Below are 72089 nucleotides of genomic sequence, written 5' to 3' on the forward strand. Positions count from 1 at the left end.
CAAAGAGACACCGAGAACGTGGCTGATTTCTCTGTTTGAAAACCCAAGCCTGTTGCGCCTATTGGAGAAGCAAAGGGCGCTCTTGAGGTGCAATGTTGTGCACCTTTCCATCCTAGCCTCAGGTTGTATATATGTGTAAATACACCATATATCAAAAAGACACCACAGACTCTGTTGTGCCTTGTTTTTCCAAAAGTGCAGACCCAGGTAAGCATGCCTGCAACTCGTAGATTCTCACACCGCTCAGAGATTGGGGTGGCATGTAACAGTGCTATAATACCATCTTAAGCAGTCATGATTCCAGCAAAGAATTCTGGGAGCTGCAGGGTGCTGATAGTTGTTAGGAGAACCCTATTCCCAGAGTGGTTTAACAGTCAATCCCTCTTTGCAGGGATCTCTGGAAATCGTAGCTCTGGGAGGGGAATAGGGGCCTCCTAACAACTTTCAACAACCCTTAACAAACTACAGCTCCCATTGTCCTGCAACCAGGAATGGCGCAGTGATGTGGGAGTCGGCTTTCTCAGCGGTGGTGCACTGAATGTGGTTCACACACCTGAGTTTTCATAACTTGATTACTCAGTTGATAACAGAAACACTCTGTTAACAAGGCTTCTATGTGACATGACATAGAAGTTCCAGCTGTGGTGTTTGACCCTGGGTGGCTTGTGGATCCATGTGGTAGTTGTATGTATGTATGTATGTATGTATGTATGTATGTATACCCTGCCCATCTGGCTGGGTTTCCCCAGCCACTTTGTGTGGCTCCCAACAGAATATTAAAAGCACGATAAAACATCAAGCATTAAAAACTTCCCGTAAACAAGTTCACCACTTGCTGCTGCAGTCTTCATGAGTGAGCTAACTGCAGCTGTAAATATATTCAGCAGCAGAAAAAGCCCATTACAAGGCTGGCTCTACCATTAGGTAGATGAGGGACCTGCCTAAGGCTTTGGGAACTATGGGTTGTATCCTACACTGCACAAGAGGAGCTCTACTCACACATTGGGACTTTCTTTTCCTCTTCTCTCCTCCAAAGGCCCCCAAATCTGCTCCACTGTGTCCCTCCGCTCTGTGGAGCCAATTTTGATGATGCAATTGGGCTGCAGGGAGAGGAGAGGAAGCCTGTTGTGTGAATGGATCAGCAGTGATGGATACAGACCTCTGTATATTGACATGCAGAGGGGCCATTTGTTCCTCAACCTCAGGCAGCAAAACCATAGGCCATGTCTGCCTTTGACGAGAAGTTCATCAGTCTGTTAATGAGCAAGCTGTGCTTCATTAAATCCAGCCTCTCACTGAGCAGTCACAAGTTTTCGTTATCCGCCCATACGTATGTCGTTGCACATATCCACACACACTTTGAGGGACCATACGTCCTCCTTTACAGAGGACAGTCCTCTATTTGATGACTGCATCTATCATGGATGCTTTAGCTGAGATTCCTACATTGCAGGGGGGTTGGACTAGATGACCATTGGGATCACTTCCAACTCTACAATTCTATGATTCTACTTAGTTCAAGTCCAGTTTAAAAGTAGAGAGCTATAGGAAGTGTGAGTCTCAGGGACCTTGAAATTGCCCATCACAAGTAGCTCAGTTGACTGAGCAGCTACAAAGACCAGCAGCCTTCCACAGTACAGTGAGAGGTATTGCATGATAGAAATAATGATAGCAATTATTTCTAAGTGTGCATTTTAGACATGGAAATTAGCACATGCAAATGTTATGCAAATCGGTATCACTTTTGGTCCTCTTTTTTTGGTGATGTGCTACTCATACATGTGTGAGAGAAAGGGTGTGTTTAAACAAATGCTAGTGCTGGAGCAGAACATTTCAGCCTCAACTATTTTGCTGTGTCTCATTACCCGTGTTTGGAAAAGGCTAAGACTTTGATGAACATCAGTGGTGTGTCTGAGGCGGGTGGGTTTGTGCCACTGCTCTCCGTTCATTGGTCCACTGCACACGAAAGCTTAATGATGACACAAATAGGAGGCACTGTCTCTCCCCTGTGCTGGCGAATGCGATCGACTATAGATCTTTTTCTCTCCTCTCTGCTACCGCCTTGGCCAGATTGCAGATTTCTCTATGTGATATATATATGGTTTTCTGCTTCTTTTAAACATCTCTTCCTAGCTGGGAAGGAAGTAACATGGCGTGGGCTTTGTGGCATTTCAGGGACAACATACCTTTTTTGCCTTTAGGATTTGTAAAGAAAACAGTGATAATGATTGAATATGAGTCAGTCTTCCCTTAGGACTCTCCTTGCTCTGATTCCATATGTGTATCAAAATAATAATAATAATAAAATTCCACTCTAATGTAATAGAAGGGAATTACCATTGGTATGGAGGAAAATCTTGTTTGTGCTCTTCATAAAAAGGTACCAAAACTTATTTACCGGTATTTATTCTATTTTTCATATTTGAAAAAGGCCACCAAATCGCATTATAAAGATCAACAACCAGACAGCCTCTTCCCTCACGAAAAGAAAATGATTGCACAGGAGGAGGGTGGGAAAGTCAACTCTTAGTTACGGTGACTTTGTACTTTTGATTTTTACTATCTGTAGTTCTAAGAGGCCTCCTTTATATTATCTCAGGTTTGTATCCAACTAAATCACACCCTGAGTAGGGTGCATTGAAATCAATAGGCATGGCCAACTTACTGGTAAGTCCACTGAAGGTTTGGAGAACTGTCCATGTTGTTTTTTTTTTTTAAAAAAAAGGAAAGGGCTTTTAATAGTGCTGTGCTGTTTTTACTATCTGTATTTTAATAGATTTGTTGTCATGTTGTTTTAATTCTATTATAGTTCAATTAACTTGAACTATAATCCTTTACATGTTAGATTTCTGTATTTCATCTGTGTTGTTTTAATTTGTGTAACTCACTTTGAGTGGGAAAAGGTGAGATTTAAAGAAGAAGAAGAAGAAGAAGAAGAAGAAGAAGAAGAAGAAGAAGAAGAAGAAGAAGAAGAAGAAGAAGAAGAGGGAGTGCAAGACGCAACCCTGTGCCAGTTTTGTGTAAGCTGCTTAGAGCTTTTTGCTGATTCCCAGTGACAGTCATGTGAGACCTTGACATCTTGGATGCTGATAACCTTAGAAGGAAAAACCATGCCATCAGCATAATGAGGTGTGAGTAGGAGGTGACATGGGGTTGTGTGTGTGTGTGTGTGGCGGTTTAAAACAAAGTTTCAGTACAGCAAGAAGGGAGCTTGGAAAATCCCTGCTGAGTTAGTTTCAAATGTTCCATATTACCTAAATCAATAGGGTAGAAAGGGATCAGAAGTCAAACCACTAGCCAAAGTATTTGACTTTCCTACAAAAGGAAAGTGCTGGTGTAACACTGGTGTGCTGTTGTTTTTAATGTTCAGAGGATTATGCATGCACCGTCTGTAGCAAATGAAAGGGAAGTGCTTATCTCTTTCCACAAAGTCACTTTCTAGCTGTTGCTGTGCCTTTGCAACAGATGGAAGAAGTATCTGATGGATGGGTATCTACAGACAGAGGGGAACAAAGTTTCTGTCAGACAGTTCAGCCAAGGTCAGCTGGGACTTACTAGGTGGGATTGCCATGGGCTGCTACATTAGCTGTGGAAAGGGGCTGCATACAGTGATCTTAACCTATTCAATCTCTGCGCCGCAGAGTCTACATAATACAGTGGACCAAAACCTAGCGATAACACAGAATGGGAAGCAGAGAGCAGTACAGCAAACTTTTATTACTTTCAGCTGATAGCTACTGCAAACTTGCAGAGCAGAAGAGAGAGATTTCAGAGATACAAATTCAATTCCAAAATAGGAGAAAACACTAAAAATTGAAACTTGGAAACAGTAAAAAGCATAGTTTCCAAATATAGGAATGGGTTTGTAAACATTTTATTTGTTCTTGGCAGCTGCGCTTAATTGGAATGATTCTTAATAATTTCCACCCAAGACTAGTGAGTTGTTGTGATCTTTTTTATGTTTTGCATGTGCTGTTATTGCTTTAAAACATTTTTCATGTTTCTAATGGGTGTTTAGCTTGTTAAAATAGACACAATGGTTTTAGTTGTTTTTATATATGTAGCTGTTTTATATATGCTGTGATATTGTAAATCACTTTGGGATGCCTCATGGGAAGTAATTACTAAATGAAATAAATAGTCATTATTATTACTATCATCTGGAAGATGAGAAGTCTATTGGTGGATCAGTTTAGTCCTTGTAGAGCTCTCTTGTTTGGGAGCTATTATGATGGTGCAAAGAATAAACTTTGGCCATAGATTCAAGGTTTTCAGTACTGCATGACAGTCTTTGATTTCTGCAGTAAGTATCAATGTACCATACTGGTTGTATCAGGTCCCTGATATATTAGGAAAATCAGAAACAGTGGAAGAAAACTTAAGAACAGAAATGGGAGAACAGCTAAGGAGCAAGTGGTCAATTGTTTAGGTATTTGTAAATGCCCACCCTGCTTTAAAAATAATAATATAGTTCCAGCAATATTTCCATCTGTCTGCTCTGACCTCAGGAGGAAGTACAGTCAACAGGAACTCAAATGGCCATTGTCCCCTTTGAATGACCTTTTAAAATGGCATCTCCATTCCCTGAAGGCTTGGCCAACTTGTGCAGCTCTGGTCGAGGAGTGGATGGGTAGCCAGGCATGAATAAGGCTTGCCAAACTGGTGAACTGTGTAAAAGCTTATGAGACATTTTGCCTCCTTCTTGACTGCACTGAGCTAGAGTACTCTTGTCTGACACGCTGCCTCGAGGATTGTTTGACACATGGGGAATGTATGTGTGGTGGCTCAGAGCCTTGGAAACAAGTTTGCTTTGGCTGTCCTGGGATGGCAGAGTGCAAAAAAAAAAATGATGGATGCCTCTCCCCTAGTCTATAAAAAAGAAACACCAGTTGCTTCCCTTATGCCAGCAATGGAACCTGACCAAAGGTCACAGAATTAGCAAAGGTATTAGGCAAAGGCAACAGATCTCTCATTGGAATTATCCACTTCTTTTGCACATTCACGCAGATGCAGCTACAGGGCCAAACCCAGGCTCCATCTGCACAATGCATTTAAAATGTTATCCTACTATAACAAAGAATCCTGGGAACTTTAGTTTGTTAAGGTGGTAGCTCATAATTGGTGCTGTGCTGCTCCAGCAGATGCTATTGATAGAGTAAGTTCTGAAAAATCTTCTATTGATATTTCCATTTTCTCTAAAGTACTTTGCCCTCCAAACATAATAGCAGAAGGCAAAGGCGACAAACAAGTTGATAATACAGTGGAACCTCGTGTTACATACCGGCCTCCTTGCGAATGCTGTGGGTTAAGAGCTCCACTAACCTGGAAGTAGATGCCCCTTGTTGCGAACTTTGCCCTGCGAGTGGAAGTCGCACGCCGGCAGCGTGGCAGCAGTGGGAAGTGCCATTAGCGAAAGCGCGCCTCATGTTACAAGCAGTTTTGGCTTAAGAACGGACCTCCGGAACGAATTAAGTTCGTAACCGGAGGTACCACTGTACATGCTAATGCTTGATGGTGTTGTGAAAACCTGGACATGCCCAGTTTAGAGTGTGGTGTTGACATGTGTACCTGTTTGCTGAACCAGATGCCCGTTCCCTAATAGTTCTTCCCTGGTACAGATTGTAATCTGAGCTGGAGAAGAATTCCTCCCTACAGTACACTTCTACTTACCTGCCTGCTGTTGCAGAGGGTGCCTCCTCATAGAGGCATAGCTGTCAACCTTTCCCTTTTTTAAAGGGAAATTCCCTTATTCCAAATAGGATTCCTCGCAAGAAAAGGGAAAAGTTGACAGCTATGCATAGAGGGAGGGACGTTCTCCTCCTCCTCCTCCTCCTCCTCCCTTCCCCTGGTATGGCAGTGTTTCAGGACCAGGAACTTTATTAACCAGGAAGTTAATAAACCACTATGCCATGCAATGTTCCATCTACAGCACAAGCCAATTTCCACCCTATGCATTTGTTTCAAAAATGCCTTCCAGTAACCCTATCAGCCACATCTGCCTGCTTTCCACGTTCCTTTATTAGTGAACTATATGTGCCTTGCAATAACGCAGTCCCCAAGCCGAGCATGGCAAGGCACCATATCTATTAGATTTCTTGTTCTTTTTCCATCCCTAAGGTGCGGAACCAAGTACCAATTTAGTCATCAAGCACTGAGTCATCTAGTAAATAATTCAACTCCCCATCTTCAGACACTGAAGTCAGTTGCCTAAACAAGCCAGTCTTTTTATGTCAAATGTGCAAACGTTGTCTAGGCAAGAGGGAGTGAGAGTACAAGGCGGCGGTAGGAGATAGAGTGGGAGAAGCAAGGTAGCCAGGAGAATACTAGGAAAAGGTCTCTCACATTTTAAAAAAAATGCGCCTTGGAATCTAGGGCGTTCTGAGAAGCTAAACAGTGATCATCAACTTGATTGGAGTAGGGAAATCAGAGAAGAACATCTGAAGTTGCTTTTCACCCCTCTTCTGTGAATGAAAAACTCCTGATTTCTGGACTTGTATGCCCAGTGGCATGCTACAGAATCTGAGTGGGATTTACAGGAATGATATTTTCCCCGAATGGAAGAAAGCTCAAGTAAGAATAATTGGGACAATAGGGAGTTATTAGCAACTATCCATGCATATTCTCCAATTGGTGTTTTAAGAACAATGAAGCAAGGTAAAATCTCCACTACCTCGCCTTGTATTATTTCGAGAACTGTATTGTTATTTACATAGTGGCCCTAGCCTATATTAATTTGGTGGCTTTGGCTCCGATTATGCATAGTTCACTGTATTCTTTGTAAGAAATTCTTTCCAGTAGCACCTTAGAGACCAACTGAGTTTGTTCTTGGTATGAGCTTTCGTGTGCATGCACACTTCTTCAGATACCTGCATCAGATACACGCATCTGAAGAAGTGTGCATGCACACGAAAGCTCATACCAAGAACAAACTCAGTTGGTCTCTAAGGTGCTACTGGAAAGAATTTCCTATTTTGTTTCGACTATGGCAGACCAACACGGCTGTTGTTGTTCAGTCGTTCAGTCGTGTCCGACTCTTCGTGACCCCATGGACCAGAGCACGCCAGGCACGCCTATCCTTCACTGCCTCTCGCAGTTTGGCCAAACTCATGTTAGTAGCTTCGAGAACACTGTCCAACCATCTCAACCTCTGTTGTCCCCTTCTCTTTGTGCCCTCCATCTTTCCCAACATCAGGGTCTTTTCCAGGGATTCTTCTCTTCTCATGAGGTGGCCAAAGTACTGGAGCATCAACTTCAGGATCTGTCCTTCTAGTGAGTACTCAGGGCTGAGTACTCACTGAATACAGTTACGGCTACCCACCTGTAACTGTATTCTTTGTAGTTAGTTGTATTCCCCTACTACTTCCCCCTTCTACGCTTGTTGGCCATTGCACACTCTTCCTCTGCCACCACCCACCACACCCACCTGTTGCTTGGTGCAGAGCAGGCGGCTATTAAGTAGTGGGTGGACATAGCAGACGACACAGAGATTTCTCCAAGCAGCTCTTTATTCTTAAGCTGGAACTGAACTGAACATAAACAGCTCAGCCGGCCTGCTTTTATAGGCAGCCGGCTGACAACCTTGTAACAACAACAGCCCAGGGTTTCCCGCCTAAATTAACTGACGTGGACCTGAGTGAAAACTATATACACAACACCCCTGGTGGCCCAGGGTGAGAACTTCAAGTCTGAGGAGGAGACTCCATGGCAAAGGGCACAGAGGAAGAGGCAGCGAGTGGCGGCAGAGGAGACAACTGAGGCAAAAGGCAAAAGAAGGCAGAGCTGCTGCCTCTCCCTTGTTCGCCTCCCGTGTGGCCCTTAAATCTGCTCTGGAGACTTGAAGGAATCTGTGGAGCAGATTTAGGGGGGAGGTGGGGAAGGGAGAGGGGGAGAGGTCAGGGAAGTTACATAGTGCAGATAAAAGATTATTTTTTTATTTTTTGCCAGCATAACTCTTTAGTTGAGAACTGTCCCCAGTGCCGGATTTATGCATAAGCTAAACAAGCTATAGCTTAGGGCCCCACTCTCTTGGGGCCCGCCAAAAAAATTAAAGGAGAAAATAACCTGGATGTACATTTCCAAAATATAAGATAAAAAACAAATAATATAAAACCTACACACAGCAACAGTGTTTTGTGTTGTGTAGGCTCCTATTTGTTATGTGCAAATGGCTTTAGATACCTATTAGGTCCGTAAATTACCTTATAGTGTATATTCAAGACAAAAAACAGTGACAATTTGTTGTTGACAAAGGACAGCTGGACGTATAAAGGGCCCCATTACCTTCTGTTATGTATTGGGTTTAACACGTTATGATTCTAACCAATCGCAGAGCGTAGGTGGATGAAAGTTCTAATGGCAAGCTCTGTCAACTGTCACCTGCCAACTGGCAGTTCTTGTTGTTGGGCTTTTCAGAGTGTGTTCTTGTTTTAATATGGGAGTGAGCTGTTGAATAAACGAAGTTATATTGGGCTTCTGACTGTTCCTGAATATTTAATACTGGCGACGAAGGTGGGATGCTGGCCCTCCCGGTTTTGAGGCCTGCCACTCACAGTGAGCTTGAGTTGGAGGCCTGGATTTGAGGCCTGAGTTGGCACTGCAGCACCGCCCTGCCACTCATAGTGAGTGCGACATCAAGTCACGCTGGACTCTACGGAGAACTCCGGTAGTGAGGAAGGGCCAGCAGCGCCTTTGCAATCAACCAGCACAACACAAGCGACAGCTCTAGGTACGAAAATGGCCGCTGGGCAGACTAGGCCACCACCAGACTTCGACTTGAGTCACCCCGAGCAATGGCCACAATGGCTCCGCCGAATAAAGAGCTATGTTCGGCTTCAAGGGTTTACTAGGGAAATTGATAAAGTAGATGTACTTCTCACTGTGCTGGGAAGTTCCGCCATCACTCTACTGGAAGGTCTGATGGCACCCAGGGACATAGAGGTCTGCACTTTCGATGAGCTGACACAGGCTATGACAAGACACCTCGCGCCTCAGCCAACTAAGAACCACTGCCGCTACGACTTGGCGCACAGAGTGCAACAAGCGCAAGAGTCAGCGAGTGAATACATCACCGCGCTCCGGGCAATTGCGATGTATTGCCAATTCACGGACATCGAGGAACGACTTCTCGAAAGATTCATCACTGGCGTGCGAGACAGCCGTCTCCGCCGCAAGCTGCTGGCAAAAGATGACATCACAATGATGGAAGCAATTAATATGGCCACAGCCTTTGAGAAGGATAACGCCCATGAGGCGGCCTACAGCCTACATGCCGAAGTGAGAACTCACCACATACAGCGAGACCGGTCACCTTCAGTAGATTCCCACAATGGGGATGTCCACCGAGCTTCGGACAGATCCGACCGACACCACAGCTCTCATGCTACGAGCACATTGTCGAACCAGCGATCATCTGACGCACCTCAAGGGACCTGCGCCAGCTGCGGAGAAAACCACGAGCGGCGGACATGCAGGTTTCGGAATGCCACATGTCGCCGCTGTGGGAAAACTGGGCACATTGGTCGAGTCTGCCGCTCCAAGACCTTTGGAGCACGACCCAAGCAACGTGTCCATGAGGCCTACATAGAGGAGGAGTTACAGTCCACCTCTTCAGCCAGGGTACTGCAACTTCCGTCCCCGGGGCCCAATAAGCTTAGGGTGCGACTCAAGATAGAGGGATCCCCGTGTACTATGGAGTTGGATACCGGCTCATCCTACTCCATAATATCTGCTAAGACTCTGAAAGAGCTTTGTCCTGACGGCGGTCCTCCTCTCCGCCCGGCCCCCATAGTTCTGCGGGACTTCCAGAGGAAAAGAATACAGCTAAAGGGTATGGGCACCTTCAAGGTCCAGTTTAAGAAGTACACCAAGAATTTGAACCTCATCATAACTAAAGGCCCATTCACTAGCCTTCTAGGCCTAGCATGGTTCGGGCCATTAGGCTTAAGCATTTCAGGGCTTAATCAGATTTCCCCAGGGGCAGAATTCGAATCAATCTGCCAGGAGTTTCCATCAGTCTTTGATGGAACCCTGGGCCTGTACAACGGACCCCCGATTTCCCTACGGCTGAACCCCACAGTGCAACCCATCCGGGTCAAGGCCCGTAGAGTCCCGTTTGCGCTGAAACCCAGGATCGATGAGGAGCTTGATCGCTTAGTCGCACAAGGGGTCTTAGAGCCGGTAGATTCGGGAACCTGGGAAACCCCAATTGTCACACCGGTTAAGCCAGACGGCTCAGTCCGTATTTGTGGTGATTACAAATGCACCCTGAACCGGGCCTTACAGGACCACGCATACCCGGTTCCAGTAGTGAACCACGTGTTAGCGACCCTGGCTGGGGCCAAGATTTTCGGGAAGTTAGATTTAGCGCAAGCTTATCAGCAGCTGCCCGTTGATGAGGCTACCGCAGATGCCCAGACAATCGTGACTCACAGGGGTGCTTTCAGGGTCAAACGCCTACAGTTTGGAGTTTGCGTGGCCCCAGGGTTATTTCAGAGCCTAATGGATCGTCTCCTTAAAGGCATTCCCGGAGTCACACCGTTTTTCGATGATGTGCTGATTGCCGCATCATCAAAAGAGGACTTTACCGCCAGATTACGGACAGTGCTCCAACGCTTCCAGGCAGCAGGACTTAAAGTAAAGCAGAAAAAGTGCCTGTTGGGAGTTAGCAGTGTGGATTTCCTGGGGTTCCGGGTTGACGCGGATGGCCTGCATCCAGCAGAGGACAAAGTGCGCGCCATTTGCGATGCCCCAGACCCAAAGAACAAGGCAGAGTTACAAGCCTTCTTGGGACTTCTTAATTTTTATCATGCATTCCTGCCACACAAGGCAGCCGTAGCTGAGCCTTTGCACAGGCTCCTGGACAAAAAAGCACCATGGATCTGGGGCCCTCGACAGGCCAAGGCTTTCCGAGGGGTCAAAGACTTGCTTGTGTCCAACTCAGTGTTGGCACACTTCGACGAAAAGCTTCCGGTGGTGTTGGCTTGCGATGCTTCCCCTTATGGAGTGGGCGCAGTACTGGGCCACCAGCTCCCAGATGGGAGGGAAGTTCCAGTGGCTTACTTCTCCCAAACTCTCACATCGGCAGAGCGCAACTACTCCCAGATCGACAAGGAGGGTTTGGCAATAGTTAAAGGAGTCAAAAAGTTTCATGACTTCCTTTATGGTCGGCCTTTCACAATCATTACAGACCACAAGCCACTCCTGGGACTCTTTGCGCCCGACCGCCAGACACCCCAGATGCTTTCGCCACGAGTATTGCGCTGGTCCATTTTCCTGGCCGGGTACCAATACTCACTACAGCACCGACCTGGGAAAGCCATGGGTCACGCAGACGCGCTCAGCCGCTTGCCACTGCCAGAGAGCGGCCCTGACCCTGCTCCTGCCCACCAGATCCTGCGGCTGGAAGACTTACCTGACCAGCCCCTGCATGTGAAGGACATTGCTGCCGCAACCGCGAAGGACAGACTATTGTCCCGTGTCTCGGACTGGGTGGGGAGGGGGTGGCCCGGGAAGCCGGGTCCAGAATTTTCATGTTACACAGCCCGCAAAGACGAGCTGTCTACTCACCGAGGATGCGTGTTATGGGGTAGCCGTGTTATAGTCCCCACCCCGTTAAGAAAAAAAGTCTTAGAAGGGCTGCATGTGTCTCACCCGGGAATTGTCCGGATGAAGGCATTGGCCCGTAGCTATGTGTGGTGGCCAGGCATAGATGCGGAGATAGAGGGTTGGGTGAAACGTTGCGAGCCCTGCCAGGTCTCCCGGCCGGATCCACCCAAGGCTCCAGTACAGTCCTGGGAGTCCACACAGTCCCCATGGTCCCGGGTGCACGTGGACTTCGCGGGGCCTTTTCAGGGCCAACTCTTCCTAATAGTGGTCGACTCTCAGTCCAAGTGGCTAGAGGTGGTGCCTACCTCAACCGTGTCCACGAGAGCAACTATAAACGCGCTTAGGAAGCTATTTGCAACACATGGCTTGCCAGACACAATGGTGAGTGATAATGGGACTGCTTTTACTTCGGCGGAATTCAAAGAATTTGTAACAAAGAATGGAATCCGCCATATTCGTTCCGCTCCTTTTCACCCAGCCACTAATGGCCAAGCTGAACGCATGGTCCGTACTACCAAAGACGCACTGAGGCGCATAGTGCATGGTGACTGGACTCTCCGGTTAGCGGAGTTCTTATTGGCCCAACACACCACTCCAAGCGCAGTGACCGGCCGGAGCCCAGCGGAGTTGCTTATGGGAAGGAGGCTCACTACCCTCCTTGATCGTATGCACCCCGACCGGGCTCTTGAGCAACGGCCATCGACTGTGGTGCGGGGGGCTCCTAGAGGGTTCTTCCCTGGGGACACTGTGTACGTCCGGAACTATGGGCCCGGACAGGGTTGGGTCCCAGGTACCATTGCCCGCTGTACAGGCCCGGTCTCCTACGAGGTAGGGCTGGAGGGGGGTCTGGTTTGGAAGAGACACCTGGACCAGATCAGAACCAGGACACCTCCAAACAGGGAACTTCAAGCGGAATCAGAGTACAGAGAAATGGGTACTTTGGGAGAATCTGTGCCCAGGCCAGGGTGGGAACCAGATGGGTTGCCGGTGACCGAGTTACCCCAGCAAGGTGACTTCAGGCCGGAGTCCTCAATGGTGCCATTGGCCATTACCCCTTCAGAGCTGGCCTCTCCACTTAGACCGCAGGTACCGGAGGAACCTCCTGGGTCACCCATTCGGGCACAGGAACCACGACGGTCCCAGCGGGAGCGGAAAAGGCCAGCACACTTTGATGACTATGTTTGTTCCTTTTGTTAGGAAGTTGGGGGGAGGAGTGTTATGTATTGGGTTTAACACGTTATGATTCTAACCAATCGCAGAGCGTAGGTGGATGAAAGTTCTAATGGCAAGCTCTGTCAACTGTCACCTGCCAACTGGCAGTTCTTGTTGTTGGGCTTTTCAGAGTGTGTTCTTGTTTTAATATGGGAGTGAGCTGTTGAATAAACGAAGTTATATTGGGCTTCTGACTGTTCCTGAATATTTAATACCTTCTGTAGCTTAGGGCCTCATCAAACCTAAATCCGGCCCTGACTGTCCCAACTCCAGTCTGGAATGCTGTTTTAAAGGAAATGAACAAAATATACAGGTTGCAAATTGGCATCTCTAAACAGGCATTTATGAGTTTAACTGTGAATGGTCCCTTTAAATTTCAATCATTTTAATAACTTTAAAGACATTCAGCTTTCGGCAGATGGTATTACTGATCACAATAAATATTCACATACACACACACACACACACACACACACCCCGAAAAAAAACCATATAAACCTTGGTGTGCACCCATCTTTTAATAAGACGAAGGAAAGGTTTGAATTTTCAGAACTTTTCTCATTCAGAAGTTACCTTTGGCATCTTTCCTGGCTCTGTAATATACTGGAAAGACCTCATAAGGACTACGGGTCTCGCTTCCATCTGCAGAACAAGCATCATCAAAACCCCACGGACAGATTAATGATTCGAGAACCTGGACTACAATTGGTCAAATGTGAGCAAATACTTCCCAACGTTGGTTTTCAATGGAAGTGCTTAATAAAAATCAGAAGCAATGTATCACTGCTCTGGGAGGCCATGTCTGTAAAAGGTTTGACTAATATTACCACCTGCTGGGCAGTCTGTAACAGTGCAACATGCAGTACATTCCAGAGGGGAAGCTGTGTTAATTTGAAAGACAAAGAGACCTGTGGTACCTTAAAGACTAACCATTCCTTTGCGGCATAAGCTTCTGTGAACCAGGGCCCACGCCAACAGATCTGGGACACATCCCCCTCCTGATTATATTGACACTCATACAGCATATGTAGGAGGAAATGAAAAATTTTGTACGTAGTGTGGCCCAAAGCTAATGAAATATAAAGGGCAGCAGGAGGTCTGTAAGACTTATCCATCAAACTAAAAAAGACAGGGATCCATTCACATGGCTTTCCATATGCATGGGATTATATAGATATCTGTAACTCCAGGTCGATTTATGTATTGTTTCTTTTTATTTATTTAACAGAATTTATATACCGCTGGACTGCAAATGGAACCTCCAAGCTGTTTACACAGCAAGTTAAAATGGTCAATAAAAGGGAAAAAAAACAATGTTAAGAAGAGATATTTCAAAAGTTCAAAATAAAATTAAAACCAACAATTAAGTCAGAAACAGATTAAAACACGTCAGTTGGATAGACTTGCGTGAACAAAGTGTATATTATTTACTGCAGTACCACTAGTGCAGGAGTATCTAAGATGTTGCTGCACTGTAACTCCCATCATCCGACCATTGGCCATGCTGGCTGGGCCTGATGGGAACTGGGGTCCAACAACATCCAGAGGCCCCCAGAGATCTTCTTATGGTCATACGATTTTGCATCATGGTCTACAAGGCTCCCTTGGATGCTGTGCTGTGCTTGGTGCATGCCTGGCCCAAGGAGCAGATAGATTTGTGTTCTGCTTCCTGTTGCTGCCACGCCCGTCTCCTGCCATTTTCTACAATGTCTCAAGGTGGTTGCTTTCCCCTATGTACTGTTGCCATACTCATGCCTTCCCACCCCAGTTTCTTAAGCTCTGTGGATTTTCTGAAATATTCGGTGTGCATTTGGAGGCCAGGAGGTGGAGCCATAATGCAGCTTTTTAGGTAGTGATTATCCGAGGGCGACTGGGGAATTCACACACTGCTATGGATGCAGGGGACATGGGCCTCCAGGGCTGGTGTGGAGGATGAGATTGCAGATGGATCCATTTTAAGGTGCTTCTAGCAGCCAGTTTAGAAAAAGGAAGTCCTTACGTTAGTCTTACAGTGATTTAAAGCAAAAATAAAAATAAAAATAAAAAAATCTCCGCCCAATACAAAAACAAACAAGACGAAAACTAATAATCATATAATTATATCATATAATTACTAACAGAAGGTGATGTGCTTAACATATTTTCCCTCTTTACAGGTACATAAGCATATATGATTATGGGGATTTTCTTTATATGTCATCATTAAACCACACTTTAATCATTATTCTGTACTTTAATTTATTTTCCATAACTTGCGGAATGGCTTTCATAAAGGTGGCTGCATATGTCCCTGATATGCATATGAGATAAAAATCACGCCGCATGAAATAAAATCAAATATTTCAGCTTTGCCTGTAGGTAATTTAAGTTGGTAGGTCAATTTCTCTGCAATGGATATTTGCCACAGCTCACTGTAGCAATAAAAAGTCAAAAGTTCTACCGTTTCCTAGTTTTTAGTTATTACCCCATGAGCTGCCATCAACATAAATACTATGAGTTCCTCAGATATCACTTTCTCATCTCGTACCTTCCAAATTAGGTGTGGGGAACCTCTGTCCCGCTGCCTAATAGGGTCCCTATTTGGTCTGCACAGCCGGTCCTCACCGCATACACCTGCAATGTCAGGTGTTTGGCAGGTGGGTGGGTTCTGTCTACCCTTCAAAATGGCCTGCCAAGGGTGTGGGAAGTCAGGATCAGGACTGGTGTCCATATGCAGTTTTGGGGTGACCAAAGATTAAGAAGGAACGTGACTAATGGCAAAGATAGAAACAGTGAATGGGGAACACAAAGCTCTGTTTTATACACAGCAGCTGAGAACCTGAATTACAGGTGGAAGCAGAAGAGAGTGCAGAGTGACACAGAAAGAGATACAAGGGGAATCTTACAGCCTGTGGACACCCTTAGCTTGACTTCTGTATTCAGCTTTCTGAAAGTGGCAGTTCACAATTTTACTGCACAGGAAAAGAAACTAGACTTTAAAAAGTATTTGAAGCATAGCACAATAAGTATTACTAGAAAGATAAATGTGTCCTTCTGAAAAATAAGGTCTCACCAGAAGTTCAGGGTTATTGGTAATGAAACTCCATATGCCAATTTTTCATCCATGTAATAAAATATCTCAGTGAGAAATATAGGGGCTGCATAGGTTGGTTTCAGTTATTTTCTACTGCTGTGTCATAATAGCATTGCCAGCTTTGCTCTACACATGAGAGAAACATCTACCTGTTTCTGGAAAATAGTTGCTGACGCTCAGAGCTATTTCCATCGTCACAGAATTCTAGAGTTAGGAGGAACCCTGAGGTCCACCTACTGCAGCTCACTGCTCTAAAACAATAATCAGGGCTGGGCAGCCGTCTGGAGCAAATCAGGAACCGGGTACCAGGAAGCAGGCCAAAGAGCAGTCAGGATCAGAGAATGAACCAGAAGACAGGAGCAGAACAAGGAAGGAGTCCAGACTAAAGAGCAATCAGAATCAGGGTGCAAAAGGGTAGGCCAAAACAGAGAATTCAAGATCAAAGAGCAAGATCAGATACACATTGGGACAATGCTATTTTTCTAGAAAAAGAGGTGCTGGAATCCACCATGAACACCTCCCTCATGGCACCAACCTGAGAGGTGCCAGAACTGAGTTCTGCCAAGTTCCGGCTGGAAAAGAGCTGCTTTTTAGGTAGCTGCTTTTATATCAATTCAGATCATTGGCCCACCAAGATCTGTATCATCTATCTAGGGTTGCCATATTTTGAAGAGCAAAAAAGAGGACGCTATGAGAACTCTCATTTTAAATACCCCTATATGTTGGCCAAACTGCGGGAGGCAGTTGAGGATAGGGGTGCCTGGCATGCTGTGGTCCATGTGGTCACGAAGAGTCAGACACAACTGAACGACTGAACAACAACATATGTAGGCTATAGAAGCTGTGATATATTGCTGAGGGGGCAGGAGTTATGCCTATGTCTTCAACCACCAGTTATGTCTATGTCTATGTCTCATCCAGAAAGTATAGCCAGAGACATTATGGCAAATTTAAAAAATCCACCCAGACAGAAATGTTACCCCTGAAAAAGAGGACATGTCCAGGAAAAAGAGGACACATGGTAGGGCTGCCATACTTCCAGAATTTCCTGGACATATCTGGGATTCATCCATCGGAAATAGCGTCTGGACAGAATTCTCGAAAATCATTAAAAATGTCTGGGGAAACCCGGGTGTATGGCAACCCATGTTTGGGGGGGGGGTTCCTAAAAAATGGTTTTGCCCGCCCGCCCCCACCTCACTAACTTTCGTGTCCAGGTTTTCACTTTTTGAAATATGGCAATCTAACACATGGCAACACTCCTGTCTGGTTGCAGCTTTCCAGGACTTCAGGCAAGGGTCCCTTGGGATGCTGAGAACTGAACCTAGGACTGGCTGTTTGCAAAGCAGATGTTCTACCAGCACCAAGGAGACAAGAAGTCCTCTTATGTCCCTTCCCACTTAGAAGGAGACAATGACCAACCTGGCAGGTGGAACCAAGAAGGTTCTTCCCCAGAAGACTGCAGTTACACACTTCGCCACATGAGGCAGTGGTCAGCAAGTCATGGAAGGAGTCTTACAGGCATCCCCAAACTCTGCCCTCCAGATGTTTTGGAACTACAGTTCCCATCATCCCTGACCACTGGTCCTGTTAGCTAGGGATCATGGGAGTTGTAGTCCCAAAACATCTGGAGGGCCGAGTTTGGGGATGCCTGATCTACAGAAATGAGCCAGACATAAGCCAGTAGGTCAATACTTTTGTTCAAGCCTATATATCAAGACCATTTTCCTTGTCTACAAAGCCAGACACTTTATCTAATCAGGAAACTAGAATGGTCTGGCATGATTTATTTTCAATAAATCCATCTTGACTGCAAGTAACTCACTTGAAATATTGGCTAATACTGTTCCAGTTGTATGTAGCCAAAGGGGAGACAGAAAGTAGGGCAATATTTTTGATTGCATGAGATTAATAGCTGTTGGCAATAATGTATGTCTGTTCAATCTTCTCATTCTGCTATCATTTATTTAGCCAGGTACTGTACAAAATGTAGAATGTATTTGAGCTTTAAGGCTCTTGTTTCTGCTTTGCATTCTTGCATTAAAAAAAAATATCTGCATGCAAATATGATCCTATTTCTCCACTTTTAGTTTTTCTTCACCAAGGATGCCATGAGGGGTAGATTGTGGCTGCAGGTCTGCGATGTGTACAGTTCTGAGGGGCCCACGCTCACAACAGTATGGAGCTTGGCAACAATTCCTGGGACACCCATCCCTCCTCAACAGCAGACAGGGAGAAGAGTAGAGTCTGAAGGATCACCTTATCCCACATATGCTCACTCAACCACCATGATCTGCACTCTTACTAATGTTTGTTCTGCACTTATAAGGAGCTGGTCTTTTGGTGTGGCAGCAGTTACACTTTGGAACTCCCTGCCCATTGACATTAAGCAGGTGCCTCTGCTTTCCTGTTTCTGCTGCCTGCTAAAACCTTTTTTCTTAATGATAATTTATTATTATTATTATTATTATTATTATTATTATTATTATTATTATTATTATTAGCCCGCCTATATGGGTGGGTTTCCCCAGCCACTCTGGGCGGCTCCCGACAGAATATTAAAAACACGGTAAAACATCACACATTAAAAACTTCCCTAAATAGAGATGCCTTCAGGTCAGATAGTTGTTTATTTCCTTGACATCAGAAGGTAAGGTATTCCACAGGTCAGACAGCACTACCGAGAAGGTTCTCCACCTGGTTCCCTGTAACCTCACTTCTCACAGTGAGGAAACCGCCAGAAGGATCTCGGCTCTTTCTGGGCTGAAGGATGGGGGTGGAGACACTCCTTCAGGTATACAGGACCAAGGCCATTTAGGGCTTTAAAAGTCAGCACCAACACTTTGAATTGTCCGTGAGCCAGTCCATTCAGATATGTAAAGCTGACATCTATTTTAATGCGCAATTTTATTTCATAATGCATATTTTTTAACTGCTTGTTTCATGTGTGCTTTGATATTATTTTTAGGTGAACACATTTTTAACTCTGACTTTTGTCAATAATGTTAATGTATATTTTATTTTAGGTGATCCACTTGGATGATTTCGCATTGAAGCGGTATATAGTTATTTGTTAAATAAAGTAAAATAAAATAAAAATAGAGTAGCCAGTTTGGGGTTGAAGCAGGGCCTGGAAAACTCCTGGTCTAGAGCTCCCTAAAACCTGTCAGCACCTCTGCTGTTCAATGGTTATCTGTTGCTTTCTACATCCAGTTTTAGATCCTGTTCCTTACCTTCCTTAAGATATATGCCTTCTCTACCTCCTGCTTATCTTCCTTCTCCAATTTCTCCGCATTCTTCTCATTCTCTGCTGCTTGTAAAGCCTCATATTTCTTCCTCGGTTTCCCATCTTCTCACTTCTTCCTCTTATTGTTTCCTGCCTGTGCAACTCTTTGCTAGCCAAGATTAATTCAGTTCTCCCCCTTTAAAAAAGTGCCTATGATGTGTTATGACTAATTTCTTCCATTCAGTCTCTGCCTAATTGTGTTTGTTTTCCTTCTCTTCTGGTCCTTAAAGGTAAAGGTAAAGGGACCCCTGACTATTAGGTCCAGTCGCAGACGACTCTTGGGTTGCTGCGCTCATCTCGCTTTATTGGCCGAGGGAGCCGGCGTACAGCTTCCAGGTCATGACTAAGCCACTTCTGGTGAACCAGAGCAGCGCATGGAGCGGTACCTATTTATTTACTTGCACTTTGATGTGTTTTTGAACTGCTAAGTTGGCAGGATCTGGGACCGAGCAACGGAAGCTCACCCCGTCACAGGGATTTGAACTGCCAACCTTCTGATCGGCAAGCCCTAGGCTCTGTGGTTTAACCCACAGCGCCACCCGCGACCCTCTTCTGTCCTTAGCTTCTTTCAAAATTATGCTTTTGGTACATCAGAACATCAGAAGAGCCTGCTGCTATTCAGAAGCATAGCCATTGTGCTTAGAAGTAGGACATCAAAACTTTGAACTCTCTTAGGCTGCATCTAATCTTCCCAGGTACTCTGTGCAAAGTGGGAATTATAGTATAGTTAAAGCAGTGGACCCCGTGCAGATCTCAGGGTCCAGGCAAATGCCCAGCCTTGCCAACTTCTGGAGCCAACCCTGTGTGCATATTTTATAGCCTGGTTTCCATACCCCAATAAAAAAACCAAATTGAGAATCAGACCCAGCTATTTAATAGAGCTGTGGTCAACCTGAAGCATCTCTGGAAATTATATAGCATGTCTTGCTGGTAAAAACCATGCTTGCTTCCATCACTCTTCCGACCACGTTTTAACAAATGCTGGTATTCAGAACTCGGCTATCGTATTCATTTGTTAGGGACAAAGTGTGTATCAAAGCCATCTCTCTGGGTAACATTATCTGGGGCTCTCTTTGAAATCCCCAAAGCAACTGTTAATAGCTCAGTTACAGGAAAAGCGATACTGCTTGCGTCGCCCTTGTGAGGGGGCCGGTTGCTTAGCGTCGTGGTATATTTTCTGAAAACAGTTGGCAGAGTGATTGGCCTCGCTCAGCTAAACGAATTAAGTAATCGCACAATATCGCAAGGAATATGAGCGAGGAATTTCCATATTATGGCTCTCGATACTCCCACCTCACATGCAAACCCAACACTTTGGCTGAGCAAGCGGTAACTTGATCTCAAATGGGGCCCTTATTAAGCAGATGCAGTGAAATGATGCAGAGTTTTAGGTTGCATTTGTCAACTCAATGCTTTTTATTACCGCTCATTAGGGCAAGGGATACCTTGATGCTGAGGATTCATTAGCCAAGCATTGACCCTTGGAGGCGCAGTAATTAAATGGTTCTGGAGACTAAGTATGGGAGCCAGGCCACACACAGCAGGCTGGGAAAAGTCAGCTGCTTCTCAAGTCGAGAGTGATTTTTGTGTAAGAGACTGATGAAGAAATAGAGACACTGGTGACTGAGACGCAGAATGCCACAATATTCATATTCTTCTGGGGAAGAGGAAATTGCTTCTCTGTTGTGTTCTCTATGCATTTGGACACCTCTTCAGACGTTTTAACCAAATTTTGCATGATGGCTCCTGAGATCAAGGGGCAGGTTGTTTTCTGTGTTTTGGTACAATTAGGTGCCATGTTGAATCAAGATGGCAGACTGGCCTTTTCAAAACTGTACTGATTTTTCCCCCTCCTGACCAACACCAGGTACAAGGCCACCAGTAAATATGTTAAGGTGAATGTAACTCTTCTCCCAACAGAATATTTTCCTGCAAATTAAAGTAATTTAGACAGAATGTTTGTGTCACATTGCTTCACAAGCAAGTGATTCAAAGGCCAATAGACATATGGGCTGAAATAACAGGCAGAGGTAAGTGCAGTTCACTCAGTCAATCATAGAATTGTAGAGTTGAAAGGGACCCCAAATGTCATCTAGTTCAACCCCCTGCAATGCAGGATTCTCAGCTAAAGGCAAGCAAGTATGGTATGCTGCATTTCAGAGTTAAAACCATGCTCAAGGTGACTTATAACTTTGTAAAAATTACATAACTACAAACATAACAAAAATGGTTATAATGGAAGGAAGATAAACTCCCTACCAAAGAAGAATGGTTGATAAAGATGGTGGACTATGCTGGAATGGCGAAAATGACTGCAAAGATCAGGAATCAAGAAGACAATAAATTTAATAAAGAATGGGAAAAATTTATAAGTTACCTTGGATAACACTGTGAACAATTAAAAACATTGGCAGGTTTTTCACAACACTTGTAATGTAACAAGAACTGTGGTAAGAACTGAGCTTTAAGGAAATATAGAGAATATTATATGATGCCATTGAAAAAGAGGGGTGGAGGGAAGGGGGTGGAGGGAAGTCTAGGGATACAGAGAATCTTATTTGTATATGATTATGATTTACATATGAATGTGAATGTTAAATGCAAAACTGAATAAAAACTATTTTTAAAAAGTGGTCATAAACAGTAACACACACCCCTATGATTATTTATTAAACTATTTGTAAAACACCTTGAGACAGTAGTTTAGAAGGTGATTTCTGAATCAGTAGTAGTAGTAGTAGTAATTGGCATTGGAGGTCACTAGAAATCTTAAGTGGGTGCTTATGTGCTCAGATCTTGCATGTGGGCTTCCCATAGGCATCTGGTTGGCCACTGAGAACAGGATGCTGGACTGAATGAGTATTTGACCTGACCCAGCAGGCTTCTTGATGTTTTTTTATGTTCATTCAAACATTATGGCCTGGGTTCTGCTGAAGCAGGGCTTTCTTGCCACCTTCTTCCTTCTGAGCCTCTCCAATTCTGCCAATTCCAAGGGTCAGGAGGATGCTTGGGAATGGTTTGGAATATGGGACAGGAAGCGAGTCAGTGGAAATCACGAAAACAATCCCTCCTTGTGCAACCAGGAGTCCCATATGACATCATTAGTTTACAAAATGTGAATTAAGGTGCTTTTTAATATGTTTTAAACTTTTCTTTAAGGAAACCCGTTTTAATGATATTTTTTAATGATGTGTTTGCCACCCTGGGCTCCTATGGGAGGAAGGGTGGGATATTAATCAAATAAGTATAAATAAAAATAGTTTATTTTGCAGCAGTCAGATTGAATGGTTGCTGAGACGTGACAGTTGAGGGAAAGAAGGATCCAAATGGAGCTGGTCACTCAGCAGAACTGATTTGGTGGGCTCTGCTGCCTCCTCTCCTGTCTCCCCCTTGAGAGAAAGGGGAGCCAAACTGAGCTGGACACTCAGCAGAAATGAGGGAGAGGACACTGTAGTCACATTTCTGCCTCTGTTTTAAGAAGCAATGCCCAGTTATGAAGAAAGTGACTAGAAACCATTTTTCTCTGCTGAGATGAGCATTTATGGCCAACTGATGAAACTGACTGACAATAGATTCAGGGAAGAGAGGAAAAAAAGAATTGCTCACTGATACAGCCAGTAATTAATATATTTGTTGCCCCAGGTTGTGGTGATGATCACCAGCTTAGATGAATTCAAAAAGCTTAAAATATCAGTAACAAAGTAGTAAATAAAACTACAGCAAAATATCATACTGTAGTTTTTTTAAAAAATAAATAAATAAATAAATAAATAAAAGCAAACATTGTTTAAATCAGACATTTCTGCTGAGGAGGCATAAAGCTCATTGGAACAGCTATGTTTCCACAACTTGCTCAAAAGGCAGGCGGGGGGGGGGGGGCGTTGGGGTTAGACAAATTAACAGAGGATGGGTCTGTTAATGATGTGTCCATGTGTGTGTGCTTCCCCCAACTAGAACATCCAGGTTCAGAGAAGATGCTACTGAATGCCAGTTTCGGGGAAGAGGACAAAAACAGAGAAGGACAAGGTTCCCATAGGCAGTGCTTTTTCTAAAAAAAAAATGTTTGGTGGTACTCTCATTTTCCTACTCATATTGAAATACTGCCCCTCAATGAGGCCAAACTTAGTTTCACAAAATGTTTAGGTGTATGCGTACCCCTGTGTCGCCGTCCCCCCCAGAAAAAAAGCACTGCCCATATGTATCTGGTCAGCCACTGTGAGAACAGATTGTTGGATTGGATAGGCCTTTGGCCAGATCCAACAGGGCCCTTGTTGTGTTTTTAATTACGTACCCAATATGGCATATCTGGTGGGAACAGTGCAGGATTTGCTTTTGTGGCAAACTCTACTGCTGGAATGTTCATGGCCAGTGAACTGAAAAGGCTGCTAATGATTCCAAAGAAAATTCTTTTCTTTTCTTTTCTTTTCTTTTCTTTCTTTACATTTGATCAAAATATTCATGGAAATATGGCTGTGTGGTATTTGCTCAATGCAAGTTCATCAATAAGCCACTTTTCTATGCACATCTGTCTAATTTTCCTTGGTCTAGTCTCAAGGGAGAGTAAGCACTCTTAAGTTGATCCCCATTTATGGCTAAATAAAATATCAACGTGTCAAAACTGGATCAGTCCAGACATCCTCCTTTCAAGTGTTTGTGGGTACAAATCAACCCAGCCTCAACTATTTGGATAGGTGGTGGGCAGCAATTGCCAGACTATCTCCTGCTATTGTGGAGGTGACCTGGAGGCATGCCTCTTACCCTGGTCCCACCCCACCCCACCCGCCGCTGCCCCGTTATCTGGCATCACGGACCAAACATTCTAATATGCCATATTATTTATGGGCTCGTAATTATTTAGCATCTGTATGTCAACATTACAATACCCCTGTTGGCTGTAAAGGAGCAAAATCTTTCTTTAATTAACATGACACGGCCCGTGTCAACTTTCCTTGGTCCTAGCCTTTTAAAATTGAGTTGGGAGTTTGGATTCCAAGCCAAATACCTGTGTTTTAAGCAAAGACTAAAAAGACAGAGTTCTCATTCACTAAAACTAGTCTTGGAAGCCAATAATTTTATGTGTTTTAAGGAGGTTTATGCTATACTGGGGCATTCACAATGGAATTCATTGAATGGGAGACCACAGTGGCTGTGTGTGTGTGTGTGTGTGTGTGTGTACAGGTACAGTTTAATAAGGAGGAAGAAGCAAATAATTCCAGTTGCCTGTCCCCTCCAAAAGCTTCAGATGCATCAGTGATGCTTCAAGACATGCACAGACTCATTAAAAAAGGCTTGGTAATAAAAATGCACCAGTTTGTTTATGCAACACATTTCTTCTTTGAGGATGAAGCAATGACACATTGCTAAGCGTTCAAGAAACAAACTGAACCGCCATTGAATTTAATTACCCGACCACCCTGTGAGTTCCATGAGCCAAATCCAGTTCTAAAGTCAGCAGCTATAACTCCCACTGGGAATGGCACCCGCTTTGCCAAGGCTAAATATGGCCTCATTTTTTTTCTATGTTCCTTAAGTGCCAAGGCTTTTGCTATATCATAATTGACAGCTACCCTGGGCTCACCGCATGGAGCTGTTGGTTTTTCCATGCACAAAGAGCAACCTTATACTTTTTGGTTAGATGGCTTTTGCTTTAGATGAAAGGAAACACCCCAAGATGAAATTGGAGAAATTGGCTGGGTGGGTTAGAAAAGCGGTGGCAATACAGGGCCAAATGTATTCCAAAATCTTCCCAAAAAAGAAGACGAGACCCTTGCACTTAAATCTGACACAGAGTTGGGCACGCTGAAGCCCAATGCTGTCAGGGAGCTCAAATATGTTTAGCTCTGTGTTGAACTGTAGCCATCATTTGGAAAGAATTTCTATTATGTCGAATGGGACATGCTTCTATATAATGGCTACTACAACCTAGAGCTGGTGCCCATTAGGAATGGTAGGGTGGAAGGAAGGGAGACCAACAGTAGGGGGAGCCAGAGTCAATGACAGGTGGAGCCAGAAACAATGACAAGCAGGGCCAATCAATTCAAGTTTCATCCTCATTCTCCCCCTCACTGAGTTCTGCAAGAGCAACACAGAGACAAAGGAGGAGGAAGGTGATAGGCAGTCCCTGGGGGTGGGGGGGAGACAGAGTGTTGCAACTATTACATAGTGAATTGAGCAAAACAGAAAGCAACAGGTGGGGGGATGCCAAATTTTGGCCTTGCACAGGTCACCACTGAAATTAGAAAAACCAGGGTCCGGCCCTGACATGGAACTGCCAATGTCAGCTTTATAAGGTTTTCTGTGTTGATAAAGTCAGTGCGGAAAGGCTAATTCTGTCAGCTTCTCTCAATTATTTATTTTTATTTACATCAATCTGCTCCAGAAGATCTCTGGCCCTCTGGAGGAGAAGTGATGGGGGATGCATGGGAGAAGAGAGGAAGGGGGAGTCCCATTTGTGTGAGTGCAAGTTTCTTTCACCAGTGGGACACCCAGATTGGATATGACTCTCAACCTCTTTTGCAAAATTCACAAAGCATTCGTGTTATCCCAAATGCCTGCTTGTCACATTTGGCCAATTTAAGAGAGTCATCAACGAGTGATAATACGTTCAGGGTTATTCAACAAATCTGTAATGGATCTAGTAAAGAAAGCTCCGCTGTGCCTGGTGTAATCTCACTGTAAACATGTGGCACAGTGACAGTAAAGTATTTCTATATGTAAGTAGACGCGGGTGGCGCTGTGGGTTAAACCACAGAACCTAGGGCTTGCTGATCAGACGGTTGGCGGTTCGAATCCCCGCGATGGGGTGAGCTCCCGTTGCTTGGTCCCAGCTCCTGCCCACCTAGCAGTTCGAAAGCACATCAAAAAGTGCAAGTAGATAAATAGATGGTGGGAAAGTAAACGGTGTTTCCATGCACTGCTCTGGTTCGCCAGAAGTGCCTTTGTCATGCTGACCACATGACCCGGAAGCTGTACGCCAGCTCCCTCGGCCAGTAACGTGAGATGAGTGCTGCAACCCCAGAGTCGGACATGACTGGAACTAATGGTCAGGGGTCCCTTTACCTTTACCTATATGTAAGTAGAGACTGCTGGATCAGGCCAATGGCCCACATAATCAAGCATCTTGGTCTCAAATGCCTGTGGGGAAACCAGAAGCCGGACCTGAGCACAAGAGCACTCTCTCCCTCCAGTGGTTTCTGGCAAATAGTATTCAGAAGCATTACTACTTCCAACTATGGAGGCAGAATGTAGCCATTGGGGCAAGCAGCCATCAATAGCCCTCTCCTCCATGAAAACCTCAATAAGCTTCTCTGCTTCCTTTTTAGTGTCTTTTTCTTATTTAATTTAACAGAAACCAAAGAAGACAAACTCATATGATGACATTCCTGCCCTGCAAGAGAGTTTGACATTTATATCTCTAGGTTTCTGCTAGCTAGCCTGAAAACTGGCTGGAGCAAATCCCGTTCCGTGGGTCCAAATGGATTCACATCCAACTGCATCAGCTCGACTAGTTGGTGGCGGAAAGGGGCTGCAAGTCATTAGCTCATTACCATTTCTGGCACGTAGGGAGAGATACAATATGGTTTGAAAGTGGCTGTGTTTTAAATATAACCATTCTGCTCCCCTGGGTGGATTCTGTTTCGAGCGCTGTTTCTAAGATGGTGGTGGGGTGGGTGTGACACATGGCAATTCGCTCCATCCTCCCAGATTTCTTGTCTGCTCTGCTTAAAATAGTTTTGTGGAGGGAGGACAAGGCAGCTACCGATGCCTGCCAGTTACTCTTTAGCAACGAAGGCTTGCTCTTGTTGGGGAAGCACTATGAGGTGTAAACCTTGTCTAAAACTACAACAGAAGCTCCAGAAGGCGTCCATTTTCTGAGGAGATAGGCAGCAAGTGTTTTCTCACACTGGTCAAACCCTGGAGGTGTGTTATTTCCCCTGAAGGGGAAATAAATAAGTCATCTTCAGCATTAGTGTACTCTCACCCCCCACCTCCTGTGGGCAAGTTGGGGAAGAGGAAGGTTTGGTATCCAGCAGTTCAAAAACCTCCCTTGGTCTGCAACCCACCCAACCCCAAAACAGACTCCTTATTAGCCCATCTGCCCTTGGGCATGGACAGCAGAGAAACAAATGCAGGGAAAAGCAAACTTCCCTCTCTGTGGGAATGCTTTGAAACAGTATGCTTTGAAACAGGGATGGGCAACCTGTGTTGTGGCAGGTGTTGTTAGACTACAATTCCTATTGGCCCCAGCCAGCATGGCCAATGGTCAAGGATGATGGGAACTGCTTTAACTTTCCTGCAGGAGGAATGCTAGGCAACCAACAAGTTTGCAAAAATATGTGTGGGTCTCTTGGATATCCCATGGTAGTAGTTTGTTTAGAAGTTGGAAGGCAAATTTGTAGGCAACCCTTCTATAGAACTATTATAAATATTTCCAAGGGGGTGGACAGAGTTATGAAACTTTATACCAGGCATACCAAGAAAGCATCATTAAAACTATCCTTTAATAGCCTAAGAAAATAAGATCTTTAGCTGGTGCCAAGTGGATGTTAGACCAGTGAACCTGGGACACCACCTCTCTGAAGGCCTCTGACTGCTTGCCATGGTCTAGTCTTTTGCTCTGGTGTGCTAGCACGGTGCTGTTTCATGGCCAAGCACAGATAATTATTGAAAAGGCTCATTAAAATTAACAGGCCTCCACAGACAAGTGTGTTCACTTCCCTTGACAAGGTCACCTTGTATTTTGAGAATCTGGTGGCCTCTGATAGATAGCAATAAGTATGTTCTGAAATATGGCCAGTAGGTGTCCCTCTTTTCACAAGTACCTTTATTCCTTGATCACATGGTGTGGCAGAGCCCATAATAGAGCAAACATATGTGAATGCCCAACGCAATACCAGTAGGCTTTATTCTGCCAATATGAGGCACATGCCAATATGGGGAAAGGGAAATAGGCACTGTTTGGTTACTTTGCTTTGGGAGATACTAACACTCTCTCAATGACTATAGTGGAAACATAAAATGCTGTCAGTTTACTTCAGGTTGATTATGAATCCAGGAGATATATTTTTTCCAGTGTGAGTATTTCTAGTTAAGGCCAATGGAGACATTAGATAGATATCAGAAATAGTCTTGTGGCACCTTAAAGAGTAAGAAATGTATCATGGCATAAGCCACAAGACAATCAGACAATTCTATCCAAATGCTGGGTAATATTAAACTAGCCTTTACTCAGAGCAGACCTATTAAAAACAATCACTATGACTAAGTTGGATCCATTAATCATAATGGGTCTCCTCTGCACACATTCCAGCTTGTCAATATCCTTCTTACATTGTGCCCAGAACAAGACATAGTAGTACTTCAGGTGTGGTCTGACCAAGGCAGAATACAGCAGGACTCTTACTTCCCTTGATTGGTAAACTGTACTTCTTTTCATGCAGCCTAGAATAGCATTAGCTTTTTTGCTGCTGCATCACATTGTTGACTCATAGAATCATAGAATCATAGAGTTGGAAGAGACCACAAGGGCCATCCAGTCCAACCCCCTGCCAAGCAGGAAACACCATCAAAGCATTCCTGACAGATGGCTGTCAAGCCTCTGCTTAAAGACCTCATTGAGCTTGTGGTCTATTAAGTCCCCTAGATCCTTTTTACATGGACCACTGGCAAGCCAACTGCTCCCCATCTTATATTTGTGCAGCTGGTTCTTACATTTGTCCCTATTGAAATTCATTTTGTTCATTTTGGCCCTGTTCTCCAATCCCTTAAAGTCATCTTGAATCCTGATGCTGTCTTCTGTGGCATTAACTTCCCCTCCCAGTTTGATGCCATCTGAACATTTGATGAGCATCCCCTTCATACAAGTCATTTTAAAAAGATGTTGAACAGCAACGGGCCCAGGACAGAACCCTGTGGTCACTATTTTCCAGCATGATGAGGGACCATTAGTGGTTCGGTCAGTCAACCAGCGCATCATAAGGCCTTCTTAGCACCTCCAGTATTTATAACTCCTACTTTCAGCAATGTACAAAAGCTCATTTGCTCTGAGGTGCGAAACACGCCTGACATGATCCATTTAAAACTCTTTAAAACCTCAAACCAGGGAATGGGGTGAGATGTTGAATGCATAGGATTACTGTTTCAAGTTTCTTATATATGTGTGCGTTGTTCTTCTCCATAAAATTTCTTGAATATTAAATAGATTGAAATCTGATTGGCAAATTCCAAAGAGTTTGAAGGGAACAAGATGAAAAAGGACAAGGCATTGAACTTGGAAAACAGCTACTGAGCACGTGCAAAAGCTACTCTTTTTTCCAAATAAATTTCATAAAGAGTTTTATTACTTGCCTAAATCATGAGCCATGCAAGTGACTTATCCAAAGCTATAAAAATGAGTACTTCTTCTGTTACCTTTATGGGAAATCTAGGATATTATTAACATAATAAATCTCAGGCGCTAACCATGACAGAACCAGATACAAGTCCTTGTTTTTGTAGGTTTCTTTAGAAAGCTACTCAGACAGATGCCACATGCCATGAAATAACTTTAGCAGCCAGGTCCTTTTCGTAAACAAAGAACACAGGCCAAAGGAAAAGAAAACCCAAAACAAGTATCACCCCTTGAGCACCTCTTATATACACTAATGTATCATTGTTTGCTGTGATAAATGTTCACCCATTTCTATTATTGTTTTGAAAAGATAACTTCCATGGGAGATGAAACATGTCCAAACTCTCATTGAATGTTCATTCCCTGCCCCGTGCCTGTTCTTTTGCTGTTCATTTTCCCTGCTTAGGCACAGTTTTTAAAGTTATTGCTTCTTTCTTCATATTTCGGTACATCCAGTCAATCAGCGATTCCATAACACATGTTATGACATCACAATACAAAATAGGGAATCACCTTTGGATGCCTAATGCCATCACTGAGGGCAAATGAAAACTAATAAGAGAGCAGGCAAAGTTCCATGAACTGATCACATTACAGTGGTAACTCAGGTTACAAACGCTTCAGGTTACAGACTCCGCTAACCAAGATGTAGTACCTCGGGTTAAGAACTTTACCTCAGGATGAGAACAGAAATCGCGCGGCGGGAGGCCCCATTAGCTAAAGTGGTACCTCAGGTTAAGAACAGTTTCAGAACGAATTAAATTCTTAACCAGAGGTACCACTGTACTGGATCACTGATCATCCTCATTCCAAATGTGCATTACATATCTGCCCCTTTCAGAGTAACACCCCCTCCCCAAAAAAAAATCAACAAAGGGAATATGTTGCATTTTTGTCACTGCCAAATCATTTCCAGGAAAGTGCTCATTTTCCCCACTTTCAATTCAGCCTCGCCAAATGTATTGTGATCCAGTGCATGATTATTTGTGGGGAGGGATTGGAGATAAACACATACCCCGTAGATATATAAGCTGTACTGGCCAGTAACAAGAGTTTCTGCCTTGAATACCCATAATTCAAAGCTCGACATCAACTGGTGGTCCTCCAGATGTTATTGGACTTTAGCTCCCATCATCCCCAGCTGGCATAGCCAATGGTCTGGGCTTGATGGGAGTTGTAGTCCAACAATATTTGGAAGGCGACAGATTCCCCATCCCTGCTTTCCATCTGCCACTGGCTACCCACTGCCTATATATTCAAAAAAACTGTATGATAAAAGCAGCTTAAGAGCTGGTGGAAGGATCACCTGCCTCACAGAAAACATAGTTTCACTAAACGTGAAAAAGCACAATTTTTAACAAGTATAGAAATATCCTTGCTCAGTGGCTGCTGCACCAGGTGGCAGGTATCAACTTTTTGCTCTGAGAAGGTCCAGACAATTTCTTTGTTCAACAATATGCTTGTCCACTGTGTGTTGGCTTCTCATTTAATGACTTTTCATATTGCTTCTAACTAAGATATTTCTTGGTCACTTCTTTCCCACGTTATTCTCATCATCCTCATGATTCATCCTTTGTCATAGGATTCAGGCATTCTTATAGTGTATTGTGTCATATAACAAGCTACTTCCCAAAGAACCAGTTCATTTTCCCCTCGTGTCCTTCCTAAATTCTCTGCTACATTTGTCTTTCATTTGCTATATTTAGTGTCCCATGACTGACCATTCTGCATTCAATAAATAAATAAATAAATAAAAAATCAACAGCATTTTGAGAAACGAGCAGTTTCTGTGTGGAACGAGTACCCTTTGAATGGCTTTAGCATCCTTTATTTTGATTATGTGTCAGCTTATTGTGCGCAAGATATGGAGATAGGGGCTGTTGTTTTCCTCTGGGTAATGAATGAACAAATAAGCCAGTGATGATTCACATGCAGTCATTCCAGAGTTCAGACAATGGGAAACAATAATGGTTTCAAAAATATGACACTTTCATCTACAATATTTATAGGTTATTATTAAACGGGAATGGTGCTTAACAATGCCTTTGAAAAAAACAAATCATTGTCTCCTATCGCCATTTAGCAGTCTCTTCCTGGGAAGTGTTTCTTAAATGCTTGATGAATATGTCCTCCATTAGGACTTAGGAAACAGAAGCCATCTGCACAACAGTGGGCTTTAAAGGGCTGATGCATCCATTCCTTCATTAACAGGAATGGGGGGGTTGGTGCTGCTTTCAACTACTAGTCAGTAAGAGATTTCATTCAATCCTCATGAATGATCTGACATGATATGGAGACATCTGAGGAATGTGCATTGCTTCTCCATTTCTGTCACCAAGTAGTTGGGAAATAGTTGGAGGCACTGATGCTTCTGAATACCAACTGCTGGAAGCCACAGAAGGGGAGAGAGAGAGAGAGAGAGAGCACTCTTTGGGGGCTGGACTATATGATCCTTGTGGTCCCTTCCAACTCCACAGGTCTATTATTCTTGTGCTTGGGTCCTGCTTGCAGGTTTCACACAGGCTTGCACTGTGAGAAGCAGATGCTGGACTAGATGGGCCGTTGGCAGTGGCGTACTGAGGGGGGGCGATGGGGTGGAGCATCCCAGGTGCCAGCCTGGGGGGAGGGTGACACTCAGTGCCACCCCCCCCCACTCCCAAGCTGCTGCCTGGCACCCCTTCTGTGCAGCGATGGCAACTTTTAAGGCTGCAGCTCGCGCTGCTGCAGCTTTAAAAGTTGCCACTGCCGCACAGAAGGGGTGCCGGCCGCTCACGTCCGGCATCTTGGGTGGAGTGTGCATGTCTGCACATGTGCACTCCACGCTGGATGCTGCACATGCATTGTGATGTCAGGGCGTGCATGCGCTAGGGAGCGCCACCCCGCCCCTGGGGGGGGTGCCCCTGCATTTGCTGCTCCGGGCAGCAAAGCAGCTCCCTACGCCACTGGCCGTTGGCCGGACATCCTTATGTGAAATTATGCAAAGGGTTAACCCTAAGAGAACTCATGAGAACTGCTGCGTAGAATACACCATGCAGCACTTGATAACTCACTTAAGTGCTTTTTCTGCTTTCTTTGGGCAAATTACTTGACCACAATAAGCAGCAGAGAAATTATAAAGCAACGGCCGGATGTCTGAGCATATGGCAGGCAAATACAACAGGAACTTGCAGAGAGAGCAACCAGGTGCGGAGGCAGCTGAAGTCGAAATGTTGGTGACAGATGTTCTTCCTGGTCTTTTGGAGAAGTGCATACCAGTCAGCATCTTCATCATATCACCTGACATCTCCTGCTGCAAGGAAGCATGGGATTACTTGATGACTTTTACAACTGTGGGACAGGGCCGCGAGCATGTGCAGGTTCTGCGTCACCTCTGCCTGTAAACACCTCCTCCATTGCGCAGCCTCTCAGCAAAGGGACCGTAAAGAATGCAGAGGGGCTCGAGAGGAAACCTGGGACAGAGGATTTGGCTGTCGACTCGCGAAGCTCGGCAGCTGCCCTGCTTATAAACACTTTCTCCGCCGGGCACCCTGTTGGCCAGCGGATTGCAAATCGCATTCTAAAAGCAGCACTGATTTCATCAGAACGCAGGCAAAGGCAAATGGCTAAGGCCCACTAAACTCAGTCGCCGTACCTACTAATAGGTAGAGCCAGTGTGGTAAAGTGGTTAGAGCATCAGGTTAGGACCTGGGAGACCAGAGTTTGAATCCCCACTCAGCCACAAAGCTCAATGGGCCTTGGGACAGTCACACTGCCTCACTCAGTCTAACCTACCTTACAGGGTTTTTGTAGGGATTAAATGAGAGGGGGAAATGTAAGCCTTCTCAAGCTCCATGGAGAGAAAGGTAGGGTATAAACACATTAAACAGATAAATAAGGGGGATTGGAGAATCTGTCAGTTTCTCAGGTTCTTATATGTTTGCACTGTAAATATTAAGCATAATGCAAAACATGTGTCTTGCATCATCTGTTGAGGGCAAGTCAATAGAGTAAGAGCTAGAACTAGAATTAAGCTGAAATTGCAGAGAAGACTTTTTTCTCCTTTGAGAAAAATTCTGATAATGTCCTGGGGTTGAGGGGGGTGCCCCTTGCAGAATTTACTCTGAATATAATCTGCCATTTTAAAATTATTTTTAAATTTGAAATCATTATTATTGTGCACATTTCCCCACAGTGCCTTGGAATAAGGCTGGATCTGTGGCATTGGGGAGGATGCAGAATGGTGTGGCTGGGCTGCCAACACAGTCAATGAAAACCTATAGGGGGGAAATGAAGAGTTGCTGCCCTTATCATTGCCAATTACCCCTCAAGAAACAAGTGGAGAATGTTTCCTCCCCCTAGAGAAATCTGGTGAAATAATCTCTCAGCCATTTCTCTGCCTCCAGACAGGGTGGAAAAAATTCAAGAGACCAGTGACGTACACCTCCACCTAAAGCCATGCCAGCAGTAGGCAAATAATGGGATGGATTCAAACTACCGGTAAGCTAGCTGTCACTGGGTCCCATCAATGGGACAAGTTACCTTGCAATTTAACTTAATCCCATTGATTTCAGCAATAACATAAGTGTAGCCAATTAGTAGTAATGTATGGAAGTGAGAGCTGGACCATAAAGAAGACTGATCGCCAAAGAATTGATGCTTTTGAATTATGGTGCTGGAGGAGACTCTTGAGAGTCCCTTGGACTGCAAAAAGATCAAACTTATCCATCCTTAAAGAAATCAGCCCTGAGTGCTCACTGGAAGGACAGATCCTGAAGCTGAGGCTCCAGTACTTTGGCCACCTCATGAGAAGAGAAGACTCCCTAGAAAAGGCCCTGATGTTGGGAAAGATGGAGGGCACAAGGAGAAGGGGACGACAGAGGATAAGATGGTTGGACAGTGTTCTCGAAGCGACTAGCCTGAGTTTGGCCAAACTGCAGGAGGCAGTGAAAGATAGGCGTGCCTGGCGTGCTCTGGTCACGAAGAGTCGGACACGAATGAACGACTGAACAACAAAGCCAATTAAAGCGTATTATTCTAAGCACACCAACTTCGAAGGCAGCTCTGCTGAATTTAATGGGGTTTACTCCCTGGTAGGTGGGGTTAGGATTCCAAACTGGATCCAACTCCGTGTCTTTTACTGCTCCATATTCATCTTCAAGCATTTGCATGCAGAAGGTTCCAGATTCAATCCCTGGCATCCCCCAGATAGGGCTGAGAATGCCCTCTGTCTGATCCCCCGGAGAGCTACTGCCAATCACTGTAGGCAGTACTGAGCTAGGTGAGCAAAAGGTCTGACTCTGTAAAAGGCATCTTCCTAGGTTCCTGTGTACCTTAAAGCTAGTGGGATTTAAAAGTGCTTAATTTGAGCTGGGCCATGCCTCTAGGTCTCTGAGAGAGCATGGCAAGTGAGAAATTTCAAACAGTGAAAATTTTATGGCAAATATCCTTCCTCCATTTCTCCAGTGACAAAAAAAAACTGAGGACAGTTAGCGCACAGAGTAGCTGTAAATGATAGCGAACGTAATGGACCAGTTCTATCACTGCGATCCAACAAATGTGATCTGGGTGGCCAGCAATAACAAAATCAATATGCAGCTTCATCGAAAATTTACATGAGGATGGAGTTCATTTTCAGCTTGCTGCACCTCTGGGGGACTGAACTTGAATCAGATCCATGTACCTAAGTTGTACTCAGTGTTATAATAGGAAGTACGAACTCTTGGCAGTGGAAAGAGGCAAATGATATACTGGAGGGAAAATAATACACTTTTTTAAAAAAAAGAGGTTCAATTTGTTGCCTGAGCAGAACAGTGTAATCTTGACAGGGTGAGAACAGCAAGCCAGCTCTAGAGGGACAATATTTATTCCTGAATTGGGAAGGGAAAGTGAATAAGCGAGGTTGTTTGCCAGCTGCTAGGAGCCATAAGCAGTTTGGTTTTTAAAGGCCTCTGTGTCTCTGTGTTCACCTTGAGTCAGGCCTGGAGATTATTTTTTTACTTCCTAATTTACAGCTGATCAGGAAAAGTGTAGTGGGTGGAAACAAACTGTGGAAACTGTACTGGGCTAAGTTCAGCCTTGAATAAGGGACAACCTGCCTCACTACCAATTGTGTGGCTGCCTGTTTTTCTTCTTCCTTCCTTCTCCTGATGGCAAGTTTTGTGTGTGCTCTGCCATGGGTCCAAGTGGGAATAGGGCATGCCTATGCAAATATTCCAAAACTTGTTCGGATGACTGCATGATCTCAGCCACCATTTATGAAAGGAAGCAGAGATAGTCATCCTCTCCCTGTTTCAAGCCAGATGTGATTTTTTTTCTTCAGACCATTTTCTAGATCCATTTCAGTTGGGGTTTTGGTCCAGTTTTGGTACAGAAACTGCTCTGGCATGATGACCTCTGACAGGAGAGACAGGGGAAATTCGTCTCTGTTAATTCTTTCAGCCTCTCAGTGGCTTTCAATGCTGTCAACCATGGTAGCAGCTGTCCACATAACGGGTGGGTGACACTGCTTTGTGGTGGTTCCAGTCCTACTTGGATGGTTGTTTCCAAAGGTTGATGCTTGGAGAGTGCTCTTCAGCCCCATAGAGCCTCAGGGTTCGATTTTTATCCCTTATGCTGTTTAACATCTACATGAAACTGCTGAGTGGGGTTATCCAGAGTTTTGGAGTGTTCTGTCAGTCTTTAAGAATGCAGTCAGAAATGTTACAGAAATGCCAGTACACACTTACCAAGAAGTAAGTCTCATTAGGCTTCCTTCTGAGTAAGCATGCCATAAGATTGTACTGTAAGGAAACAAGAAACATTGGCATGGCAGCTTCTGTTTCTGATCAGACCTGAAAAGAGATTTGTTCTTTGCACATACAAAACTGAGTTGTCAGATCCAGTGCAGATCTGGAAACCTTATATACAAAACAGTTGACTTGCCTGAAACAGTCATGTATGCTTTTTTATTTAAAAGGGGGGGGGGTGAGGGGAAATAAACATAAACTCCTTAATGGAGAACAAGCTGGGCAAACGTGACAATGTGAACGGCAGATAAAAATAAACCTTGAGTACGCTTGCTGGCCTTCTGCAGTGACAAAGCAGCTCATTTGATATTTTGTGAATTAACTACCACTTGGAACGGTGAAAATAAATTTTAAAGGCCATACAGTCTTTTTTGTTTGTTAATTGTGACTTATTAGTTTTTTTCCCTAAGGGGGTTGATGCATTGCCTAGGCATAAACAGAAGTAGCTTGCTTATAACTCCCATCTTCTGCTGTTATGAGTTTATGAGAAAGGAAGCTCAAGGAAGATCAATACATCCTCTGCGTACTTTACAAATGACTTGTGACGTAGGTCCACAGGAGCTGTTTTTAGTGGGGGGTAGTCTAGTTATTATGGATTTGACATGAACTTGGCCCATTGCCTTCAAGGGAATGAAATGTAGGCATAATTTGGCCTTCCTGTAATTGTCTCTTTAACTTGGCGATCGAGGATAATTTTTTCCTGTGAAATGAGCCCAAGACGTCACTAGAGCAATGCCCAGATTAATTAATGAGACATAATAATACTCCTAATAAAAGCTCATGATATGAGGCCTCTTCCTTCAGCTCCCCCCTCCCCACCCCACCCCACATGCTCTCTTAAGAAAACCGCTTTACAGGAATCTGTGAGTCACATTCCATCAAGGCGCTTTGTCTTTAATTGACGCAAACAATACAGTGGAGACAAATAAGCAGCGCAGAACCATCTGTTTAATTGAGTCCTTGACATTTTATTGCATTTCCCCCAATTGCATATTAAAGGAAGCAAATAGAAAAACACTGGCTAATTATATGCTGTTTACGGATCCTAGATTTACTTTGATTGTATTCCTCTAGATGACGATCCCGCCTTGTTACACGCGTACCTTCTGCTTCCGCCTGCCTTCGCGTTGCACGTTTGCATAACAAATCCTTGTTGTGCATTTAGCATATCTCATCCCCTCAAAGCTCTTTGTGCATCTGAAAAGGAAAACAATAATCTTGGGAGGGTAAGATAGAAGGCAAACTCATGAAAGGTTCCCATATGGCCTGCTGTCACTGATCTTAGGAATAGAGCAAGCTGTGCTACATTCTATTTTTTATATTCCTCTTATTAATTCAGCTGAAAATACAGCTGAATACAGACAGTTCATTGGATTCTACGATGCCAGTTTGTAAGCAAATGGTCTGTTCAGACTGATGTCAATATTGCACCTGAAAAGAACACTCACGTGAGATAGCATTGGAATAAGGTTATATTCAGTGCTTTTTTTCTTTAAAAAAATGTTTAGGGGTACTCTCATTTTCCTATTTTTACAGTCATACCTCATGTTGCATCTGCTTCAGGTTACGTTTTCATGTTGCGTCCCGCGGCAACCCGGAAATACCGGAACGGGTTACTTCCGGGTTTCGCCGTTCATGCATGCTCACACACGGCACTTCAGCTTGCGTCAGTTCCATGTTATGGAGGTGCCTCCGGAACAGATCCCGTCCGTAACATGAGGTTCCACTGTATTGAAATACTGACCCTCAATGAGACCAAACTTAGATTCACAAAACGTTTAGGGGTATGCGTACCCTTCATCCCCCCAGAAAAAAGCACTGGTTATATTTATTATAACAAGTGGGAACAGTTGCCAATCTTGTTGTTGTTTAGTCGTTTAGTCGTGTCTGACTCTTCGTGACCACATGAACCACAGCATGCCAGACACTCCTGTCTTCCACTGCCTCCTGCAGTTTGGCCAAACTCATGTTGGTAGCTTTGAGAACACTGTCCAACCATCTTGTCCTCTGTTGTCCCCTTCTCCTTGTGCCCTCAATCTTTCCCAACATCAGGGGCTTTTCCAGGGAGACTTCTCTTCTCATGAGGTGACCAAAGTACTGGAGCCTCAACTTCAGGATCTGTCCTTCCAGTGAGCACTCAGGGCCGATTTCCTTGAGAATGGATAGGTTTCATCTTCTTGCAGTCCATGGGACTCTCAAGAGTCTCCAGCACCATAATTCAAAAGCATCAATTCTTCGGCGATCAGCCTTCTTGATGGTCCAGCTCTCACTTCCAAACATCACTACTGGGAAAACCATAGCTTTAACTATGCGGACCTTTGTCGGCAAGGTGATGTCTCTGCTTTTTAAGATGCTGTCTAGGTTTGTCATTGCTTTTCTCCCAAGAAGCAGGCGTCTTTTAATTTTGTGACTGCTGTCACCATCTGCAGTGATCATGGAACCCAAGAAAGTAAAATCTCTCACTGCCTCCATTTCTTCCACTTCTATTTGCCAGGAGGTGATGGGACCAGTGGCCATGATCTTAGTTTTTTTGATGTTGCACTTCAGACCATATTTTGCGCTCTCTTCTTTCACCCTCATTAAAAGGTTCTTTAATTCCTCCTCACTTTCTGCCATCAAGGTTGTGTCATCAGCATATCTGAGGTTGTTGATATTTCTTCCGGCAATCTTAATTCCGGTTTGGGATTCATCCAGTCCAGCCTTTCGCATGATGAATTCTGCATATAAGTTAAGTAAGCAGGGAGACAATATACAGCCTTCTCATACTCCTTTCCCAATTTTGAACCAATCAGTTGTTCCATATCCAGTTCTAACTGTAGTTTCTTGTCCCACATAGAGATTTCTCAGGAGACGGATGAGGTGATCCAGCACTCCCATTTCTTTAAGAACTTGCCATAATTTGCTGTGGTCGACACAGTCAAATGCTTTTGCATAGTCAATGAAGCAGAAGTAGATGTTTTTCTGGAACTCTCTAGCTTTCTCCATAATCCAGCACATGTTCGCAATTTGGTCTCTGGTTCCTCTGCCCCTTCAAAATCCAGCTTGCACTTCTGGGAGTTCTTGGTCCACATATTGCTTAAGCCTGCCTTGAAGAAATTTAAGCATAACCTTGCTAGCATGTGAAATGAGCGCAATTGTGCGGTAGTTGGAGCACTCTTTGGCACTGCCCTTCTTTGGGATTGGGATGTAGACTGATCTTCTCCAATCCTCTGGCCACTGCTGAGTTTTCCAAACTTGCTGGCATATTGAATGTAGCACTTTAATAGCATCATCCTTTAAAATTTAAAATAGTTCAGCTAGAATATCATCACTTCCACATTAACCCAATTAACCAATTCAAAGAAGTAGAGGCCGGTAAGGATTTAGCTAATCCTAGTAGAGAATCATCTCTCCAGGCTTCTAGCTTAGGTTGGGGTGGGGTGGGGGATAACTTCCTGCTTGCTAGAAGTGTCGGTTATGAAATCAATACATGCACTCAGGTTGCAGCGTTTGCCTAAAATGCCAGGCCTAAAGAGCATCCACAAGTCCCACCAGGTATAAAGCACTGGCAGATCCCTGAAGTTGTTCTTAACCCAATAATGCCTCAGTTTCCCAACTATTTTCTCACCCACTGCCTTACCTGCCCATGCTCAATGTCCACCATGACTACCAGACCACACAACTCCTAGACTGCCCACTGAATTAGTCCCAGCAGTAGGAGAAAAACATAGAATCATAGAGTTGGAAGAGACCACAAGGGCCATCCAGTCCAACCCCCTGCCAAGCAGGAAACACCATCAAAGCATTCCTGACAGATGGCTGTCAAGCCTCCGCTTAAAGACCTCCAGAGAAGGAGACTCCTCCACCACACTCCTTGGCAGCAAATTCCACTGTCGAACAGCTCTTACTGTCAGGAAGTTCTTCCTAATGTTTACATGGAATCTTCTTTCTTGTAGTTTGAATCCATTGCCCCGACAACCCTAAGGCAACTCAAGGATTTCTCCCTCAAAAATTCCGACTCAGCCCCTTCAACAGGCAAGAAACACCAAAGCCCACACAGCATACAGGGAGGGAGGGGTGCTTGTGGATTCTCAGAATTATCCTGTACAAAAGAAATGCTTTCTGTCCTGTAGTTTGGCATGGGTCCATTAGTCTTCTTCATTCTTCTGACATTTTCTTCTATATGTATTATTATTTGTTTAGCATTTATTTAATGTATCTGCACTCTTAAGGTGGTTGGCAAGAGTCAATGATGTTATGCATGCTGCTCCATGTTTCCTTTTGCTGATATCAGATTCAGCCACCACATGGGGTCTCCTGGAAAAAACTACTCTGTGTGTGTGTGGGGGGGGGGTGCATTTAAATAAATAAAAAAGGAGGCCAGTTAGCCATTTGCTTTGATAGGGTTAATGCAGAGATGTTGACTTTACAATCAAAAGCATTATGACTCCAAACTTTCCAAACCCAAGTTGCGTGCTTCAGCTAACACCACCAACATGTGCTCTGCATGATTAATAGTGTTTATAAAGTACATAAAAGAATTTTGGAAGAATATGATATAAGGACATTAGTATGTGCATTTTGGTGTGTGTGGGTTTTTTTTTAACCCAACATGATAAATATACAGTTGGACTTTGCTTTCCTGACAAAAGTTATTTATGAAGGAAGAAAAATCAGAAATAAATTAGGCAAGCCATGTGATTTTTCTCAAAATGAAAAAAAAAAGCTAACAGCCCAATATCCAGATTTTTGCTGACCATTTTCTTAGCTCGACTGATGTTACTAATGTGGTTCTTCCCCACTCCTCCAAAATAAATAAATAAATACTGTAGTTATTTCTCTTTTGAAGTTCGGTTATTAAACTGCAAGGGATAATTCTTAAAAACATAAGAACAGACATTCTGAGTCAACCCAACCATATACATCACTCATCATTTTGCTTACGGACAGTAGACCAAGATGCCCAAGAAGGGAGCACAAGCAGTGAGTGATGGGTATCATTCTGATGTTTATAGCAGGGAATATAGAGAGGGAGAGACTGGTCTGCAGGCCTCTCCATTAGCTCTGCCGAGAGACCAGCAACCGTTGGTTTCTAGTGAATAGGGATACATGGTTATTAATAAATGTTTTGATGCTTTCTAAACATACTTTATTGTGAAACCATCTAAGGAAATTACAAACCACCGTAGTACTAATAAACATTATTTACAGTTACTAAAATTTACAGCAGAAATGTTCAAACATGCACATAATTCAGACAACTTTATTACAATCATTAAATGTTTGCTCACATGTGAGTCTTGTCAGGATTTAGCATAGAAACAGTGAAGAACATGAAGCAGGCAGTGCAGTGATACTTATAAGTTACTTTCTACATACTAAAAGTACTTAAGATACTGCTTGCTTTCTGGAGAGAGCAAACAACATGTCCATCCCCATCAACAGGCAAACGCAAAAGAGGTAAGGAGGAAATAGTAGAGCTTAAAATCCTTTGTCTAAGTTCCCCAGGAAATGACATCACAGAGGTGTCCTCTCTAGGAATTCAGAGCTCTCTGTGAGGCTTAACCCCTTTATACAGTAAACATAAAGTGTCATTTTGGCTGCAGATTTCCTCAACAAAATGAGACCCAGCTGAAAAGTGTCAGCCTGTTAAACATGGCAAGCTGAGGATGGGGGGTCAGAGCACCATGTGGGCTGACAGGATGAATCTAGGACTGTGGCCATGGGAGAAGCGGGTCCCTCTTGCAGTGTAAAGCTGGAAGCCCCAGCATCATAGGCTCAGATTGTATATATGTGTAAATAAACCATATATTTGATAAAGACACCACAGTTTCCGCTGTGTCTCATTTGCAAAGGAAACACAAACCCCTGGACTCCTGGAATCTTGCACTGCTTTGGAGATTGGGGTGGCACATACCGGTAACAATTTAAGAAGAAGAAGAAGAATATAACATAATAATAAATCATATATTATAATATATTATAATATATTATATAATATATTATAATATATATAATAATCTAATTAACATATAATTATATATAATAATATAATATATGTTGCTTAGATTAGGCATTGGAGAGTGCAATGTAAATGTTAGAAATAATTTTCAGAAAAAATAATCTCATATCATTAGCTTGAGGCTCTCATATGAACTATTTATTATGAATTTGGTCAATATACATATACATGTGTATGTTAATCAGTTTATCCTGGCACTTTTCATGGAGTCTGAAATTTGTAAGTAACGGACACATCCTTTGGTCATTAGTCTTGAGTTAGCTGCCCTTTTGCTGATTTTTAAAAGCCCCAAGGGAAGAAGAGAAACATTTATAAAGGCATTCTAATCTTTAACATAAGCTGAGCCTTTGATTGTAAAATGTATCATTTGGTCATCTTGGTTTTTAAAATGCAGCCCCATTCCCTAAATCCATCACTTGTTGCAGCTGTTCTGTCTTTAGCACCTGTAAGTTTACCCCTGAGAGGCTCCAGACCTAACGAAAATATTTTATAGGCATCAGGTCCAATGACTGGATGTTCAAGCATTGTTTTTTCAAATAAATGTACTCCCTACCAGATTAGTCAACCAGAGAGACACAATGGTACCAAAAGACCCATGAACGAAAGAATCTGAATTGAAACAGTCTGGACTCCTTTGACGAAAATAAGCAAATAAAATAAAATAATTACTAAACCATTTAATGGGTGTCTAATTCCTGCTTTAAACTCCAGGGCTCTTTTAAACACAACCTTAAGTTACTCTGTCATGAAGAAGAAACAGATTTTTGTCAAGTACGCGCAACACCTGAGTGTTCAAAAGTGCATTCTTGTGTGTTTTCATCCTGCAGTAAATCCTACTAAGTTCAATGGGTCTTACTCCAAGAAAAGCATATTTAGCATTGCAGCCTCATGGTGCAAACCTATTTAAATTTATTTGCAAGATAGTCTAGGGATGGGTGGATCGGCCAAAATAAAGGTGATATTACTAATTGCATGAATGTAAGTCATATGCAGAGTGTGTTAGTGTGTATCTATCAGGAAGGGTGAGAGAAAGCAGCACTGGGAATACAGGCCATTGGCATTGCAAACAAACATAAAAGCAGTGCTATTTTCCTAAAAAAAGAGGTGCCAGAACTCACCATGAATTCTCTTATAATGGCAGTAGTGGCCACCTGAGAGGTGCTGTTGCGTGTTGAGGTCCCCAACCACCCTCCAGTAAATAACTCACACCGGAAACATTAATTTTGGTTTGGTTTTTGGAATAAATTTTGGCCACAACTTTATTAAAATACAAGATATGTGAGTGGTTGCGTAGGCATTGGTTTAGACTATCTGACCCACTGGGGACAGAACTGAAGACAGTCAGTAAGGGAAAGCAAATTGGGGAGAGAATAGGAGCTGGGGGGTCAGACACTACGACTCTCCCCAAATGCTCCCAGGGGCTCTTGCGTGGCCCTGGCCCCCGACCGGGGGATACCGACAAAAGCATTGCGAGCCCCTGGATTCCTTTAACGGAATTCCCACGCAGCAGCAGCAGCATTGGAGGGGCAGACACAGCCAATCATTACCCCTCCAGCAACGAACACGAAACCAATGCCTAACCGCCAACCTTACAAGTTGTGACTAATTGCTACGCAGTAGGCGAAAACCAGAGGGCACGAGCCAATCAGCCAACTGGAAAAATTCCTACCAGGCCCCTGCACCAACGGCAGACAACCCCATGACAAGCATAGCAAGGTCAACGCAGAGGCCTAAAACGAGGGAGGGGAGGGCGGGCGATCCGTTGCAAGCAGCAAAGAGAAATAATACAGGGCGTGCCAAGGATTTAAATCCAGTAACTGTCCATCAACCAAAATTGCAACGTTAATTTCTCCCCAACAACAAATAATGCCCCAATCAAAACAGCGACTAACTCAGAACCAATCCACACTGGAAGGGTGGATTTTCTGGCCCCCACCGCAACCCGTGCTCTCTAGGAAGGAGAACACGCATAACTGAGCTCCAGGTGAAAAAAAAGCCCTGCAAAAAAGCACATGTTCATGCAATTAACATCACATTTAATTTGGCCCAAAGATTAAGCATTCAGGAAATTTATTATAACTGTGCCCAACAACTGGTACAGTCCTATGCATTTAACTGGCTCTGCAGAACTAACTTTAGTGGCTGGAGGATTCCATAATTAAGGTGCAAGCAGTTTGCAGTGCAATCCTGTATATCTACTCAGAGGTCAGTCCCACTGACTTCACTAGAATGTAGTTCCAGGTAAGTGGGGACAACATTGCAACCTCAAAGCCCTGTTGATTTCACTGAGAAAATCAAGCTTAATGTCCACCAAATCATGTTTTTAATTTTCTGTGTCCCTGAAAAAAGCTGGGATTTTGGATACTATCTTGGATCAAAAAGCTGTCATTTGCTTTTCCATGCTTATTTTTATTCTGATTCGAGATTACTCCTGTCTTGTATACATATTATATTGTAGAACAGTTGGTGTGTATATGGGAAAGAACAGGATCACGCCTGTAGCCCCCTTCCCCCCGGCCGACGCATTCAGTATAATGCATTCACTGAGCCTAAGTGCATCTAATTTGACTGTACACATGTGCTCAGTTTTTTCATCTATTGGAATTAAACTGCTCTTCCTCTATGAGGAAGAGATTGCATCTTTTTAGTAGAATTATTTATAGCCCCCCCCCCCTCCCTGCTATCACCAGTTCCATGGAAAACTTCACATTTCATGTGCAAAAATCTCCATATTGCAGCTTTGCAATTCTTAAACACATAGGGTTGTAGCAACACCCCCCCAAAAAATGCTCTGAAGTAGACCCATTGAAATAAATGGACTTAAGCTAGTTGATTTCAATGGGTCGCCTCCTGAGTATGACAGTTGGATCTAATCAACTACTACCGGTATTTACTGTTTTCCCTCTTTATTGCCTCTTTTGCATTGGTGTCCTTGTAGGGCTGCTTTAAAATCCTCTATAGAGTATGGAGATCATTGGATGACTTCATTGTGTAACATAAAATCACCATCCATCATTTTCCTCTAAAGGGGAAGTGTAGGGAGCTGACGACATTATTAAGCAATATATTATCAGAGACACCATAAGGATTTTTCGGAATCTCTTATAGAGGCCTCTAAAACAAGCTGCTTGCAACACCTGGTGCTTATTTATTTCCTGGACCAAATCTCAAACCATTGTTAGAGTTCCCAGTGGAAGATATTTATGGTTTTAGGTTTTTGAGCAGGCAGAGCCTTCTTTAAGAAGAGGGGCTATGTGTATTGCATAGAAAGTGAGAAGATTCTAGATTAATAAATCCCCTCTTTATCCGAACAGATCTGAGCAGATTAATGGCTTTGGTTGCTTCTAAGCACAGTTAATTACATGTGAGCAGTAACCACTGACCGTAGCCCCAGATAGTGGAAGAAGCTGTACATTAATACACACTCGAAATTTAAAGGTACCTGTGTATTCATTGTCAGGGAGCAGCTAGAATCCTCCATTCATCAGCAAGACCCATAGGGAAGAACATCTGTAAAATACACATCTGGGTACTCATCTGTCTCATGCCTTCACTCTCCTTGTGTTACGTCAAAGCTCCTCAACCAGTGCATTCAACCTCAGCTGATGGTTGTGGACTATCCAGCATATTTAGCTGCACCAGTTGTGTATTGAGATTCCCATCTGGCAATTTAGTCGTTGCCGTTCTCCATTAATGGGGGCAGGAGGGTTGTCCAGGATTCTAGAGGCCAATGGCACATGGTGCTGAATGCTTCACTGATGGAGACACGAATCTTTTCCCAACCTTCAACAGCAGGATCGGAACAATAGTGTGCAGGAAGGGACGTTAACACTTCCTCACCAAAGAAATATCCCACCCCCTCCCCAAGCATCCAGTGGCACCAATGATCCGCCTCACCTCTAAACCTGCTGTTTAAAGGTAGGCTCACCTTTAAATGCAGACCAGGTCAAATTTCTCCTCCATCTCTTGTACTCTTGGTGAAAGCCCTGAGGTGGAAATAGCACATAAGATGTGGCACATTTTTTCTCCCTCTTTCCGCCTTTAGATCTTAACAGCACCTTCTTCACACTACTTTTTCTCACCACGAAGGTGCCTTTAACCTTCATTCTAAGCTTATTCACCCCTCATTCTAAACTGTGGGAGTTTTAAAAGCATAATTCAGAATCGATGGCATTAATTTCTCTTTGTGGGAGAATCCTATGGGACTGAAACAAAGCAACACTTGTCAGTTATCTTCCCATGTTGTGATTTTTGGTAACTGTAGACATTGTTGAAGAACCAGCTATTCCTGTTTCTTCACATAACATACCCTTGGAATAACTCCAACAGTAGACATTCAAACCATGTCCATCACAATACATTTAGCTGGAAGTCCTCCTATTTCATATCTCTATCTGGTTATTACTTTTGCTTTTGACAATTGCATGGTGAGCAAAAAGTACCCGAGAACATGATGGAAGGCACCAGCTACTTTAAGAAACCCAAATTCCAGTGGCTTAACACCAGGATATACTTGCCTTGTCAAAAGAGTGAGATATTCAAACGAATTAAAATCAGTATTGGCATGTAAGCTATTGTTCTCTGAGTGCTGAGGTGAGTAATGGGGTAAACTAAGCCAAGTAGACTAATGTGGCCATACACTTTTGAAAGTGTCACAGGATGTCTTTTTATGTGTGGTGAGTGAACCCATAGAAATGGCTACTAGTGGTGGGTGAACTCTCATCATTCAGTTTAGGATTGCTGCACCTTCTTACATTCTTAAGAGAACCCTGTGTGTACTCCAAGTCCCAGCCAGCATGGCCAATGGTCAGGGATGATGGGAATTGTAGTCCAAAGCATCTAAGAAAAACCTGCTGGATCATGGCAGTGGCTCATCTCCTGTAAGGCACCAGGTTGGGGAAGGGTGATGTAGGCTTTGTCCCGACCTTCAGATGAATGTGTGGAGGTCAGTGCAATCGATCTCCCTCCCTCCCACTTCACACATTCAAAGAATGCCTGAAAGGGGTTCTTCTCTCCTAAATCTACCTACAGGTTTTCTTTGTGGCTTTAAGCACAGTAAGAATTGCAAAGGCCTTTGGCAACCGTGACACAGAAATTATTGCTCTAAAAAGAAAGCGATCTTTATGAGGGCTTCATCAGAAGCACATGTATCTAAGTATTAGGAATATATTATTCCACGGGACTTGGCGAGGGCCCAGAAGCTGGAGCGCTGCACACACAACATTGGCCTGTGCAATTTGAGAAGCTGCTGGGCATCCCAAACAAGAGCAGCAACGATAAGAGATAGCAAGAAAGGTTGAAGAGCTGGTCATGTTTAGCTTAGGGGACTGAAGGCTCCAGGGTGATGGTGATATAATGGTTCTCAGATCTTTGAAAGTAAGCTGCAAGCAGGATGGCAAACAACTGTTGGCTGAGTGGAATTTGACTGCATAGCCCATAAATGATGACTGAACTGTCAAACCTTTGGGATTAAATACCAGAGTCTTCAGACCATCAGAATATTTAAATCAATCTTCGCCAGCCCAGTGGGCTGATGGGAGTTGTAGTCCAAAACATATGGAAGGCACTCTGGAAGGCTGGTGAAGGTTGATTTAAACTATGTATCCTTTTGTACGTTATTTCATATGTGGTGGACCTGTAAAAGAGTAAAAGATTATTGGGAAGTAATTTATAATGAATTGAAAAAAAAATGTTTAAAAGCACCTTTCCACACACAAGAAAACCCACAAACCCAGAGTCCTTTTTGTTGGGGATAATTCAGATGGAAATTCCCAGGTGTCAAAAAAACATTATTTATGTATGCCACTGCGGCGGCCCGTGTTTTAGGCCAAAAATGGAAAACGAGTGAGGTCCCAACTGAAGAAGAATGGCAACTTAAACTGATGAAATATGCACAGCTTGCGGATCTAACTTACATAATAAGAGAACGAAGAAGAACATTCTTTTAAAGAAGATTGGAAAATGTTTATTGAATATATAGGGGGAAACTGTGTACACTTGAAAACGTTGGCAGCATTAAGATAAATTCAACAATAAGCTTGGATGGAAGTAATAATGGAATACTGAATGGTTTAGTTTATATACAATATGCAGGGATTTATGCTATGCAAAATGAACCATGGGAAGAGAAGAAGGGAAGTCATTGATATTTTAAGGTTGTTTAAATGAATATTCTAAATTGTAAAGCAGAAAGTTTAAAAATTAAATAAACAATGTATTTTTTTGTACAATATCCCTGGGAAAGATGGTATATCTTGGCATGTCCCACCACTCCAGTGGCATTTGTGGCATAGGAAGCTGCCTTCTATTAAATCAGACCATTGGTCTATCTAGCTCAGTATTGTCTGCACTGATTGGCAGCAGCTCTCTGAGGTTTCAGACAAGGCTCTCTCCTCGCCATACCTGGTTGTGTTATTCTTGCTTCTTAGAGCAGCTGCAATCTGTGTTTGTGGAGGGAACCTTTAAAACAGGTGTTGGGAACCTGTGGCCCTCCAGATGTTGTTGAACTACAATTCCCATCAGCCCCAGCAAGCATGGCCAGTGGTCAGGGGATGATGAGAACTGTAGTTGTAGCAGCATCTGGAGGGCCAAAGGTTCATCACACCTGTTTAAACCACTAAAGGCAGTCCTTGAACCATCTTGTAAACATTTGTCATTTTGGAGTGTGTGTGTTTAAAAACTGCAAATTGAAATGGATGGTATGGGTGGTGTTTTTCTTTTTCCAGATAGGAAAAAGAAATTATCCAAAAGCAAGAAGGAAGTGAGGATGTGAAGGGGACTGCCAAATGCTGTCTGTTGGCTGGAAGATGTTGAAGAAATCCCCTATGGAAAAACAACAAAGAAAGGTACCAGGAAACAAAGTATTATTTTCATGTTCTGCCATTAGCTTGCCACCTGTTAGCTGTGATCGTTACCCAGAGCTGAAAGGGGAAAGGCTAATCTCTTGCACATTTAGATCAACAAACTCAAACAAAACCTGCCTAATTATCCCATTGAACCTGTGTCAGTTTTTTAAATCCAGCTCCCTTTCCCAGCTTGGCAGCAAGCCAAGCCCAGCAAGCTGGTGTCCATAAGCCGCATGCTAATGACAATGTCCTTTCATTCCAGGAATGATATAATTGCCAAAAGCAGTTTACAGACTCATTATTTTTATGGTCATATTTCAGAGGAAGAGTCAAAGGTCAGTCTAGGGTTTGCTTCGGAGCGTATTGGATCTTGCCTATTGAGGGCATGCAGCAGCACCACACCAACTCCCAAAGAGCAAAGTGTTATCCCCGAGTTAGCCAGGATTCCTACTGTCACAGCAATGACAACCTAAGAATGATTCACGTGGTCAGTTTTTACACAGCCCATTGCTAATCCCTATTTACAATAAAGAAAATCCCCTATGATGTGAAAACAAATAATTCATTTTGATGTTGAATTGAGCATGAGCGTTTTGTCCAGATAAATTTGACGTGCTTTATTTAGTACACTTTTATTCTGCTGTTCATCATAATAATGTTGCCACATTTTTTGCCAGTTTTTTTTAGGGGGGGAGCGCTGAACCATTTGTGTGTATGTTGTTGCAAGTATGAATGAGATGGCCCGGCCTGCCCACATTCTGTTTCCACCCCACATTCAGACACATTTGTTCAGGAAGGGTGTTTCACCACACCAAAAAAAAAAAAAAAAAAAAAACCCCACCAAGAATGTTCACATGGGTGGATTCCACAACTCCAAAGTATCATTTGTCACCAAATCATTTATAGCGGTTTTTAACTGAAGCTAACCAAGGCAAGGTCTCATTTCATTGTTTCCTACTTTCCTAGGCAAAGGAGATACAAGAAGGAAGATCACGAGATCAAGTGGGTGTGAAAGGAAGATCAGAAAGGGGAACAAGCTGCTAGTTAAATGTAGGCAATGTGGTGTCCTCCTGAACTTTGTTGGACTACAACTCCCATCATCCCTGACCAATGACCATACTGGCTGGAGCCAGTGGGAGTTGGAGTCCAGCTACATCTGGAGGGTGCTATATTGGCCAGATGTGTACTAGGTCATTGCAAAACCCTATAACCAGAATCCTGTTGTCACGATGGTGGTGGTGATTGATTGTGACTCTTACCAGTAGTGTTGTTTAGTTCTGAATGTGGCTTTTCTATTGCATTTCTTGTATCGATTGCTTTTTGCTGGGACTTGTAAACAGAGAGATTTCTGTTGAAATATGAAGTAAATAGATAGATAGATTTGGGGTGTGAAATTTAGGACTGACAAAACAAAGCACTTAAACTGCAGAATTCTGTTCCCAAAAGAAGCAGTGGTGGCCGCCATCTTTGATGGTTTTGAAAGAGGATTGGACAAATTCATGGAGCGTAAGACTATCAATGGCTACTAGCTGTGATGGCTATACTCTGTTCTGCATGGTCAGAGGCAGCAATGCTTCTGAAATACCAGTAGCTAGAAACCACAGGAGGGGAAAGGTCTCTTGTGCTCAGGTCCTGCTTGTAGGCTTCCCCGTGGCATCTGGTTGACCCCTGTGACAATATGATACTGTGACAGATTGCCCTTTGGTCTTTTCTTTTGTTCTTACATTCTTACATTTCCATTTCAGACAGCAGATATCAATGCTGAATACCAAATATTCACTCTGTTTGGAGAATATTTGTCTTCTGATTTTGCTTGGGAGAACTGGGCCAGGGGGTTGTTTCAAAACCAGGACTGCAAAAATGGGCAAATGGTATCTGCTGTAAAACCATAGTTGAATTATAATAAAACAATACCTCAGTGGTATATTATGTAATAAAATGAAAACAGCATATTAACTGAAACAGTAAAACTATAATTAAACGCATACATACCTTACAGCGCAGGCTTATAATGTCTACTCAGATGTAAGCTTCATTGACCTCAAGGGGACTTACTCACAGGTAAGAATGGGTATAGGGTTGCAACCTTAATGTCCCAAAGCATGTTGGCTAACTTTATAGATCCTCTGCCATCTGCAGTTAATTACTGTAGCTTTACTATTAGCAGGTCAATAAACTTTTGATCACCTCTTTATTCTTTTATTGGGTTCTGTGCCAGCTTATGTTTCAATGTGAGGTTCAGTAACAAGTTTTTCCCTGAAATAGGGAAAATTAATAATTTTGAGGTGTTTGGCGTGTTTCAAGGGCAGGGGTTATTTGCTGCTTTGGGTGAAGAAGAGAGAAGAGTTTTGGATTTGATATCCCGCTTTATCACTACCCGAAGGAGTCTCAAAGCGGCTAACATTCTCCTTTCCCTTCCTCCCCCACAACAAACACTCTGTGAGGTGAGTGGGGCTGAGAGACTTCAGAGAAGTATGACTAGCCCAAGGTCACCCAGCAGCTGCATGTGGAGGAGTGGAGACACGAACCTGGTTCCCCAGATTACAAGTCTACCGCTCTTAACCACTACACCACACTGGCTCTAATCCCCCCTTTTTTTCTTTTTTCTTTTGCCAAGGGAATTCTGTAAAATGCCATGTACACTGACAACAATTGGATTAAAACACTATTAATAACCTCTGCATTTCAAGCTTGCTCCTCAATGACAGTTCAACTGTGTTCAATGGGATTTACTCACAGGAAAGTGTGCATACCTCAGCCTAAGTGTACATAACTCTGAGCACAAGAGTTTCAACCTGCAAACAGAATTTTCTCAGATATTGAAGGGCTAGTATCCTGTTCTCCCAGTGGCCAACCACATACCCATGAGAAGCACACATGCAGATCCTGAACAGTAGTGCATTGTAGCTCTTGAACAGAAAAAGAGAAATATTATTGATGTTGACATTACAGTTTACATTTTACCTACAATTTACACTGGGTACCTATGGAATATCAGTTACTTGATTCTGGCAGCATATAAATAGTCTAAATATTACCCTGGAAGAATTGCTTCTTGTATTATTATTTTCAAGCAATTTAAAGAAGCATAATTCTGTTTCACTGTCGCTAATCGAAGGCTTTGTATTGCGATTCTTGTTGGTGTTGGATCAGAGCCTCGGTTTTTACTGTGTGCTGCACTCTCAGGACAATAAAGATTAGTGTGTTTAAATTGGTTAAGGCTAAAGAAACAAGTGAGGAAATCAAATCTTTGCCACATCCATAAGAAAGATGAAATCCACACACACACACACAGCTCATGCACACTCATACAAACCAGTCCCCACTCAACGAAACAAAAGCTGTTTGCCCCCTCCCTCCTTCATATCTGAAACCCATTATTCTGTGAGTGTAAACCTAAATAATAATAATTAATTGTAAGTAAATAGGCTGGAACTCTCACCAAACTGTGTGTCTGTGTCTCAACTGAGATGTATCGTTTGACTGAGGGCATTTTAATGTTCGGTGTCTGTTTCAATGAGGTCACCAGATGTGATGGAGGGTAAGAAGCCTGGATGTTTTTAAAGTGATGCATTGAAGGGATTTTTTTGCCTAATGTTGGGGTTCCACCCCCCTCACCAACACAACTATTAAAAGTACAGGGCCCCATTCTTATGCTATGCTTGCTAATCCTACACATACCAGTTCAAACTGGTTTTATTATTTGTTTTATTTTATTTTAAATGTTCAGAATCCAATATTTTTCTATAGCAAGGGCGGGAAATCTTTTCGAGCCCTTGTGGACAACTTTCTGGGGGCCACATATTGGAAGTGGGCAGGGGCAGCTGCAAAAGTGAGTGGACTTTCACCTTTTTACATTGCAGTCAGGATAAAAATCAAAGGATCTTATACACACAACATACATATCTCCTTCCTCCTTTCATGCAAACCCGACAAGAAGCATTCCTCCAGGGTAATTTTTTCAATATTCTCCTGATCTGTAGGGAGGATTTCTCCTGGAGAACATTCAGTAAAATGGTCTGCCCAAGTTCACCAGCTGTGGTGCCAGTCTTAATATTGTTTAATCTCATGTTAATATTGTTCAAGGAAGCAACAGAGGTGCCCCTTCACTCTTTCCGGTTCCCTTATATTAGCCATGGCTTCCTTCATCCACCAATATGAACTGAAAATAAAGCTTAATCCAACGATACATGAGCCAGGATTTCTCAGAGGAGAATTTTCCAGGGGGAAATGTCTGAGATTCTCTCCCCGTTTCATATCACCAGAATATCTGACAAAATTCCACCACCCCACCTTGAATGCTTCAAATAATGTGGAGAACTTTTGGAGGCCCTTTTCATTCAACCCAAATCTAGAGATCAATGAACACAGCATTCACAAAAAGCTGGTGGCACCTTTTAATTTTGCTACTTTTCCTTTCCGCTTTCCTCCCTTCCCTCTGAGCCCCCTCCCAAATGCTTATAACATGGCAGATGAGAGCTAAGTCATTTAGTTGCAACTACTTTCTGTTGCTTATGAGCGCTTTCAAATGGGAAGGGAGTCTTAATGCGATACCGGAAAGGGCATTAGATAAATAAACAGGTCTTTCATTCTGTCATTTCCTGGAAGCTTAAGATCATTTAACTGAGGGGTCCCCACTCATCTTAATGCTTTGCCCATTAACAGGTACATTTGAGTCTTTCCTAGGGAATTCACCAGCCTCTTCTCATTCTCGGGGCGAATGGTTTGCGAGTGACATGCCGTATGGTGTGTGTTAACAGACTTACTCCCAAAGGGACACCGATATGCCCTTAATTAGGATGTTGGAAGAATCAAGTGAAGCCTTCTGAGATGGCATCAGGAAACGAGGTGAGGAACTGTGGCTGTTCGCCGCCTATTTGTTTATAGTACTTATTTATTTATTTTTAAGATTGCTCACCCCACCTTTCACCATAAGATCCCATAGCGGGTTACAGCAAGGGAAAATACCATTTTAAAAGCAGGGGAAACCAACGCAATTATAAAATATGTAATATCGCTCTAAATGGAACAGAAGAGTATAAATCTGGAAAAAGAAATAAAAAATCATTCCTTTCCTCCTAGTGAAAAGATAGAAGAAGAAAGAGTTTCCTCTAGGAAGTGTATCTGATCCCAGTCTATCCTAACTACAACCACGTAAACTGGGTAATGGTGAGCGATGGCAACTGGCCAAAAGTTACCCAGTGATGATGATGTTCTCCTCCTCCTCCCACCCTGGCATCCAGCCTTTCCTGGAGATCCCAGGGCTGCTGTCAATGTTAAAAACAGAATTAAAGCCCTAACCTAAAATCCATTATAAAAATAAAACAAACAGCCATACAGTCTGAATGGGGATTTTGAACCTGGGTATTCTCCATCCTACTCTAATAACATCCGGCTGTATCCAAGAAAGAGCCTATGAATACTGGGGAAAAGACCAAAAAACAACAACTTTAGAATGGGCAACTGCAGCACCAGAATATGTATATATTTGGCAATTTTAGCTCAGATGTTTGGGGTGGGTGGTGGCTTCCGTGGACCCCCTTAATTTAGAAGAAGTGGTTGGCATCTTAGACTGCACCATCTCAGTCACAGTTGAACGAGGTAACTGTTAGATGGATTTGTGGTTCCTCATCATCCTGGGGAAAAGTGACAAGTGGGGTGCCTCAGGGTTCTGTCCTGGGTCTGTTGTTGTTCAACATCTTTATAAATGACTTAGATGAAGGAATTGAGGGGGTGCTCATCAAATTTGCAGATGACACCAAACTGGGACAGGTAGCTAATGCTGCAGAAGACAGAATCAGAATTCAAAATGACCTTAACATATTGGAGAACTGGGTGCAAACTAACAAAATGAATTTCAATAGGGACAAATGTAAGGTTCTGCGCTTAGGCAGGAAGAACCAGGTGCACACATATAGAATGGGGGACACATGTGAAAAGGATCTAGGGGTCTTGGTGAACCACAAGTTTAACATGAGTCAACAGTGTGATGCAGCAGCAAAAAAAAGCTAGTGCTATTCTAGGCTAATGCTATCAACAGAAGTATAGGGTCCAGATCAAGGAAGTAATAGTACCACTCTATTCTGCCTTAGTCAGACCACACCTGGAATACTGTGTCCAATTCTGGGCACCACAATTTAAGAAAGATGTTGACCAGCTGGAACGTGTGCAGAGGAGGGCAACCAAGATGAGCAAGGGTCTGGAAACTAAGCCTTATGAGGAGCACTTGAAGGAGCTGGGTATGTTTAGCCTGGAAAAAGAGGAGACTGAGATAGCCATCTTCAAATGTATTAAGGGCTGTCACATGGAGGAGGGAGCATGCTTGTTTTCTCCTGCTAAGAAGAAGAAGAAGAAGAAGAAGAAGAAGAAGAAGAAGAAGAAGAAGAAGAAGAAGAGGAGTTTGGATTTGATATCCCGCTTTTCACTACCCAAAGGAGTCTCAAAGCAGCTAACATTCTCCTTTCCATTCCTCCCCCACTACAAACACTCTGTGAGGTGAGTGGGGCTGAGAGACTTCAGAGAAGTGTGACTAGCCCAAGGTCACCCAGCAGCTGCATGTGAAGGAGCGGAGAAATGAACCCGGTTCCCCAGATTATGAGTCTATCACTCTTAAGCACTACACCACACTGGAGGGTAGGACTCGAACCAATGGTTTCAAGTTGCAAGAAAGGAGATTCCAACTAAACAGTCGAAAAAAACTTTCTGACAGTAAGAGCTGTTCAGCAGTGGAACAGACTCCCACAAGAGGTAGTGGACTTTCCTTCCTTGGAGGTTTTTAGACAGAGGTTGGGTGCCCATCTGTCATGGATGTTTGAGCTGAGATTCCTGCATTCTATGATTCTATGATCACTTAGAGTTGCTGTCAGGGGGCTTCGGGTGGGGGAGATAGCAGTTCCCCCTCCCCCATAATGATCTGGGGGAAGAATTCACACACACACACACACACACACACACACACACAGTGCCAAATTTCTTCCTCTGAGAATTTTCAGCTCAGTCTTAACAACTTTTGCACACTTTATGGCAACTTGTTTGGCTTCTCTAGAGAATTACAAATAACGAAAAGTGTGAGCAGATCAAACACTTTCATATCCTTTATATTTCCCTTCAAGCCAAGTGCCCCTATATATTTACAGTGCTTCAATTGTGGTGTTTGGTCATGGGGAAACTGCTTGCTTGGTTTTATGGGGTTCTCATGAGAAAAAAATAGGATAATGAGGTGTTCTGGATATTAATGTGACACCATTTTATTGGGCCAACTGAAGTATTATGAAACACAAGGATTAAGGACACAAATCTGCATGCAGAGTCAATGATACACCTGAAAATGATCCTTTATAGTTCAAATCTTCAACTTTATGGCCTGACTCGCACAAGCATCTTTCTGGAGGCCCTTTGCACATTTTTTTCCTAATAATCATGATGCAGGTACATTATTAAACATCTGCCTATATTAAGCTAAGGATTTGTTCGAACTACAGAAGGTGTTTGGTAACCCTTTCAATACTTTATGGGTTATTCTTACGGTTTAGCACATTACTATAAATAATGACGGTGATTATGATGCTTATTCGGGGCAACACAAAGCAGATGTTGGAAAAAATGATTGGATGTGTAATGACAAAGGTATCATGAAGGTAATTGGATTTGTCAGTAGAAGTCAGTGGGGCAGCACAAGAGAGGTGATGATGCTCACCTGCATTCCAAATTGCAGGAGCTTTTCATAGCATCCACACTGGTGCCATCCCTTCCCTTAAAAGCCATTACAGCAGCATAATGTGATGATGCATTATTGCTCTGGCAGGGGTACTGGGTGGAAAGCAGTGGCCCCATTTTTTCAAGACTGTCAGTACATCATTAGGTAAAATCGTTCTGGGGCCTTGTGGAAAATGTGGGTTATCCAAGCCAGCTCCGGTGCTGGTAGTGAGTTTCCCCCCCTGCCCCCAAGATTCCCTCACTCCAAATTTGGCCCCTGTTGCATTCCTGACTTCCAATCCTGAAATATACTCGGAGTCAAATGTGAATTTCATGCTCTTTATTCAGCTCATAGTCGTGAGGAATGCAGTTTCCCCAAAACGTCTGCTTTATATGCACTATTTACACAATGGGCCCCACGTGATTGGCTAATTCTGGGATACTCCTGTATGCCAATTGGGTTGCGGATTCACTTCCACCTGGAGCTGGATTGGGTGGCTCCTGCGGACCAGTCAGACTGCTGCATTCTGAATCCTATTGTTCTAGGACCAATCAGACTGCTGCATTTTGGATCCTATTCAACTCAGTACATAACAAATCCCATCAGCTTACCATGCGAATCTGCTGGCATTTACAGGCTTCAGTTCAGAAAGCCACTGCAGACTATCGCTCTCCAAGCCTTCTTCAGTCGCAGCTGCACATCTCCCTCCGGGCAAAGTGTGCAGCCCCCCCCCTCCCCCTTGATGGCTGCTCAGTGGACACAGAGGAATGTCCCTTCTGCTATGCTTACACACCTCGATGGCCGCCTCAGTGGTTTTGAAGCTCATAACTCTCCATCTGGCAGCTCTGTCTCTGACCTAGGGAAAAAACCCTTAACCCTGTCATGCCTCTGTTTTCCCTTAGAACAACTCAGAAAGCTCTTAAAATTTGAGTGCTATGGTAAGATGATGAACATGAGGTATTCAGTTCCCACTGAATTCAACTGGACTTACTTCTGAATACAGTTACAGGTGGGTAGCCGTGTTGGTCTGCCATAGTCAAAACAAAATCGAAAATTCTTTCTAGTAGCACCTTAGATACCAACTGAGTTTGTTCCTGGTATGAGCTTTCGTGTGCATGCACACTTCTTCAGATACCATCTGAAGAAGTGTGCATGCACACGAAAGCTCATACCAGGAACAAACTCAGTTGGTCTCTAAGGTGCTACTAGAAAGAATTTTCGATTTTGTTTTTACTTCTGAATATACATGTCTAGTATTTTGCTTGTTGGCCTTTGAAAAACCATATACAGAATACTATACAAAGAATACTAAGAGCAATGCAGCTGCTACAAAACAGAAAGCTATGCAGGGGTGCCAACTTGAATAAAATATGGGGGTGGCAGGTTAGCCCCACCCCACAAAATCAATCACATGAAGTAGTGCATGCACACCATTTGAATGGCAGTGGCCCCTAGGAGTTGGCTGCTATGACACTATGTACAGTGGAACCTCAGTTGTCGCACGCTTAGGAAGCTGAACGTTTCAGCTTTCGAATGCCAACGACTCAGAAGTGAATGCTTCCATTTTCAAGCACGCCTCAGAAGTCGAATGGCTTCTAAGGTGTGTTTCTCCATTTTTTCCCAATGGATTTTGCCAACCTGCAATTGCGCCTCAGTTGTCGAACGTTTTGGAAGTCGAACGGTCTTCCGGAATGGATTATGTTTGACAACTGAGGTTCCACTGTATCATATTTTTCTGTACAAAAATGTTCCCATTGCAAAAATAAAAGTAGAAACAACTAATTTAGAGGATGTCTACTGTTTCACATTAACTCACTTGGGAGCTATTTTCTCCACCATGTGCTCTACCCTGGAGGACACTCATCGCACTGTCTTGACTATATAAATTATAGACATTTATGACTTGGGGAGCCATCTTAGTCTCCTCCTATTATTAGCGTAACATCTTGCAGCTGCAGTCATGAGCGTCCTGCTAAACTTAAGCCTCCTCTCCTTTGCCTATCGTGCATGTATCTCGTAGAGTTTTATTGCATCCAGTGAATTCAGCTGCTTCCCACCTCTACCGCCCCTCCATTGATCCCAACATGCCTATGCATTTGCTCTCACAGCGAAGCCTCGCTCCTCATAAATGTGCCAGAGACATAAATGCATGTCATGTGGTGTAATTGGGAGAGGGATATATATCTATCCATCTTCCTGTTCTTTCATTTTATGGCTGCGCGTGAAACGATCCCATGGAGAGAAAGAAGCCAGCCCTATAACCTTCCCACATTCGGTGCCTTGAGCTCATGCTCGTGTTCCTTTTGCCCCCCTCCTCTGTGGCAGTCTGGTCCTCCTGGATGGGAACGACCCCCCCCCCTCACACCCCTCCCTCCTGCTATCCTTTCCTTTGGAGTCGAAACGGCAAACACCTGGCAGACATTCCAGGGAGCGAATCTGCAGCGCACCTCCTGCTCTGCACAGGCATTTGAGCTGAACCTTGTTTTAGCGATCCCCGAGGGCCTCTCAATCAATAATCCATGTACATTTTATGAGGGCCGGATTAGAGGGATTTGCAAAGAGGGTGATTAGGTAATGCTTCAAAGGACACTTCCCTCCAACACCTGCGGCATTAACAAGGCACACCTATTAATAGAAAAACGCACAGTTCGGTACGAATAATCCCTAATTCTGGTAACCTCCGCATCGTGAGTTGCGACCCTTAGAACCCAGAATTAGTTCCAAATAGCCAATTGGATTTAGATGGCTGGGGCTTCAACATCTGGCTGAATGATGACATCTCAAATATGCAGGGTGTCATGGGAGCAGGGCAGCCGGGGGGGGGGGGGAAGTAGGGCTGGAATGGACAGACCAAGAATAGGAAGCTACACAAAGGACAGGACAATAATAATGGTCCCTTTCAGTTCACACCACCTGCATAATCCTGCTCCATGAAAATGACTTCCTGGACTGAACTGTCTCAAGAGGCTACCTGCAGATTAGCTAGCGAGAGAGAAACATTAAAAGGTTGTCAGGCACTGGTGTGGGATGTCAAGCCTGCGCTTCTCTTTCTGGCCTTCGGGGCTTTACCCAGGCCAAGTCCCCTCCTGAGTCACATCCTTCATCATCAGTCCTGCTCTGCACTCTCCTTGAGTGTTTTTGCCTGGCTGGAATATGCCTTTGAACTCCAATCATGCTTCCATACCCTCCAGCGTCTTGTGACAAAAGTTTGGGGCACCAGTTCCATTTCCATTGCTCATCCCCCCCCCTCCCTGCTTCTTCTCCTGCCCGCTCACCCCCTCCTTCCCTTCCCTCTCTTACTTTTGCTATATTTGGCCTCCTGCTAATGGGACCCTGCCTCTCCAGATACAGCACAGCCTGCAGCAGCCTCTGGGAAAATTGGGACATCCCGGACTCTGATGTTGGGAAAGATGGAGGGCACAAGGAGAAGGGGATGACAGAGGATGAGATGGTTGGACAGTGTTCTCGAAGCAACTGGCGTGAGTTTGACCAAACTGTGGGAGGCAGAGGAGGATAGGGGTGTCTGGCGTGCTCTGGTCCATGGGGTCACGAAGAGTCGGACACGACTGAACGACTGAACAACAACAAGAAGATTGGGATCAGAAGCCGGCGCAACTTCAGTCAATTTGAGATGTCCCGATTAAATTGGGACACTTGAGGGGGGTCTGCATTTCTTTCTTGCCTGGATGGAGGCTAGAGAGGGATAGGTGAGTGAGTGAGTGAGTGAGTGAGTGAGTGAGTGAGTGAGACTAGAAACTAGTCTCCTGTACAAAGGCAAAATGCAAACTTGCTGCTCTGTCTGCTTTGACCTCCGGTCCCCCAGAAAGTCACCCAGGCATGTGGCCTTTGAGCAGAGAAATGTTTCTAACCCCTGCTATAGGAGGAGAGCCTTTCCCAACTTTGGGTCCCCAGATTTTGTTTGTCTACCACTCCCATCATCCATAGCCGGCAGGGGCAGCATTCGAGGATGATGGGAGTGGTAGTCTAACAACATCTGGAAACTCAAGACTGCTTTAGAACAAAGTTTCGGTGTGGTGTCCAGATCCCTGGAAACTCCCTCATCCAAATTAGTAGTGCCACTAAGGTGGGGCTGTTTTAGCACCTACTGCAGGAGAAACCTGGGAAGGCTTCCAAATTCACCATCCATGGAGCGTATTGATGGTGATAGAAATTATATTACATTATATTTTCTTTCTCAGCAGACATACTTTCAAGATGTGAGATGAGTGGCCAGACACCAGCTGACTCAGGTCCAAACCAGACGAGACTTGAAGAGCATCATCACATTTCTCATGTGATCTCATGTGCTGTTTCCTAAACAGCAGGGGTGGAGGGGATTGGGACCACAGTACATAGTCAGTCTTAACAATGGGCAGCATTCTACTAACAAATCTTCTAGCAAGGATTTCTTCAACAGGACTTTCCCCTCCTTATCCCGCACACATCAATAATAAACAAACAAATACAAGCTTCATCAGAAAGGTATAAAAAGCATCCAGTTTCACAGCCAGCAATGAGCTCGCTGGACCTTGTCAATCTGCATTCTTCTCATTTTACTTTGAGTTTATTTATGCTATTGCATTATATAAAGCAATGGTTTATATTGCTTTCATATTGTTTTATGGAAACAATAAAGTAGCCTGGATAAATTACTTCTCTGGCTGTCTCGCAAACCTCATGTTGCTTCTTATATTGCGCAACTCATAGAGGATAGCATCAACACAGTTAGGTGTGTTTAATCCACACTGATTCAGCAAGACAAATGGTTCTGTGCATTGTCCTAATGATGCTGGGATGGCAAAGCATTGCAGTAAATATATACATTCCTCTATCTTTCCCTCCACTGCCAAACAATGACTGCAACAAATGTTTCTTAATATTATATTATACATATATATAATAGTACCAAATTTACAACCTGTCCACATTTCTAAGAATGCATAAATGTTCATGCTGTTTCCCCACAACACACACCAGATTGAATAAAGAGTGGAGTCATACTAACTTAAGACCCATTTATTTCAATGGGTCTGTATTATTTATTAATTTAATTACATTTACATATCACCTTTCCCCTGCCCCCAAGGAGGAACCTTTGAGATTTTCCCCCTCCCCATTTTATCCTCACAGCAACCCTGTGAGGTAGGTTAGGCCGAGTGATCACGACTTGCCCAAGGTCCACTTCATAACACCGGTCTTGAAAGATCTACATTGGCTCCCAGTACGTTTCCGAGCACAATTCAAAGTGTTGGTGCTGACCTTTAAAGCCCTAAATGGCCTCGGTCCAGTATATCTGAAGGAGCATCTCCACCCCCATTGATCTACTTTTAGAAGACATCTTAAGGCAGCCCAGTTTAGGGAAGCTTTTAATGTCTGATTAATTGTATTTTAATATTGTGTTGGAAGCTGCCCAGAGTGGCTGGGGAGCCCCAGCCAGATGGGCGGGGTATAAATTATTATTATTATTATTATTATTATTATTATTATTATTATTCACTGAGGTTTGAAATCCTGGTCACCCAGGTCCTAGCTTGACACGCTCAGCATTGCACCACACTTGATCAAGAGCCCTGGCTTTTAAGAGACTGAGTGTGGCTCCAATCCACCCATTTCTCTAGAATTCATGTATCTTGATGACTGTTGCTTCCTCGATGCAATGATCCTAATTGACTAGCAGAGCTAATGTGACTAGCATTTTTGGTTCAAAGTTTCAAGCACAGTTGTACCTTGGAAGTCAAATGGAATCCATTCCAGAAGTCCATTCAACTTCCAAAACGTTCGGAAACCAAAGCGCAGCTTCCGATTGGCTGCAGGAAGCTCCTGCAGCCAATCGGAAGCCACGCTTGGTTTGAAAAACGGAACACTCACTTCCAGGTTTCAATCATTCGGGAGCCGATTTGTTTGGGAGCCAAGACGTTTGAGATCCAAGGTACGACTGTATTATTTATTCAAATCATTATTATTATTTTTGAAGACTGATAGGGAGGGATTAGGTCAGATAGTTAGAAAATTGCTATGCCCCCTTATCCCTTGGGCTGGTGCAATCTATACAACCAATAAAGTAAAATAATTGGAGGCTTGAATAGTTTGCAGTAGAAAACAAGCCTTCTGAGGTTCTGGTCATCTCTGTGATGTAAGAATTGTAAGAACTGGCCCTGAAAATTGGGTTGTGGGGATTGATGTGTATTTTCCGATCAGATGGGTTTGAAGGGGGGGAAGCGTGCAAAATCTGTCTCACTTGCATGGAAAGAGCAACCTACAGGAGACATCTTTAAAGACTTCTAAAGAACACCTCTGAGAAAAACAGGCTCTCTTCAGGAAGCCTGTCACTGAATTGGAATCATCCTGTGGTTTGGAAGGAACATGTGTTCCGAGAAAGCATTACACCAGTTTACAACTTGAAGACTCCTGCAGGTAATTGGTTTCATTCACTTTCTCAAAGTGTAAGTGCAGCTTCTTGCAGTTGTAACAGCTGTTTCCTTTGTTCTTGGTTTTGCTCCCCCCCCCCCCTTTCTTTTATGCTTTGAAAAATCTGGCTTTGCTATTTGGCTGCATGGCTCCTCCTCCTTTCCAGCCTGCTTCACCGAGCAAAAAGTGAAGGTCAAACAGCGTGATATTTCCTATGACCCAAACTAAAGTTTAAGTTGGATTCTTAGGTTCCACTTGAATGAAAGTAAATTAATCAACATTCGCCACGATAGCGGAAACATTATCCTCTTTTCAAGAGAGCTGACCTGCTGTTATGCTATAACTGAAATGCTAAAATAGCCCTGTTTGTTTGTTCGATATTTTTTAAGGGCATTTATACCCTACTCTTCATCACAGTGGATCCCAGGGCTCAGTACAGTGCACAAATGACATTAAATCGCAAAGGAATAAAAACAAACCTAAAGCGTAAAACCAATTTAAGCAGCAAGAGCAGTTCAAACCACAGGGCAGGCTACTCACCCTAAGTCATTAACACACAGAGGCTGCAATCCTGTAGGTGTAAGTCCCACTGAATTCAAGGGGGATTATTTCTGCGTTGACATGTTAGAGCATTGCACTGTACAGCCCTGAAAATGCCTGGGCAATCAGATATGTCATTATTTGGTGTCAACATGATATAAACATTGGCATCAAGTACACTTCATTTTTTTTAAAAAAAACTTTTAATTAAAAAATGTTGTAAAATGGCTACATACAAATTCAGTAAAAGAGAGAATCCAGCAAAAAGCAATGCGTAGCGTAACAATAGCAGTTTCAAAGCTGCTCAGAAAATCAGCCGCAATGTGTTGATTATAACCTGGAGGGGGGGTAGATTTTTAACCACCTGCCTATATTATATGAAGCAGGTGCCAAGCAAATGTCATTTTAGATGGTCTTAAAACACTGGCAGTCCATATCGGTTCTCTTTTGATGAAGTACACTTCTGAATGGATGGCATTGCATAGCTGGGGTGCCACCACAGGTATTGCCCTTCTCACATCAGCACATAATGCATATTCCTCAACAGGGGTACATAGGGAAGAGCTAAGAGCTTCCTCTTTGATTAGGGGCTGCGTTCAGGAACATCAGGGTTGCCAGAGAAGGTGAATTTATTGTGTGAACCACTCTGGAAATTGTAGCTCTGAGTGGGGAATAGGAATCTCCTAACAACTCTCAGCATCTTTACCAAACTACAGTCCCCGGAATTTTGGGGAGGGAGCTATCCCTACTTAAATTGAAATGTATGGTGGGAATATGGCCTAGGTCAGGCCTGTCCAAAGTCTGTCTCGGGGGCCTAATCCAGCCCGCCGGTTGGTTAATCTGTCCCCTCCCTGTGGCAGTTTATTTCCTGGGGTAAAATCCTAAAAAAAGGTCAACAACTTTGGTCAGCCCTTTGGTTGGCCCTTCACTTCATCAAATCTGGCCCTCTTTGAAAAAAGTTTGGACACCACTGGCCTAGGGGATAGCTATGTTACGATCCCCACATTCCTCCGGCAGGTACAGATTGGGATTAGTTCATATCAGAATTCACAAAGATGGCATTCCTCCAGCACCCCTGTGAAGGTGCTTAGAACACCAGCACACCGTTATGGGGAATTTGGTGAACATATGTAACCTACTTCCAAGCACTGCGGAACTCTCAAATCATATTACAGATAATGCAATTCCACTTGCTATCTTCACGTATCATGTGCTTAATGAGCAATTATTCATACCCGCATAGCTCAGTGAGGCATATGTTTAAACTTCCTTGGGAGGTCTAGGATCATCAGGTCAGAAACCTGAGAGACATTTCCAGTGCACACACTTTCCCCCCCACCATAAAGATCACGGGGATTAATTCAGCATGTCCCAAAAATGCTGTGGTATCTGCTACAGTATATACCATGTGATAATATAAGGCTAGCTCTTGCAGCCAAACTAATGATGTGAGAAACTTCACATTTCATGTGTCTTGCTTTTTGAAAAGAAATAATCAACAGGAGACTAGTATGGGGGAGGCAATCAGAATCGAGACTGCAGCGTAAATGAAGGAGGGAGCTAATCCTTTCTTCAGTCCTGCAGTCCTGGTGGAATTACCACCCTCTCCAAATTGATATTTAACTTGTGACAGGACTGGGAGCCAGGAACTGTGAGACAAGCCAGTCGCAAGAACCAAAAACTAAGTCAGGTCTGAACCATGAGGGAACGTCATGGAAGAAGACAGAACCAAAAGCCAATCAATGATATCGGGACACGCTAGAGTTCATGAAGACCTTGGCTGAGAAAAGCTAGACTTGAACACGCTGCTCTTCTTATCCTCCTTTCTGCCAAGGAGAATGAAAGTGTTAAAAACTCCTTCCCACATGCCATGATCTCTATTCTATCCATTGGTCACCTAATACAGAACGCATCTAAGTCAGTGGTTCCCAACGTGTGACACACGCCTCACAGGGGGGCAATTTGATTTTTAAGGGGGGCAATTCAAGAATGAGTTAGACCAAGTCAATGGCCTTCTAGGCTTCCTCCACGTGAATAGGAGTTCGCTTTTTGAATAATAAGAATTATATATCACCCGGGGGGGTGCGGCATCAGGATTTTAGAGATGCTTAGGTGGGCCATGGCCAAAAAATAAGGTTGGGAACCACTGCTGTAAGTAATTTGCATATACAATTTAAAAATAACCATCAAGTCTAACAGTAAAACTACAACCCCCTGCCACCGCCCCCCCCCCAAAAAAGAGGAAGAAAGAGGGGAAGAGGGGGAAACAGACTGGGATAAGAGTTACTTCTTAACCTGGTGCAGAAAGGATGTCAACATCAGTGTCGGGCCAGCCTCATTGGGGGCTCTCGCTCCTTTGTTACCACCCTCCAAATCTCCTTCAGTGGGGACACCTGGGAAAGGGTTTCAGATTTTCCAAAACAAAATAAAATAAAAAATTCCTTCCAGTAGCACCTTAGAGACCAACTAAGTTAGTTCTTGGTATGAGCTTTCGTGTGCATGCATGCTTCTTCAGATTTTCCAGTTATGTTCAAGTCAGCAGCCCATTTTTTTAAAGGAAGGGGGCACACTCACATATATAAAATGAGCACATCAGTAGTAGAACTTTTCTTCCTTACATCTAGCTTTCTACATGGATGGGTTTTTATTTTATTTTTTAAAATTTATTTATATGGAGGAAGATTTCCTCATATAAGGCCTCACCTTATAATATGGTTTAGCAGCTTACCATACTAGAGATGAAGGCTCAGTGTTTGCAATTTTTCAAAGAGAACTTTAAAGCAATATTAAGAAATCAGTTGCCTGATGGATTGGTCTTCAGTCAGGGGAAGGGAGGGGACCATAGCTCACTGACAGAGTACCCACTTTCCATAGAGAAGTTTAGTCCCTGAGAGCCAGTGTGGTGTAGTGGTTAAGAGCGGTAGACTTGTAATCTGGGGAACCGGGTTCGTGTCTCCACTCCTCCACATGCAGCTGCTGGGTGACCTTGGGCTAGTCACACTTCTTTGAAGTCTCTCAGCCCCACTCACCTCACAGAGTGTTTGTTGTGGGGGAGGAAGGGAAAGGAGAATGTTAGCCACTTTGAGACTCCTTCGGGTAGTGAAAAGCGGGATATCAAATCCAAACCCTTCTTCTTCTTCTTCTTTTCAATTAAAAAGGCCAGTGACAATAATAACTGGTGAGGCAGACAAATAACTTGACTGGGTATAAGTCATCTTCCTATGTTCATAATGGGGTCAGAATTCATATGTGGTTTATGACCTTTCCTAAAGTGAGTCACCCCAGTCCCATCACTCCTGCTTTGCAGTATTTTATTTCTTCCTTTTGGGAGGAGAGCCAACTTTGTTGCAGTTACAAAGAGGGTCAAATCTCCTTCACCTTTCATTGCTGTATTAGAAGAAGGAATTTCAATACATGCCATATTTCTAACCCTTGCCTACGTGACCAGTGGGATATGTCAGACCTCCTCCTTCTTCATAACTCTGAAAAGGTCAAGCATCCTCTCCTCTTCAACAGTGTTGTCATCCCAGACATAGAAAGGAAAATGCCAACACAAACACAAACAGTAACAAATGAAAATGCAGGTTGAAGTGGGAAAAGTTGGGTGCCAGTTCTGAAAATTTTTAAGGTGGTGGGTCTAGTCAATTTTCCTGAGGACTAATTCAGTTAATACATTGCTTTAGAAAGAGTGACACTGGATTCACAGCTGCAGCAAATAAATACTGTTCTTGCTGTAGACACTTCCTCTGCCCATATTCAGACAAGAAATGGGAAGCCCAGTGCATCTGCTTCCTTGAGATGGGAGAGAAATTCAATTCAGTTTGCATTTAAACACAAACTTACCAAATTCACACTTTTAAAGCTTTATGTGAACCAAAACAGAGCCGGCGTTTGAAATTTGCACTTCTCTGAATATTGCAACATAGTTCTTCTGGCAAGTAATGTGTACAAAATGCATATACTAGGGTTGAGTGTGCATGTGTGCATGTGTTAGTGAAATGCCATGCAAAAATGCATTCTATTATGGAATGCTGCTTTGCAATAATGTGTCTATTAAGCATACAAAAGTGTGTGTGTGTGTGTGTGTTGGAAGAAACTGACACTCACATGCTGATGAATTTTCATGCAGATTTTTAAAAAAAATGCAAACTGATGTAGAGAGCTAAATTTCAGATTGGAAAAAAAATGAGAAACTGAAATTGATGTCTTTGCCCAATGAGAGCAATGTGTAGCTAAACGAGGGCTTGCTCAAAACGCACCTTCAGATTTCACATAATGAAATATTTCCTTTTTGTATTTAACTGAGCTCATTTCAAGTGGCTGCAACCACTGTGGAGTTGAGAGGCCACTGGCAACCAAATGGGAGAGGGACACAGCACTCATACTAGGACATGGCAAGATGGCAGCACAGACACATGGCTGACAGGCCATCATGGCCCAGATATGTGACAGCTGGCTGCCAAGTCATCCAGCATAGGCATAGATGTCATGGTCTACAAAGAGCATTGCTGGACCATCAGCAGCTCCATATGTGAACAATGGTCATCTACCAGTCCCTGTGCCATCTCTAACACCTTGCAATACTCATCAGTCACCTATGTCCTTGTTGGTGGAATATGCGCAGCTTGCAGACTTAACATATAGGATAAGAGAACAAGAAGAACTTGCATTTAGAGAAGATTGGAAAATGTTTATTGAATATATGGGGGGAATTGTGTACACTTGAAAACGTTGGCAGCATTAAGATAAATTCAACAGTGTAAATAGATTTTGATGGATGCAATAGTGGAATACTGAATGGTTTAGTCTATGTAAAATATGCAGGGATTTATGGTATGCAAAATGAACCATGGAAAGAGAAGAAGGGGAGTCATTGATATTTTAAGGATGTTTAAATGAGTATTCAATATTGTAAAACAGAAAATTTAATAAATCCCCTCTGTCCTTGTCCACCTCTCATTGCATCACCTCACTGGTTGCTGAGATATAATAATAATAATAATAATAATAATAATAATAATAATAATAATAATAATAATTTGGATTTATATACCGCCCTTCATCACAAGATCTCAGGGTGGTGAACAAGATAAAAATACAAGATAAAATCACAAATAAATAGTTAACAACAAAACATTAACCACACATTTAAAAGGCTGAAGAATGGTTGAAGGGGAACATTTTTGTCTGGCACCTAAAGATATTTAGTGAAGGCACCAGATGAACCTCCTTGGGGAGAGCATTCCACAAACTTGGAGCCACTGCAGAAAACGGCCACTCTTGTGTTGCCACCCTCTGCACCTCACATGGAGGAGGCACACAAAGAAGGGCCCCAGACGATGAATGCAGAGTCTGGGTTGCTTTGTATGAAGAGAGGCAGTCCTTGAGCTATTGTGTCAAATTGTTGACACCGATAGTCAATTAAGGCTCTTTGTCTCTCTGCTGTACAACTGGGAGGCTTTATTTATTTATTTTTACCTCCAAGTACTTTCACAGACAATATGCTATACAGCCCCACTGCAATGCAAGCCTGTCTGGCTCCCAGAATGGTAACTTAGTGAGTGGAGGAGAGAAATGTTGGCCAAGGACCAACTTCACTCTTACAAAAAGTGTCATGGGATCTTTAATGTCCATATGGAGTAGGCAAAACCTCTGTTCATTTCAGCTTCTCCCCCCCCCCCAGAAAGCCCAACACACATGGTGCAACTCAATAAAGTCTAATTTATCTGTCTTTGAAAGATAAAGGACAGAAGTTAAGCCCCCACTGAGGATTGAATGCATGGTTACTAAAACTCAAAAGAATGCCACACATAAGTTTAGCCTCTAAGCCCACCTGTCTAACTGAGGGATGTGCCCCATAACTTACCTTCCTGTATGTCCCTTTGCAAGCATGTATTCTATGTGCATGGCAATGTTTGCATTTAACTTGTTACATGCTGATACCAGCACACAACTCCATTTCCCATGGTTAGAGAAACACATCAGGATTAATGGTGCAGAACATCTACTCCAAATTATGAGGAAGTTCATGTACGTCTTCTACAGTTTGCTGTAGTAGCAGCAACAAATGACTCTGTTCCATATCCAGGGAACACAAGAGCCTACCCAAATGCCTGGAATCTAGATGACAACTGGAAAGCAATTCTGAACTCGATGTATAAGAAAGCTTTCTATGAACAGGGTAGGAGAGGCTGATTCAGTGCAAATAGAAACTGAGCAAGAAGAGTCTTTGTGCACTGTGAATTTATGAGGGGCTATTTACTGTGACCTTTAGCAGGTCCTATAGGACATACTGGCAGACCAACTGGCAGCCAAGAGGGCAAGTGGTGGTTATCCCTGCTGTAAAACAAGTTTGAAAAAGAAACATGGAATCCCCAATTTGGGTTTCAAAAGTACCAAAGTCATTGTGTAGTAATGGCAAGGCCTCAGAGGAGCCAGGTGAGATGGCAGCGAAAAAGTAGGCCTGACCCAGATTTTTTGATGCCTGAGGCACAACAGCAAATGTTGCTCCCCACAGTAGTAATGGTGGAGATAACAACCATTTGCTGCACTAACTACCAACACCATCTGCTGCACTCTGCCTAATGGTGAGGCTGGCCCTGCGGTTCATGAAACGTGACATTCGTAAACTTGACAAGGTACTAAGGTGGGTGTCTTTGAAGATGACCTGGCCTATATTGTCAAGGCAGTTGGCCTGAGTTTTTGGTTTGGCTTGATGGTTAAACCAAAGCCAGAACCAGGGTATAACCCTAGGGGAGGCCCTAGACTTCAAAAGTTCTAACCGTACCACTGCTAAATGGCTTGTGACCCTGTACCTGAAGCTACAGAGACATTCAGACAGAAGATGATTTTATGGTTCTCAGTCTTTTGTGTTTGGCCACAAGCTGCCAGTCTAAAGGCTCCTCTCCAGAGAAGCTACAGGAAGCCTTAGTACATTGAGGATCCAAGGTTGGAATCAACATACAAACCTGGGACTATCTCTTCCTAGCTCCTTCCATCATCCTGGTGGTAGCCTAGTCCACATCATGCTCCACATCACATGGAGCAAAATGCAGAGAGAGTTTTCATGGGTAGATCATCCTGGGCAGGCTATATTCTGTCAATGTGCTGCCCTGTCTGCAGCTGTTCAGATATTAGGTTTCAGAATCACCTGCTCTGGCTGAGTGTACAGCAACTTGCTTGTGAGACAAAAAAAATCCCAGTAATTACTCCTTACTCATGCACACTTTTTTTGTATGCCTCCTATTTGAAAATTAATGGCTTTTGTCTCACTGTTTGCAAGGTAGACTAACAATTAGCACAACAGCTGTCTGAGTAATATTAGCAATGGCCCCTATTGCTTTCCTAGTACTCCAGCAAATTTGACATAGGATCTGCTGCTTCTGTTTCTCAAAAGGTATAGTATGTATCAGGCAGCCCTGATACAGAAAGAGCTGCACACAACAAGGTCCCTATTGGCCATGGATAGCATCAGGATTTCACATCTGCAACCCAAGTGGCGTGCAGATTCCGGAGCCAGCAATCTTCCTTGTTCAAATTCTTCTCCCTTGCTGCAATAGGAACCCTGTTTGTTTGGGAAATCTATGTACTACAAAACACCTATGTGCTCAACACCTTTGCCCCCCCCCCCAAAACGTGGCAACCCTAGAGAAGAACACCTATCACCCAGGAACATACTGTATCTGGAAAAGGTGGTAGGGTAATGTTGTCAATCCAAACTTTTGCTAAAATATATTCTGCTGCTCCAGGATTCCAAAATCTATCATCATTGCTGACTGAGATTCTTCATATTCAGTTATGATGCCCCTGTGTTCAAAGATGTTTCTGTTCTCTTTCTCAGTCCCCACTGTCCCGAGCAGACACGCCTTCACACCCCCAGTTTTACAGAGTATACTCTGCCTATTGACCATGAAGCTGGAGGTCATAAACTCAGAGAAACGCCTAATCTGACCCAACCAGGAGCCTCTGAGTCTTCTAAGCAACTGGGGCACACATGACCAAAGGCATCTCATCCTGCTTCTCCCTGTAAGATGATAGTCACATGGGAAGTAGGTCTCCTTAAATGAAACTGCATGTTCATAGCCTGCCTTTCAGTTATTCGGGACTCTCAAGGTGGCTCACAGCTCTGGGGCTGACTATCCTCTGGATATCATGATTCTTAGAAAGCATTATTGTGGAAAAAATACAGAGCAGATCTTAGCTCTCCCCATTGCCTGAGACCTTTGTATAACACCTTATTTACAGGGCCAGCTTAAGCTTTGGTGGGGTTT

At 43.5% G+C, this 72089-nt stretch overlaps 1 long non-coding RNA gene across 1 annotated transcript; it reads left to right on the plus strand.

Annotated features, from left to right (window-relative positions):
- The first annotated feature begins 3498 nt into the window (after positions 1-3498).
- Positions 3499-50405, plus strand: LOC117044726. The gene is made up of 3 exons (XR_004426321.1): positions 3499-3539; positions 49056-49175; positions 50142-50405. It is a non-coding gene; the product is annotated as an uncharacterized LOC117044726 (long non-coding RNA).
- Positions 50406-72089: the final 21684 nt, after the last annotated feature.

This window comes from Lacerta agilis, chromosome 3, assembly GCF_009819535.1.
Source record: "Lacerta agilis isolate rLacAgi1 chromosome 3, rLacAgi1.pri, whole genome shotgun sequence".
NCBI classification, from domain to species: domain Eukaryota; kingdom Metazoa; phylum Chordata; class Lepidosauria; order Squamata; family Lacertidae; genus Lacerta; species Lacerta agilis.